At 43.5% G+C, this 72,089-nt stretch overlaps 1 protein-coding gene across 1 annotated transcript; it reads right to left on the bottom strand.

The window, feature by feature from the left end:
- Positions 1-18,788: 18,788 nt before the first annotated feature.
- Positions 18,789-44,868, bottom strand: LGALS2 (galectin 2). Its single transcript, XM_082264911.1, has 4 exons — positions 44,723-44,868; positions 23,587-23,669; positions 22,522-22,681; positions 18,789-18,982 (listed from the first exon to the last, which is right to left on the bottom strand). Exons 1-4 carry the CDS (start codon positions 44,726-44,728, stop codon positions 18,836-18,838), a joined length of 396 nt encoding a protein of 131 aa, XP_082121037.1. The 5' UTR covers positions 44,729-44,868; the 3' UTR covers positions 18,789-18,835.
- Positions 44,869-72,089: the final 27,221 nt, after the last annotated feature.

The following is a 72,089-nucleotide window of genomic DNA, read 5'->3' as shown; positions in this document are numbered from 1 at the left end:
ATTACTATCACTACCACATTCATGATTTACCTTTCACTTCTACTTACAGTGGGTACGGAAAGTATTCAGACCCCCTTAAATTTTCCACTCTTTGTTATATTGCAGCCATTTGCTAAAATCATTTAAGTTCATTCTTCTTCCTCATGAATGTACACATAGCACCCCATACTGACAGAAAAACACAGAATTGTTGACATTGTTGCAGATTTATTAAAAAAGAAAAACTGAAATATCACATGGTCCTAAGTATTCAGACCCTTTGCTCAGTATTTAGTAGAAGACCCCTTTTGATCTAATACAGCCAGGAGTCTTTTTGGGAAAGATGCAACAAGTCTTTCACACCTGGATTTGGGGATCCTCCGCCATTCCTCCTTGCAGATCCTCTCCAGTTCTGTCAGGTTGGATGGTAAACGTTGGTGGACAGCAATTTTTAGGTCTCTCCAGAGATGCTCAATTGGGTTTAAGTCAGGGCTCTGGCTGGGCCATTCAAGAACAGTCACGGAGTTGTTGTGAAGCCACTCCTTCGGTATTTTAGCTGTGTGCTTAGGGTCATTGTCTTGTTGGAAGGTAAACCTTCGGCCCAGTCTGAGGTCCAGAGCACTCTGGAGAAGGTTTTTGTCCAGGATATCCCTGTACTTGGCCGCATTCATCTTTCCCTCGATTGCAACCAGTCGTCCTGTCCCTGCAGCTGAAAAACACCCCCACAGCATGATGCTGCCACCACCATGCTTCACTGTTGGGACTGTATTGGACAGGTGATGAGCAGTGCCTGGTTTTCTCCACACATACCGCTTAGAATTAAGGCCAAAAAGTTCTATTTTGGTCTCATCAGACCAGAGAATCTTATTTCTCACCATCTTGGAGTCCTTCAGGTGTTTTTTAGCAAACTCCATGCGGGCTTTCATGTGTCTTACACTGAGGAGAGGCTTCCGTCGGGCCACTCTGCCATAAAGCCCCGACTGGTGGAGGGCTGCAGTGATGGTTGACTTTCTACAACTTTCTCCCATCTCCTGACTGCATCTCTGGAGCTCAGCCACAGTGATCTTTGGGTTCTTCTTTACCTCTCTCACCAAGGCTCTTCTCCCCCGATAGCTCAGTTTGGCCGGACGGCCAGCTCTAGGAAGGGTTCTGGTCGTCCCAAACATCTTCCATTTGAGGATTATGGAGGCCACTGTGCTCCTTTTAGGAACCTTAAGTGCAGCAGAAATCTTTTTGTAACCTTGGCTAGATCTGTGCCTTGCCACAATTCTGTCTCTCAGCTCTTTTAGGCAGTTCCTTTGACCTCATGATTCTCATTTACTCTGACATGCATTGTGATCTGGAAGGTCTTATATAGACAGGTGTGTGGCTTTCCTAATCAAGTCCAATCAGTATAATCAAACACAGCTGGACTCAAATGAAGGTGTAGAACCATCTCAAGGATGATCAGAAGAAATGGAAAGCACCTGAGTTAAATATATGAGTGCCACAGCAAAGGGTCTGAATACTTAGGACCATGTGATATTTCAGTTTTTCTTTTTTAATAAATCTGCAACAATGTCAACAATTCTGTGTTTTTCTGTCAGTATGGGGTGCTATGTGTACATTCATGAGGAAGAAGAATGAACTTAAATGATTTTAGCAAATGGCTGCAATATAACAAAGAGTGAAAAATTTAAGGGGGTCTGAATACTTTCCGTACCCACTGTACATTACACATTTATTATAAGCCTTTAGATCAATAAGGGCTGGATGTGCCCACATTTGTTTTTTCATTCCATGGATCACACTTCAAACTTGGCCTGCCCCCTGGATGTCCCCGTGACCTGGATGGGCTCTCCCGCCACAGCCCCGGGGGGAGACATGCGTCTCACTTGTTGAGCTGACTTGTGAGTAATCAGTTTTTTATTTTTTGAACTATTTATTATTATAATTTTTATATATATTCCATATTTACTTAAATTTATAGAAACCGGGGTGTGGCTTGCCAATGGCGCCGTGAGGCTATGACTCACAGGAGCTCCGTGAGCTAAGTGGGTGAGCTAGCCTCTGCAGTCAGCGTGAAGGATCTCTCCCTCCCCCCCGCCTACATGTCCATAGCGGCCAGCCCTGAACAGCCGCAAGTTATCGGTAGAAGACCGGACTACACATCCTACTTCCTTAGGCGCCCTGCTGCTTCACAAAGTAGCGCGGGTGTTAAGATGGCGCAGATGCGTCCAACAATCTCTGGTCCGGCTACACAGAAGAAAGCTACTAAGGGTACGATTGCTCAGAATATAGCTGATGCCGCATCTCTGAGGAGTACCCCTCCCCCAGATCCCCCACAGGAACAAACAATGGATTTGGCAACTGGGACTCCATCCTCAGCTTCATCATTCTCAACCAGCATCGGCCGCAGAGTGGAGAGACTTCCTAATGCAGATGCCGACGAAACAGGACATCCACGATATGGCTACACTAATCGTGAGTGATATTAAAACAAAAATCAACTGCATTAAGCAAAAAATAGACCAGACAGAGGCCAGGGTTGCTGTAGTAGAGACAGTGCAATCCACATATGACTGTAGAATATCTGATCTGGAAGATACACAGACGTATCTACAAAAACAAGTTATTTTGCTACAATTGCAGCAGGATGATAGTGAGAACCGCAGCCGTAGGAACAACGTATGGCTGCGAGGTCTACCAGAAACCATAAGGGGTCCGGAGCTTAAGACAACGGTAGTAGGCATTCTGGATAGATTACTGGAGCGACCCCATACAGAAAAAATTGAGATTGATAGAGTACACAGGGTAAAGGCACCCCGGAGGACGGATATGGAACTGATATCAGATGTCTTAATTAGAATTCATTTGTACTCGCTTAAAGAAGACATAATGAGGCAGGCTTGGTTAGGGCTGGGCGATAAAACGATACCGATATGTATCGCGATAGTGACTTTTCCGATAGCAATAAAAGACTTTGAACGATAAGTCTGCTCCGACGGGTTTAAGCTTTAAAAATGCCGCCGCCCGGTGCCACCACGTCATTACGCACGCGCCGCCACCGCTCGTGTAATTTCGGCTACTCCCGGCCTCTCCCGAGCGGCGGCGGCGCGTGCGCGGTGACATGTATGCATGCGCCGCCACCGCTCGGGAGAGGCCGGAAATAGCCGAAATTACACGAGCGGTGGCAGCGCGTGCGCAATGACGTGGCGGCGCCGGGCGGCGCCATTTTTAAAATGAAGGCGTCTCTGTAACAGGTAGGTGAAACAGCTTCACTACCTGCCATTATGCAGGGCTGCGGGCACACTACAAGGGATGCAGTGCTGCGGGCATGGTCTACCTGTACCATGCCCACAGCACTGCATCTCCTGTAGTATGCCCACAACCCCGGATCCTCTTGTACCATGCCAGTACCCTGCATTCTCCTGTACCATGCCAGTACCCTGCATTCTCCTGCACCATGCCAGTACCCTGCATTCTCCTGTCCCATGCCAGTACCCTGCATTCTCCTGCACCATGCCAGTGCCCTGCATTCTCCTGTACCATGCCAGTGCCCTGCATTCTCCTGTACCATGCCAGTACCCTGCATTCTCCTGCACCATGCCAGTACCCTGCATTCTCCTGCACCATGCCAGTCACCCTGCATTCTCCTGCACCATGCCAGTCACCCTGCATTCTCCTGCACCATGCCAGTCACCCTGCATTCTCCTGTACCATGCCAGTACCCTGCATTCTCCTGCACCATGCCAGTACCCTGCATTCTCCTGCACCATGCCAGTGCCCTGTATTCTCCTGCACCATGCCAGTGCCCTGCATTCTCCTGCACCATGCCAGTGCCCTGCATTCTCCTGCACCATGCCAGTACCCTGCATTCTCCTGCACCATGCCAGTACCCTGCATTCTCCTGCACCATGCCAGTGCCCTGCATTCTCCTGCACCATGCCAGTGCCCTGCATTCTCCTGCACCATGCCAGTACCCTGCATTCTCCTGCATCATGCCAGTACCCTGCATTCTCCTGCATCATGCCAGTACCCTGCATTCTCCTGCACCATGCCAGTCACCCTGCATTCTCCTGTACCATGCCCGCCGCCCTGCATTCTCACCCTAGGGTCCTTATTTTAAATGGGTAATAAAAAATATCAATAATTATCGATATCGACCGATATGAAACACTGATATCGTGATACAGTTTTCAGCCATATCGCCCAGCCCTAGGCTTGGTCTAAGGGTCTGATTGATTTTGAGGGAACTCAAATAAAATTACTTCCAGATCTCTCCCGCAGTACCCTACGGATGAGGGCTTCAGTTAAATCCCTTTTGGAGGTCATACGCAATGTGGGAGCCACTTACTATTGGGGCCACCCGTTTCATTTGAAAGTGGTGTAGCACCACCCCCCGCAGGAGCTGCTGATTATATTATTGGGTCTACACCCTGCCTAACAACCCAATCAAATTGGCTCGATCCCTCCTCAGGCACAACTGACCCAGAATAGGACTGGACTATCAAATAGATACACAGGTTGGAATACAATACTTCACTATGCAACAATACCTTGTTACCTTCTTGAATAGTAGTCCTTCTGGGTGACACAATGGAACAACGCACAAGATTGTAATTAACCAAACTTAGTTTACTATATATCAAATTGAATAGGGGAGATACAATACAATACAATACAAGTCCATAAAAGGTTATTTAAAACAGCTTTAAAAAGGTAAAAGAATACCCCCACACTCCTCCTGCATTAAGGCTAGACACAGTACCAGGTAGGTGGGCCTATCTGAGTCCCTCCCCCAGAGTTCTCTTCTTTCTTGTTGATCTTCGCTAGCAAGGTTATTGAATAGAGCTCATTTGTAATCCAGATTAGGAATAAAGATCAAGAGAGAGAAAACAACGAGCTGTTAGTTGTCACCGCAGGGTGTCTGCGTAACTGAGCAATAACTTCTGCGAGAGAGATAAGCCTCTGGCGACTCCTTTACAGACCTTATTGTTTGTCTATGAGTCTCCTGAGAGAGTATGGTGATAAACCCCGGGGTTTTATCACCTCCTGCTGCGCTACCGCTATCTGTAGATAAAACTGTCTCTTCAGCAAATAAAGTCAGTTATTGGGCATGTGCCCTCTCACCAACAGAAGTTTCTCCTTCGCGCGCTTCCACTGCGGTCTCAGTCCTTTGGCTATATGCCAGCCGCGCGGGGTCCTTCTGGCGGATGACTTCCGGTCTCGGCAAACAGCAGTATGACCTCCAGGAATGTGCCTCGTGCTTGAGATGGGACGGTTCCACGTCGTCCCTCCAGGCTAAAAGGCTCTGGCCCAATATCCAGTGTCAGTCCTTCACTCTCGCTCGCTGGTTCCTCAGAGTCCAGCGCAGAAAGGCCCCCCCTTCGCGCGCTTCTCTCTTCCTTTAAATAACCTCCCCCATAGTGCCGTGCGGTGCAGCCGTGCACCCTGGATCTTGCAAAGCAGCCTGGGAGATGTAGTTTCTTCATCTTGTGAAAAGGAAGTCACAGCCCGGGAAATTCCATGCAGCTACCACTAGAGGGAGCCTAGTTCCTGGATCTTGCAAAGCAGCCTGGGAGATGTAGTTTCTTCATCTTGTGAAAATGAAGTCACAGCCCAGGAAATTCCATGCAGCTACCACTAGAGGGAGCCTAGTTCCTTCCCACATATCAAACAGTGTCTTTAGGCATGTTTAACCCCGCTACAGTGGCAAGAAATGGAAGTTTATTCACATTGAAATGGCCCGACCAACTCCCTGACCTTTTTACTTTGCTCGAGTGTGCTCCCATTCCTGTGAATGATTGGTTGGACATTTTTGGAAATCAGAGCTCAGGGAACTACAGTTTGAACCGACCCACATGGCTTAGGAGAAAACACAACAAGACAACTGTAGCTGAAGTTCATCGTCCTGATCAGGAATCATGAGTATAAACATTTTTTCAGTGGACGTATATATAGATAAATAGCAAGAGAAATGCCTAATGCCATATCAAAATGTTTCTTTTTTTTTTTTTGGTTTTTCTTTTTGCTTTTTCCCTCATTGACGCCCTCTAAAGCACGGGTTTTTTTTTTTTTTTTTTCTCTTATACTTTTTTTTTGGTATGGGTTTTTTTTTTTTTTTTATCTTTTTTATTAGAAGTGACTTAGTGTGTAAATTTTGATCACCCATAACCCAATTGGGTTTCTTCCCCTTTTTTCATTTTTTTTCCCACACTTTATTGTGCACGAGATTGAAGTGCTGGATCTGTCACCCCGGATCTAAACGGGGGGGGGGGGGTTTCTTTTTTTTTTTTTTTGTTGGCCTATATAAAGGAGTGTCTAAATTTTATGTTATCACACTAGTTGAATTAATTATCTATAATGTGATGAGGGGACTGGGGGTCATGGGGGTATGTATTGTTCTTCCACTTTTTTTTTTTTTTTTTTGGAGAAGTAATACTCTACGGGCAAGACGCCTGGGAACAGGATGAGGTATAGATAGTTGTGTCGGGAGAGGGGTGCTTTCCCCCCCCCCCATTTTTTTGGGGGTGATATAAAGACTGAGGATGGAGGTTTTTTCCCCTTCCTCTTTCGGAATACCCACCCCCCATTTTTATGGATAAGCAATACTCATTTGACACCATAGTTCTGATGAGGTCCGCCTGGAGAAAATTTTTCGCCCCTCCCTTTTATTTTTGTATTAAGTTACGGGGGTCCTTAAAAACAGAGTTGGCTTATGTATTATTTAATGACTAATGGTATTTCCTGGGGAGAAGGGGGACGGGGGAGGGGACTGGGGTTTATTTTGGCGGGCGAGGGAGAGGGAGGTGTATATACATTATGTAGTTCGAATAATCCTGTCAATGTGGACAGGATACGACATAAAAATATGGAGGCTGACACCCACCGGATCACGTCTCCTTATCGTGGAGTTTTTTCTTTTTCCTTTTGTTTTTTAGCTTTTTTGGAGATGTATTTAATTAAAACTTGTTCCTTACGGTGCCTAGGCAACCACATCTCCCTCACTAGATAGCGCCTGGGTGCGCTGGTTAAGATTTAACCTTTAGAGGGGGGGGTTTGGTTTGTTGTTTTCCTTGTTAGGTGTTGGGGCTGTTTTTTTGTTGATGGTGTGTGAGGCTGGGGACCATTAAAGATGGCGGCTGGAGGGGGAATGATACGAAAGCTGGCTTCAGGTTGTAAGATTACTACCTACAATGTCAGAGGACTCTCTACTCCACAGAAATGTAGGCGACTTATAGGAGACCTAAAGAGGGATTCTACCCATATAGCATTTATTCAGGAGACATATTTCCGTAAGGACTCACTACTACCTAAGTTTTCTAATAGAGATTTTCCTTGGTCCTACCACGCCACTTCTCCCATACCTAAATCAAAGCGGGTTAGTATCCTGATCTCCGATTCTTTGACCTGGACTTTAAAAGAAGAACTGGAGGACCCTTTGGGCAGATACTTGTTGGTCAAAGGGAGTATAGGACGAGTAGGCTTAACCTTCCTGAATGTGTATTTCCCCAATTCTGACCATTTAGTATTTTTGCAGAAATTGCTTCCAGTTGTAATTGACTTCCGCGAGGGTCATCTTGTAATGGGAGGTGATTTTAATTACGCTCCGGAACCATATCGGATCATGCCCCAGCGCATGTGATTATAGAATGGGAGTCCAGGCTACCTAGACCTATGACATGGCGAATAAATGAGTCTATGTTACAATCCCCAGAAGCTGAGGCAGTGATAGATGAGTCATTAAATAATTATTTTTTGGAGAATACAGTGGACTCTCTTTCACCCTCAGTAATCTGGGAAGCACATAAGTGTGTAATACGGGGGGTGCTTATCCGGTTGGGTACACAACGCAAAAGAGAACAAGATGCGACATTAAAAGAGCTCCTGCCTAAGATAGAGCAGCTTAGTAAGCAACATAAAAGATCACTCGCGGAAGTACATTTGACTCCCCTCACTCTTGCGAGGGAGGAGTTAAACGGTATTCTTTTTTAGAAGACAATACGGGCTATGATGTGGACTAGAAGGCACTACTATGAGCATTCTAACAAGCCGGGGTTGATATTGGCACGGGCACTTAGGGGTCCGAAAAGACGAAAACCCATATCACCCGTATACGGGGTGAAAAAGGTGGGGAGGTACATACCTCTTCGGATATAGCAGACGAGTTCTGCTCCTTCTTTCAATCTTTATACAATCTTCCAAAAATAGGGGGAAAAGTACCTCCCTATAAAGAAAGTGAACAAATAGATATGTACCTGCGAGAATCGGGTATGCCTACCCTAACAGAGGACCAGATACTTGCCCTGGAAGGTGAGATCTCGGAAGAAGAACTATTTGCAGCACTTATACAGACTAGACCGCATAAAGCACCCGGCCCGGATGGATTCATCTTAGCTTATTACCAGAAATTTAGGGAGCGTTTAAAGAAGCCCTTACTACTACATTTTAATGCAGTTAGGGGTGGTTCAATGTTTCCATCAGACACCCTTAGGGCACATATTACCCTTATACACAAAGAGGGAAAAGATCCCCTTTTGTGTAGTAGTTATCGTCCTATATCCCTGATAAATGCGGACACTAATATATATTCGAAGATATTGGCAAACCGTCTCCTGCCACACATTTCACACCTGGTCCATTTGGACCAGGTGGGATTTGTGCCGTCCCGGGAGGCTCGGGACAATACAACCCAAGCAATAGATCTCATCTATTCTGCACTTACAACACGGAAGAAACTAGTTCTATTAGCTACTGATGCAGAAAAAGCTTTTGACAGGGTGGCATGGGATTTTATCCGAGCCACCCTGTCATACATCGGGTTAGGCCCACAAATGCGGCAATACATCTTGGCACTCTACACGGTTCCTACAGCAGCCGTTCAGGTAAATGAATGGAGGTCGGACTATTTCTCAATCTCCAATGGCACCCGCCAGGGTTGTCCATTGTCCCCTCTTATATTCATTCTATGTCTAGAACCCCTATTATGTTGGATACGTTGTTCTCCGGATATAATGGGAGTGCAGGTTGGAGGCGATCAACATAAGGTGGCCGCATTTGCAGACCACCTTATGTTTTTCGCCATTAATCCATCCCTCTCTCTTCCCAATATCCTAGAGGCCCTGCAAACCTACAGTAATTTATCAAATTATAAGATAAATTTAACAAAATCAGCGGCGCTCAACATATCCTTAACTACACAAGAAAAGAGACTTTTGCGAATATCTTTCCTGTTCCAGTGGGCCTCAGATTCGTTGGATTACTTAGGGGTACAGATTACGGCCGACCCTCTAGAACTATATAGAAAGAACTATCTTCCCTTGGTAGAAAAGATTAAGGCAGATTTGCGAGCATGGCAGCTTCTGGCTTTAACTTGGTTCGGCCGATGTAGCGTACTCAAGATGAACGTGTTACCCCGGATATTGTACATTATGCAGGCTCTTCCAATCCCCGTTCCAATAGCGTTTTTTCAACAAATTAAAGGCCTATTTCGCTCATTTATTTGGGCAAATAGGTCCCCCCGGATTAGGCTGCAGACATTGTTCTTGCCTAAAGAAAGGGGAGGTATTGGGTTGCCAGATATCCTTCGATACTATAGGGCCGTACATATGGTAAGGGTAACAGACTGGCACTGTAGCAGAACAACCAAGCGCTGGGTTGAATTAGAGATTGGGGAAACTGGACAGTTAACCCCCCCGGCTCCTTGGTCGGTCTTTGAACCGAAAGATGTTATTTTAAAACACATCAGGACAAGGTGGACTGTTCCATTCCTCAGATCCCCAGTCCCACTCAGTTTCATCTTCTGACTTCCAGACATCAATTCCTTCTTCTACGGATCCAAACCGATTCTGGAAACTAGGAGACCCCACATGGATGACCCCGGCCTCTTCCTCACTGCTTACACTGAGTTTCGCAGCCCTGGTTGCCGCTGACCGTCTTTTCTCCTCAATTTTTCTCCGGCCTTCACTACCTGCATGCATCCTTTCTCTGACATTTGGGTCTCTTTTAGTGAACTCCCTCATTGGATACAGTGGGGACACTCCCTCAGACCCAGTGAATCACACCTGGAAACATGCAACAGGCAACCTAACAGATCCGGTTCCCCTGATAAGCAGATGGAGCAAAAGATGCTTTTTCCTAGCACCTACCTAGGAGGGTACTACACTATTCATCGAGCATATAGAGCGGCTGGGAGGGATCCTCCGGAGGTGGTTAGAGCTCATTCAACCAGGTCGTTGTCTTCTTCTTGGGTAGAACGCGCAGGAGTGTCTCTGGAGACAGTCTGCAGAGCAGGAAGCTGGTCTTTCCATCATACGTTCTTAAGACACTACTGGGTGGATCCAGTAGCTCTCACTACCATAGAGTTTGGGAGGAAAACGATTTAAGCTTCTGTGTCTATTGTCGAAAAAAAGACTAAGTTTGCAACATTAAACCCTTCCTGTCAAAAGCTCATTATTTGTCATATGTATGCTGCCATGTTGGCATCAGGAAAATGGAAAATTGTATCAAATACCTACCGTAATTTTCCTTTCCTGACACCAATACATGGCAGCATACGAACCCTGCCTCTGATCTTTGTGCTTTATACCGAGAATGGGGGAGGTTGCTCTCAGTCAGACTTTTATCGATTTAAACAGGTCCTGTGGGTGGATATAGGGGCAGAGCTATATCATATGTATGCTGCCATGTATTGGTGTCAGGAAAGGAAAAATACGATAAGCATTTGATACAATTTTCCATTTTCTTGGGAAAACCTGTTTCAGCACAACACCCTGGTTGGATGGGACACTTGCTTTAATTTCATGCCCAATTCTTTTAATGGGAGGTGCCAGAATATATCAGTTTTTTCAAAGATCTATGTTTGCACAGTTTAATAAATGTAACATACTAATTGAAATGTGAGAAATTATAAACATTAAGCATTTTCTGTGTATCTTAATAATGGTTTATTAGGACTGCCATCTGCTGGGCATATGGATTACTACAGTGTAGTTAGGGCTTTAAAACCAGAGTTGTAAGATACTTTCCTGAGTTACTTATGGTGTATTGTAACTGAAAAACTCCGGACCCATTCTTGAAAGTACATTCCTTTCAGCAATAGAATCATGAAAGCTTCCAGCAATCAGCACTTGTAGTAAAAATAACACAGGGATTAGTACATTCAGGGTCCTTTCCTGCTTAGAATAACCTTGCCAAAAAAGTTTCATTATAAAGTATACATTTTATTCGTAATTATTCAATGTGTTCGTTTTTGCAGGTGCTGTGAACTCTAGTAACTTTTTTTTCTCATTTTGAATAAAGAAAAGGAGTGTTATAACCCAGGTTTGTTTTGTTTTTTGTTTGCCACCTGTGTCACATTAGATAGATTTCCCTTCACTTCCTGTCCTATAGCCACAACAGGAAGTGAGGAAAATCTCTGGTAGTCACCAAAACTAGTGTCCCCATTGGAAAAATTCTCCTTCTATTCCTCTTTCGGTGACCACTCAAAATTTGGGATTCTGAGTGGTCACCAGTACAAACAAAGAGGGCATATATACCTCAAAAGGAAACAGACAGCAAAAAAAACAAAAATTAAACTTAGCATAACTCCACTATATCAAAAACTGCCTTTGGTTATGCATTAATCTCTTGGGTATTCTAATGATTATCCGGCGGCAAATTCAACTTAAGCTGTAAAATATTTTCAGGTATACTCATAGCAACCTATACACCTGACTTGATGTAAAAAGCATATATCCTACAGCAACAACAGTCTTCAAGCGCCTTTTGTTTCTAATTACCTTGGATCGGGCAGTGTTCATTTCTTCTGTGAGCTGCCTGGCTAGGTATACTGTATCTGCCATATAGTATAATGGAAAGGCATTATGGACATTATGGAAGAGATCTGTGCTGTTTAATAAATGGAGATGTGGTGGAAATGTAAGGGGCTGTAAAGAATATTCTTTGATAAAGTATTGCTTTCCTTTGTAGGGATTTGGTGCCCTCCACTGCCTGTATTTGTAAATAGCTATGCTGTATATCACAGATTTAATTATGTATAGCTCTTCCTGTCTCTGGGTTGTTGGTTTGGAAACCCCAGAAAGTGGAGGGAGAGAGAGAGAGAAAGGAGCTAAGACCACATGTCCATGAACAAAACTGACCAGAAGTAGAGGTTATTAGGCAAGGGCTGCTATGTTTAAAAGTTTACTATTATTGCCCATAGCTTCTCGATATACATAATATCTAAAGACTGACAGAAGTATATCTGTCCCCTTGTTTTGTCACATGCACTATTCAAGATAGCAAAGATACACCAAGGTGTGTGTGTGCAGTGATCACCTTGCTGTATGTTAGTAGGTTAACCTATTGTCTATTGTAATAGTGTTTAAATACAGCTCCTGTTATTTTAGTTAACCTTGTCCCTTCTGATTTGTGATTCTATAGCTAGTTTTAGCTCAAGGCTCAAAACCCAGCATAAGCTAAAGCCTGATTAGGCATCTGATGGCCAATTCTGGTAGAGATCTGGTTGCATGACAGATTAGAAGACACTAGGGACTAAGATGCAGAGTAGATAGGCTGACTCTAAGTTCTGGTGACACACCATAACTACTATTGGCTAGAAGTTGCGTTCCAGGCTTGTTGGAAGATCTCTTCAGGTTTTTGACACCAAAACAAATCCTGCATTGCAATCATTCTCAGGGGCCCATGCTACTAAACTCTGCAACATTCATCTGGAGGTTTCTTTAATAACTATATGTACACATATGTATGTATATGTGCACAATCCACCAGGACTCCTGTTGGGCCCTTGTCTGATAATATCTATTTTATACATTGGATGCAGGGCTCGAGAACCTGCAGGAACGCATGGGATTGGCATTGCTGTACTTTTTCAACAGCAGGAACGCTGTTCCTGTTAGCATCCACATCCTGGTGCCCCCCCAACAGGATCTCAGTGCCCCCCCCCCCCCCCGCTCTGGGATGGCAGGTTGGTAAGCCCAGATTGCAGGTTCCTGACCCGCCATCCCCCCAGCATCAGTGTAAAGAACAAAGCCGGCACTGGAGGAAGCAGAAAGGATGCTTTCTGTATAGCACCGACTCCTGTCACAGGCGGAGTGATACCAAATACATCGGCTCTGCTCTCTACTGCAACCGCATGCTTCCTCTAGCACTAGCTCCTGTCACACTGATGCTCTGGGATGGTGGGTCGGGAACCAGCCAGCAGTACCCACCAAAAGTACCCACCAGCAGTTCCCACAAGCAGTACCAGCCATCAGAACCCACCAACAGTACCCGCCAGCAGTACCTATCAGCAGTACCAGCCAGCAGTACCCACCAACAGTACCAGCCAGCAGTACCCACCAACAGTACCTGCCAACAGTACCCACCAACAGTAATAGGCAGCAGTACCCACCAGCAGTACCAGCCCTGGAGGACAGCAAGCAGCAGCCACCAGCTATACCCGCCTGGGGGAAAGCAGCAGCCAGTGATACCTGCAGGAATCCTGAGGAAAAAGTGAAACTTGAGGTCAGTTGAGGTGCAGGTAAACCGCAGTGCATCTGTGTGACAGCAGTTTTGGGCCCCTTTCACAAGATCGGTCCAATCAGGTTGACCTATCTGTTTTTCAGGTGGACCCAATCGGACCACCATTCACTTATTTAGAGTGGCAGATGTAAATGGACTGCACAGTCTGGGCAGATCGGATCTGAGGGCCCATAGAGTAGAGCGGGCTGTGTCCGTGTCTGCTCTGCATATGCTGAGTGGAGACGGACCTGTCATCTGCCTGCTCTGCTCATTGTGGCCCGCGACCAATTACCAAGTCACTAAAGTAGCCCTCACTCCTCAAAAGGTATATATACACAAACACACACACACTTTTTTATTTTTGAGGTGGGGGGGGGGGGGATCTTGGGTAAGTTCCCACACTTTTTTCCCAGGTCTTGACTCCTGATCGGATGTATGCACTACTATAAATCTTATCTTATACTATACAAACCTTAAATTATTTCCATACTGGTGTGCATCTATATACTTATGGGTAATGTTGGCTGCAGTTGTTCCTCTGTTACCAAGTACTTTGATTAGATTACTGGTTAATTTACAGGTAGGCAACCCCCCTCTGTGCATAGACACATTGTCCTGGGTGGAGATTTGCCAACTTTAACCACTTGCTGACCGCCCCATAGCAGATTTACTGCTACAGGGCAGCCATGCTGTGCAGAATTATGTATGGATACGTGATTCTGCACTTCTGGGTTTTGGGCTTGAGACCCGCCAATTGTACGGTACACTGACAGAATGCCTATGTTATCAAGGCAGATTGTCACTCTGTCAATACAGAAGACATGCATCCTGTGTTTCTGTAAAGCAGAAACACTGATCCATGTCTTCCACTAGTAAAAGCACCTCCCCCCCACTACACTGAAACATTAGCTAGGCACACAGGTAACCCTTTGATCGCCCCTGATGTTAACCCCTTCTGTGCCAGTATCATTAGTACAATGACCGTGCAAAAAAAGTGTCGGTTAGGTGTCTTATTTGTCTGCCGCAGTATCGCAGTCCCACAATAAGTCGCTGATTGCCGCCACTACCACTAAAATAAAATAAAATATCCTATGGTTTGTAGACGCTATAACTTTGGCGCAAACCAATCAATAAACGTTTATTGGGATTTTTTTTTAACCAAATAAATGTAGCAGGATACGTATTGACCTAAATTGATGAAGAAATTTGATTTTTTTTTTTTTTAATTTTTTGGATGTGTTTTAGAGCAGAAAGTAAAAATTTATATATTTTTGTTTTTCAAAGTTGTCAGTCTTTCTTTGTTTCTAGCACAATTTTTTTTTAAAAAAGCCAGAGGTGTTTAACCACTTTACGTCTGCCTGCAGTAATATTACTGCGGCAAAGTGGCTCGTTATCGTCTGACGACGTAGTACTACGTAAAAACACAAGCGGGCGGATCTCCTAAGTGACAGGCAGGGTCAGATTGCAGGGTTCAGCATAGCTGAACCCTGGATCTGTCCTTGTGTCACATAGTCACCTCCCCCCACAAACGTCAGTAAGCATCAGGCATACATTAACCCCTCCCTCTCCAATAAAATTAACCCCTTCCCTGCCAGTGTCATTTTTACAGTAACAGTGCATATATATAGCACTGATTACTGCAGTAATGTCACTGGTACCCCCAAAAGTGTCAAAAATGTCAGTCAAGGGTCCGATCTGTCCTTCGCAATGTCGCAGTCCCGCAAAAAAAATCGCAGATCGCCGCCATTACGCGTTAAAAAAAAAACACCAAAAATGACAGAAATCTTTCCCTTTGTTAGTAAACGCAATAACTTTTGCGCAAACCAATCAAAATACGCTTATTGTGAATTTTTTTACCAAACATAGGTAGCAGAAAACAAATTGGCCAAAAATTTAGATTTTTACATTTTTTATGGGGGAATTTCATATAAAAAAATTTGAAAAATATTGTTGTTTTTTCAAAATTTACGCTCTTTTTTTGTTTATAGCGCAAAAAGTAAAAATTGCACAGGTGATCAAATACCACCAAAAGAAAGCTCTGTTTGTGGGGGAAAAAGGACATAAATTTCGTTTGGGTATGGTGTCGCACGACCGCGCAATTGTCAGTTAAAGTCGCACAGCGCGAATCGCAAAAAGTGGCCCAGACGTAAGACAGCAAAATCCTCTAGTGGTAAAGTGGTTAAATACCACCTAAAGAAAGCTCTATTTGTGGAAAAAAAAGAACGTACATTTTATTCAGGTACAGTGGCACACGACCGATTAATTGTCAGTTAAAATAAGGCAGTGCCGTATTGCAAAAAATGGCCTGGTCAGGAAGGGGGGTAAACTTTATGGAGGTGAAGTTCTCACCTCTTGCTCTGGTTACATCTGCAAAATGTTAGACAATCACTTTCTGTCTTGATGACAATTGTCACAAGGGCAAATAGAGTGGGCGAATGTGTTCAATGGGGACACAGAGAGTAATAAATAAATGGAGGTTCTAACCTTTATCTACTTTATCCAATGCAAAAAAAAAGTAGTTATAGTTTAGTTTTCTATATGAACGCTAATCTGGTGCAATGCTACTTCTGTCCATTAGAGGGTGGAATTATCTACCAAATATTCAAGCTCACAGAAAACCTCAATACAAAAAAACTATGAGATTTGTTTGTTGCTTGTGACAATTTAGCCAGCTATCCTAACATTTATTATGCAAAATTCTGACTTTCTGAGTTTCAAAATCTCAGAATACTGACTTTGGTTCTGAATTATGTACCAACTAAAAAATGTTTTTTTTTTTTTATTTACATAATTTACAAATTTGGAAATTATTTGGACATCAGTGTTAGGTCAGCATTTTTCAACAAGGGTGCCTGCAGGTTTCTTCAGGGCTACCTTGGCTAAATGCCTAAAATTTGCCCAAAAATTGCATACAAGCCAACATGTGGATCAAACCTGCATTTTAGTTACACATAGCCATATGTTTTCATTGTGCACTGTTATAACCTAGCCACCAGCATCTCAACAACCAATGACGTCACTGGTTGATAAGGAGGATATTGGGTGTGTGCACAGGATCCTCATTTGTCTCTTCCCTGTCCCTCTCCCCCATCACTGGGGTCACTTTAGATGAGTGAGATAAACGGAGAGAAGAGAAACATTGGAATACTAGTCAGTAAGAGTGTGCAAAGGTGCATTTGCTTTGGAAGAATAAATACCTCTAATGCTGGGTGGTCTATGTGTGTAGATATTGCTGTATTCTGTGAAACTATTAGTTTCGTTTTTTACATTTTAAAATGGGGTGCCTCGAGATTGTGCAGATTTAGCTTTTAAAGAAAAAAAATGACAATTGTATTCCGTCTTCTTTCCTGATTGATTATCTCTACACTATTAACGTTTCATATACATACTGTATATTAACTTATGTATAATTAAATTAAAATAACACTAAACTTTGGTATTCTTAACTCAGAAAAATACTTCTATTGCTTTTAGTCGCTAATAATTTCCCCTGCTCCCACTACAAATCCGACCCCCTGCTTAAATACCACCTCTCAGCACAAATATTTGCCCCCCCCCCCACCCCCCAAATCCAGCTCAACTGCCCCCTCCCAAAAAAAAAAAAAAATTTACCCCTCCTAGCACAAAGCCTCTACCCCTAAAATTCCCCTCCTAGTACACATCTTCTCTCCTCCACTTCGTATTCCCCCCTCCCAGCATGAATTCCCCCAAATCAACCCTCCTAGCACAAAACTTCTTCCCCACCGACCCCCCCCCCCCTCCCAACACAAATCACCACTCATACCCCCCACCCAAACTTACACTCTTAGAACAATACTTACCCCCTGCTGCCCCCCAGATTTCCACTTCCAACACAATCCCCTGGTGGCGCTCTCCCCACCTCACATGATATTGTAGTGCCCAGGGCAGCCGCCCCTCCTGCCCATCCTTCGCCCTAGCCCTGAGTGTGCATGTAGGCAAATGCAATCTGCTTTCTCCACTGTTGGTGGTGCCCAACCGGAGTGGCATCACAGCTTCGAGAGGAAGTCAGGGGGGGACTCAGTTTCTCTGTGATTTCCTGGTTCCTGAGGGACAGCATTTCGGTTGGCTGTGCTGAATTTAGGTGACCCTTGGCAGCCATCTTGGGTTAGCAGAGTCTTTTTAAATCCCTGTTCTGTAGGTTTTGGCACGCATTCATGTGTGGGTAGTGTAGAGACAGGTGTCCCGTCTATTAGGGATAGTATGAGCGGCAGGGAAACATTCCAGACAAGAAGGGAAAGCTTAGGGCTCACAATTTCCTTGGACATCTTCCTGTTTGGGTATGAGATGGCCAGGCTTCATTCTGCCCCTCCAGACAGACGCTGTCAGTTCGCTTATACCTGCTCTGCTAGACGCTGTTGGCATTTGCTAGTGCTCCCAGTTGGACCCTGTCCCACTATGTTTGTTGTAAACTGTTTTGCCTTAAGGCCCCTTTCACACTAGTGCGACTTGTCCCGCGATTTTGGACAGCAAAATCGAATGACAAGTTGTTTTCCATTATTTTCAATGAGCCCCATTCATATCAGTGCGTTTTGAAGTCGCACCGACTTCAAAGTAGTTCCTGCACTACTTTGGCACGATTTTAATGCGTTTTGAGGTATATTGCCCTGAGCCATTGCTCAAAATCGCGTCGCAAAATCGCGGTAAAATTGCATCGCATAAGTGTGAAAGGGGCCTTACTACAATACAAGTTCTACTGATTGCACCTGGACTGTGTGTATGTTATTATCGTCGCACCACGCTGCACTCACCCAGATACATAGGGCAGAGCATGCACTGCTCACTCCAAAAAAAAAAGAAAGTGAGGGGGATCATGGAGGACTTTACTGGAAAAACACAGTTAGAAATGGTTTTATGAAAAATAGATTACAGGGCCATGTGACTGCGCATGGATTCTTTTTGGAACATAAGGATATGGTTTAGTGTCACTTTAAACATCATTAAAAAATGTAATAAGAAGTTTATATTGTACTGCATTATTATTATTTAGTGCTGGTTCACACTGGTGTTATTTCTAATGCAATTTGAAGCGCACAGATTTGCATGGCAAGGGAAATTACATCATTTTCAATGGTGTCCGTTCATATCAATGCAACTCTGTGCAGCACGAAGGCTCTTGTGCTACTTTGGTGCAGTTTCAGTGTGATTTGGCTCCATAGAATATGCTAACCACCTAATTACAAGTCGCATCAAAGTCACACTTTATAATCGGACTGAAAATCACATTAAACTTGCATAGCAGTAGTGTGAACCATGTCTTAGTCTGAACCAGACACAATGCACTTTGACAAGCTGAAAGGATGAGATTTGTTTTGCAATATATTTTTTATTGAGCCAGTTAACAAGGCACTTATCATTCATATTTAAATGAAGTCACTTTGAAGTCCCCTTTGACTGAGAGATATGTAAGTTTATCATAGCCATGACGATTCGGGAAAGAGATTTCATGACCATCAGGAAGCTTCACATCAAACTTGTCACCATTGAACTTGACTGAGATCTGCAATGGAAATGAAGCTCTGAATTAATGAACTCTGCTTTACATAAAGAAATCAACCAATTAATCCACAGCCGATTGGCATAACTGTTCCATCAAAAATCGCCTCCCTCCCTTCTGCTCCTTTCTTTTCCTAGCCCCTCTTCACCTTATAAATGCAATGTATAAACATCTGAACATCCTGATAGGGAATGGGGCAGATTTTGACCACCTTTGAATGTGAAAACTTGTATGAATCTCTGCACCTTAGTTTTACAGAGTTTTTTTTAGAGACATTATGCCTTTATATATTTATTTAATTTTAAATGCACATTGTTTTGTAAATATAAAACTATTATATATTAGACCCAGTTCACACTACTCCGACTTGGGACATGACTTGTGCGACCTCAAGACGCCCCAAGTCGCTTGTCATTACAAATTCAATGTAAATGAATGAGAGCTGTCTTAATATGCACTACTGAAGTCGCTCCGACTTCAGAAAAGGTTCCTGTACTACTTCAAGGCGACCTCTATCCGACTTGTGCACATAGACTTCAATGGGAGTCGCCTCTAAGTCGGATCCTTATCTATTTTCAAGCGACTGTGATCAGACCTTGCAGGAAGAAGAAAAAGATTACCCAGGCATTCCCCACAGACAAAGTTGCCTATCATTTATGTCTCTTCAAAGTCTCTTCAAAAGTCTCTTCAAAGTCACGCTAAAGTCGCGCTAAAAAGTCGCTCCTTCATGGGGCGACTTTCTGGTCGCGGTAGTGTGAACCGGCTCTTAAACACATATTTATCATTTTGTTACTAGTATGTGACCTGCTTAAAAAAAAAAAAGCTGCCTGAAAAGTCTCAAAACATAGGACAGTCCTCCAACACATTTTACACCCCTGGTGCCCAAACTGCAGTCCTTTGGCCCTTTTGTGCAGCTCTTGGGGCCTCTGCAGACAGTAGTCTCTAGCAATCTCAAATAATGTATTTACACTCCTCCTAAAGCAAGCTTGTAGACTGACAATTTCATATGTTGCAGAGCTGCAGTCTTTGGCAGCTTTCTGTAGCATTACATTAACCGAATATTATGTATGGATGATTGGTGACATTGGGGGCAGAACTGAGGCCTCCTATATCATGTAGGTTGTCAGTGCTTTAGAGTCTTAAAGTGTAATGTGACCAGGCAATAGACAGTCAAGTGTGTATATGTTCTTAACAGGCAGTATATGATCTATACAACAAGCCCTTACTGACCTCTGTAGCTGCATGTACTGTGAACAAATGTATCTTTAAAGTTCACTTTATAAGCAATAAAGCTATAAACGCAGCTTCCTTTCTATAACTAAAGACTACGCAGCCTTTTAATCTCTAATGTAAACACATCGCAGGTGCTCTGTAAGGGGGGAGCAGAATGAGCTGAGCCACTGAGAGAACAACTTTATAGAAGTATGGCTTTGGGATTTTTCCAGATACATACTTACCTAGGTGGATGCAGCACTGGCCGATGCATCATCAGTCCCCTGGTGCCTCTGCACTGAGAACTGAGTGATTGAACACCGCTGATCACTCAGTTCTGACAGCTCCCCGAGCAGCTCTCTGCTCTGCCCCCTCCTCGCTCACTGCAGCACTAGGCTGTTGAGGGGTGGGGTGCTGCCGGCTCCGGCTATCAGCGGCTCGCTGAGAGGCTGAGCAGCCGGGTGTCAGATCCTGACTTACATTGTCGTGATGACGCGGTGCCTGGACCGACATCTGTGACATCAGCAGAGAGCAGACTTCAGCCCGCTCTCTGCTAAAAAAAACAGGTCACAGGAGTGCAAAACTAAGTGCACTCCTGTGATCCATAGGAGAAGTACAGCCAAATGAGCTTTGGGTATACTTCTCTTTTTAAGAAGATCTAACAGTAGAATTTTTATTTCACAGTTTTGTCCCTTAAGGATATTAGGAGTACCTCCCTCCCTTCCTGCACTCTTTGAAGGAGACAAATGATTGATAGCTGCAGCTTGTTTTGGCTGTGAACACTTTCCCAAAACAAGTAATGGCCAGAGGAATGCAGAGCGAGGGAGGGAAATGTCTGCCTATGCATTCCTCTTGTCGTTGCTTGGCTTGGGAAAGTGTTCAGACCCGAGACAATCTGCAGCTTGGAATAAACCTTATTTAACCAAGCTATGAATCAAAGCTGTTGTCGAATCGGCCACAGCAGGAAGAGAGGGGGCAGGTCACTACTCTAGTGTTGAAAGCACTTTGAAACATAGGGAGAAAGTACCACATATACTCTGTCCCATAGATCAGTGGTCCTCAACCCTGGCCTACAGGGCCCACTAACAGGCCAGGTTTGCAAGATAACTGAAATACATCCCAGGTGATATCATTTGCTGCTCAGTGATTGCAGTACTCTAGTCTGCATCTCCCCAAGGTAATACTTAAAATCTGGCCTGTTAGTGGGCCCTGAGGACCGGAGTTGAGGAACACTGCCATAGATGACAGAACTGAAAAAAAAAAAATTCTGACACTAGATCTTCTTTAAAGACCCTTGTGCTTCTGCTGAGGTGTGTAATTATTAATTTCACCAAAGTTTCTGCAGGTGCAGAGGTTAATTAGGGCTTATTTTAAACCTGATTGTTAGGTCTATGCAAATCTTTGAATAGCCAAAGTCTGAGGCCTATCTGCACCCATTTTTTTTATTTGGATAGAATGGGAAAGTGTTAAAACCTTTAGGTTTCATGTTAGCCTGTCAGGGCTGCTGTTCAAAATCATGGGGTCCCGTGCAGCCTTCCTGACAGGGCCCCCCAACCCAACCTACACCCCCCCCCCTAGTGTGCAACAAAACATTGGCACTGATTTTATCCCCCTACACCCTGAAAATGAAAAAAAAAAGTCCTACCTCCTGGGCCCCTCTGTTGACCTGATGGAGCCCAAGGAAATGTAATTTAAGCTCTGGTAAGTAAGTAGGAGCTGGGGTGTGGTATAGTAAAATCCATTTATTAATTTAGGCAGAAATGAACAATAAAGTTGCCAAAGGTCCCCTTTGTTTAACTGATGAGGCCTGGTCCCAGTACAACAGGACCAGTTGTACTGCCTTTTCAGCAGCCCTGATGCCTGTGATCCATTAGGAAGGTAACTTCTCACTTCCTGTTTTTTTGGCATAACTACAGGAAATGAGGAGATCAGATTCCAAAAGGACAGGCATGCAGACATAGCAATGAAAACACTGGCAGACGTTCTAACTCCTTCTCACCCTACTCAAATGTGTTCTAACTGTGACAAGAATTGAGGGGAAATCTTCTGAAGAAGGGCACAGACTGCAATAAAAACGTTCCCAGTCCATCCAAAATGAAATATTGCCTTATTATTCCATTATGCGGTATAAAACCACTGTATATTTATCTTTGGTGCACTTCATACTAGATTCCCTGTAACAGTGTTCTGTATCTGATAACAGTAATGGAATGCCCCGTGCAAGTAGAACCTGTCGCAATGTAATCTTTACAGAATAGTTCAATGTTTATTATAATGACATCCGTATTTGACTTTGTCAGATGACTTATCTCTGACCTCGTCATACTGACCTTTGCATCTGTCCCCGGTGTAAAACACATGTGTCCACTTCTTTCTTCTGAGTCCCAGTTGTTGCTTCTTTTGGAGTTGCATACAATTACATTTTCATTTAGGCGTGGGTTAAAATGTATACCTATATCACTGGGGTTCGCTCCCAAATTGAAGGAAAAGCTGTATGGACAAAGCAAGAACTCAGATACAGGGCATCAAAATCATAGATTATCAGTTACAACCAATCATAATCAAGCTGGCCATACACATTGGATAGTTTTCTGAAGTTTAGACAGTGTTGCAAATAAATGATTTCCTTTATTTTAGCCATTTGTGGACTCTGGGAGTGCAGCACACATCCCAAAATAACTTAATTGCAGTGCAAATGGCGTTTGCCTTATGCCCTATGGACTAAGACTGGGGATGTCATTAAAATTCCTGTGTGTAAAAGCAGGTGTCCAAATACTTTTGATAATATAGGTGTGTGCAGCCTTTTGCATTAGGGTGTATACCCCAAAGCTCAAAAACAGATTTGTGTGTGTGTATATATATATTATATATATACATACAGTACATACACACACTCTTATGGCAGAGCTGGTCAGTGGGAGGTCTTTCATATCTCCCTGCTGGCACAGTGAAAGAGAAGTGTGGTAGCACTTCTCTTATGGCAGAACTGGTCGGTGGGAGATATTTCCTATCTCCCCATAGGCACACAGAGCTAAAATTCTAATGTGCATGGGGTGGTTAGGGTGTGCCCAGGAACATCAAGCACACTCCCTGCGCATGCCTATGTCAGCAGATATTTAGTAAGCATACCATGCATCTTTAGTAAAATAATCACATTAATGGGGAAAAAAATAATAATACAGTAATCACAAATAAAAGGGAAGATTTAGACTAGTCCATCTCCGATTACTCAATTTGTTGGCGATCCTACACAATAATATATAGGAACCTGCAGATATGTGCAGTGCTTGTTTTAACTACAAGCAGCTTGTTTAGAGCCATTTGACATGAGTATTGTCAACATATTCATATAGGAGGCACAAGTGTACTACAGAATAATACTACATGAGACTTACTTCTTGGCATCATCTGTGAGTTTCCCCTTCAACTTTAGGCTTTCTCCAGATTTGAGCTCCAAGTTCACAATTTCAAATTTCTCCTGAAGAATTAATATAATGAAAAAAAAGTGATGGTTTAGGGGCCTTTTTTCATTTTTTTTGGGGGGGGTATAAGATAAATCTCAACATCTTGTTTTTAATGCAACAATTTTAAGAGCCACCATATCTTTATCAGAGGTTGTTATTTGTCACCAACTCTCTCACTAGTGTTTTCATGTACTGTCTTTTCTGTGTCCTAAAAGTGGCCATGGCTATTGAGTAGGTTTAAGGCCTTATGCACACTGGACGTTTTTTACAGCTGCTGTTTTTGGCTTCAGACATTTTTTTTCTGCAGCCATTAAACACTTAAGAACCAGCTGCCATGTATATGCTGCAGCAAAGTGGCACTATTGCGCGAAACGACGCACCTGTATGTTGTTTTGTTCAATAGCCACTGGATGGCGCCATCATGCCATGATTGGCTAGTGGGCATGTCAATCATCGGTTCCGGCGGACCCGATGTCCGTCGGCCACCCGCGATCAACCCCAGGAGAGGCAGAACAATGATCTGCCTATGTGAACAAGGCAGAACGCAATTCTGCAAGGGGTCAAGTTGGAAATCTTGTGTTCCTGCCAAACAGGAACCAGGATCTCTATCTTCCCCCCAATCAATGCAACACCCCCACAGTTAGAAATCAGCCCCTAGAGACACACTTAACCCATTGATTGTCCCTGATGTTATTGTTAACCCCTTTCCTGCCAGTGTCATTAGTACAGTAACAGTGCATTGTTTTTAGCACTGATCACTGTATTAGTGTCACTGGTCCCCAAAAAGTGTCAAAAGTGTCAGTTAGATGTCCGATTTGCCTGCCGCAATGTCACAGTCCCCCTAAAATTGCTGATCGCCGCCACGCCATTACTAGTAAAAAAATAAATAAATAAAAATTCAATAAATATATCCCATAGTTTGTTCACGATGTAACTTTTGCGCAAACCAATCAATATACGCCAACTGGGATTTATTTACAGAAAATATGTAGCAGAATACATGCAGTATTGGCCTAAATAAATGAAGAAATTTGATTTTTTTTTTTATTGGATGTGTTTTATAGCAGAAAGTAAAAAATATTGTTTTTTTTTTTTTTTCAAAATTGTCGCTCTTTTTTGTTTTGTTTTGTCAGTGCTCAGAACATACCCCGCACACTGCATCAAATTGTTCTGCATGGCTGTTGTTCCAGAAGGAAGCCTCTTCTAAAGATGATGCAAAAGAAAGCCCGCAAACCGTTTGCTGAAGACAGCCAGACTAAGGACATGGATTACTGGAACCATGTCCTGTGGTCTGATTAGACCAAGATAAACTTATTTGGTTCAGATGGTGTCAAGTGTGTGTGGCGGCAACCAAGTGAGGAGTACAAAGACAAGTGTGTCTTGCCTACAGACATACATGGTGGTGGGAGTGTCATGGTCTGGGGCTGCATGAGTGTTGCCGGCACTGGGGGAGCTACAGTTCATTGAGGGAACCATGAATGCCAACATCTACTGTGACATAATGAAGCAGAGCATGATCACCTCCCTTCGGAGACTGGGCCGCAGGGCAGTATTCCAACATGATAACGATCCCCAAACACACTTCCAAGATGACCACTGCCTTGCTAAAGGAGCTGAGGGTAAAGGTGATGGACTGGCCAAGCATGTCTCCAGACCTAAACCCTATTGAGCATCTGTGGGGCATCTTCAAATGGAAGGTGGAGGAGCGCAAGGTCTCTAAGATCCACCAGCTCTGGATTTCGTCATGGAGGAGTGGAAAAGGACTCTAGTGGCAACCTGTGAAGCTCTGGTGAACTCCATGCCCAAGACAGATAAGGCAGTGCTGGAAAATAATGGTGGCCACACAAAATATTGAAACTTTGGACCCAATTTCAACATTTTCACTTAGGGGTGTACTCACTTTTGTTGCCAGCATTAATGGCTGTGTGAGTTATTTTGAGGGGACAGCAAATTTACACTGCTATACAAGCTGTACATTCACTTTACATTGTAGTAAAGTGTCATTTCTTCAGTGTAGTCACATGAAAAGATATAATAAAATATTTACAAAAATGTGAGGGGTGTACTCACTTTTGTGAGATACTGTATAATTGTATGACAATTTAAAACAGATTATTGATATTAATTATAACTGATATTAATTATTTATTTATACTCTGTATTTCAAAGGCTGTTTTTTTTTTTTTTTTTTTTTTTTTTTTTTTTAACATAAAAATTGGACTAGAAGCTCCTCCTGCTTATGTTTCCTTGCAGACAGGCCAGGAAAGAGCTGGGTCATGTGACTGCTGTATATCGATTAGGAAAAGGGTAGTTCGATTTTTTTATTAACCACTTGCCGACCAGTCACGTTGACTGTACTGCAGCAAAGTGGTTAGTTATCGTCCAGCGACGTAGACCTACGTCCTCCCCCTTGTGTATTCAGTTACAGCGGGAGTCGGGCTCTTCCCCGATCGCCGGGGAATCGAGTGTGGAGATCCGCCCGCTTGTGTAAACAAAGCGGGCGGATCTCCTAAGTGACAGGCAGGGTCAGATTGCAGGGTTCAGCATAGCTGAACCTGCGATCTGTCCCTGTGTCACTCAGTCACCTCCCCCCACACACGTTAGTAAGCACCAGGCATACATTAACCCCTCCCTCTCCAGTAAAAATGAACCCCTTCCCTGCCAGTGTCATTTTTACAGTAACAGTGCATATGTATAGCACTGATTACTGCAGTAATATCACTGGTACCCCCAAAAGTGTCAAAAATGTCAGTCAAGGGTCCGATCTGTCTGCCGCAATGTCGCAGTCCCGCAAAAAAATCGCAGATCGCTGCCATTACTCGTTAAAGAAAATAAATGACATAAATCTTTCCCTTAGTTAGTAAACGCAATAACTTTTGCGCAAACCAATCAAAATACGCTTATTGCAATTTTTTTTACCAAAAATATGTAGCAGAAAACAAATTGGCCTAAAATGCTAAAAAAAATTTGATTTTTACATTTTTTTTGGGGGGGGGAATGTGAAAAATATTGTTATTTTTTCAAAATTGTTGCTATTTTTTGTTTATAACGCAAAAAGTAAAAATCGCACAGGTGATCAAATACCACCAAAAGAAAGCTCTGTTTGTGGGAAAAAAAGGACGTAAATTTAGTTTGGGTACGGCATTGCATGACAGCGCAATTGTCAGTTAAATTCGCACAGTGCCGAATCGCAAAAGTGGCCTGGACGTAAGACAGCAAAATCCTCCGGTGGTAAAGTGGTTAAAATACAATGATCAGTGTAGAGCCTGTGCCATCACCCACATACAGAAATAGAAAGGTCCATGTCAATTAAATGGTGATTGACAACCTCAGCCGTGAATGTTTCCTTGTGAGACGGAGGGGTGGGTCCTTCCCCTCTACTCAGGTCGTAGATTACACTCAACTCTTTGCAGTGTGAGATGTCAGATCCTCTCCCATTGACTTCTACTGATGAGTATTAGCTATTGATTTGTATGTTTTAGAAACTGGTAGAGAAGTGAGGACTGCAGGTAAACAGGTACAGCTTATGTAGGAGAATTTGCTTCATTTGAGGCTAGTCTCTTCAGTGGGTATAAGTAAGGGTTTGAAACCACTATAAGGCATGTGAGTATCTCTTTCTTCAATAAAATATTAAATATAATTCACATGAATACAGGGTAAAAGTCAAGTACTGTCTAGCCTTCCAATCTCATTGTTGATTACAGATACAAACATATTTTAAATATAATGATGGAGAAATTGGCTATTGAAGCAGCCTGTGTATTTCAAATTTTTTTTTTTTTTTTTGCTGTCACTTGATGCCAAAAATTAGTTTAGCAATGTGCACCGGGATCATCTGAAAATTAAAGTTTGGCTTTCATAGTATGTTTTATAATCTAGTTAAAGCTATTTATAGGATTTGCCAAACTAAATAATTAGCTGAAGTTTTCTTGGCTTGGATAACCATTTCAAAGAGGAAATGAAGGTATGCCTACTTTCACATCTGCTTTTTAACTTTGTCCTGAAACCTCTGGCAATAATCTTTAGAGACTTTACGAGAAAGAGATGCCCCAGGTCAAATCTATATCTCTCAAGAATTTCTGCAAACTTTTTTTGCAGACTCTTCCCTTTTCCTATTCAACTTTGACAACACTTATCAAGCCAATTGTGAAGTTCAAAAATTGTATTCAGTTATTCCAACCTGATCAGTCTGAGGCCAGATTAACATATACATGATGTGTTGGAAGGCTATTAAAATGAAGGGGTTGCCTTAAAGCTGTAGTAAACTCTACTACAGCTGTAAGAAAAAGTATGTGAACCCTTTGGAATGATATGGATTTCTGCACAAATTGGTCATACATTATGATCTGATCATCATCTAAGTCACAACAATAGACAATCACAGTCTGCCTAAACTAATAACACACAAAGAATGAAATGTTGCCATGTTTTATTGAACACACCATGTAAACATTCACAATGCAGGTGGAAAAAGTATGTGAACCCCCAGGGGTGTCAAACTCCATTTCATCGTGGGCCGCATCAGCATTATGGTTGCCCTCAAAGGGCCGGTTATATCTGTAGGATTAGATCTCCAGAGCACCCCATGTCCTGGGGGGACAAAGAGGAGCCTTTCTACAGCTGCACAGAGGAGTGCAGGATCTGGCAAAGGAGTTCTGTCCTCTCTGCTGTCGACTACAGAGACAAGGTGGGGGCAGAGACAAGGGGGGTGCTGCAGCTGCAGGAGAGGTGCGAGGGCCACATGAAATGGCCTGGGGGGCCGCATTCGGCCCGCGGGCCTTGTGTTTGACACCTGTGCCCTAGACTAATGACATCTCTAGGAGCTAATTGGAGTGAGATGTCAGCCAAATGGAATCCAATCAATGAGATGGGATTGGAGGTGTTGGTTACAGCTGCCCTGCCCTATAAAAAAAACACACACCAGTTCTGGGTTTGCTTTTCACAAGAAGCATTGCCTGATGTGAATGATGCCTCGCACAAAAGAGCTCTCAGAAGACCTATGATTAAGAATTGTTGACTTGCATAAAGCTGGAAAGGGTTGTAAAAGTGTCTCCAAAAGCCTTGCTGTTCATCAGTCCACGGTAAGACAAATTGTCTACAAATGGAGAAAGTTCAGCACTGCTGCTACTCTCCCTAGGAGTGGCCGTCCTGTAAAGATGACTGCAAGAGCACAGCACAGACTGCTCAATGAGGTGAAGAAGAATCCTAGAGTGTCAGCTAAAGACTTAAAAAAGTCACTGGCAAATGCTAACATCCCTGTTAGCGAATCTACAATACGTAAAACACCAAACAAGAATGAAAGGTGCAATATACTATGTATATCTCCCACGCCAATGGAAAAACCTATAATTTACAAGTTGATCTAATAAATATATAAATATTGAATATAAAAATAAATAAATAGTGAATTGCAGCTGCTATAGTAAAGTGTGAGTGCTCAAACGTGAAATAATCTATATAGCGCTTGCTTAAATTTCTAGAAAATTATATAATAATAAAAAACAGTCCTAACGCTGTTTAAGATATTCAAAAATTGTTAAAGTGCATATAAAGTGTAACAAAACCCCCGTGATCTAATATAAGTAGTATATCAAAAATTTAAATACTTTAAAGAGGAGTTCCGGGCACAAAAATCTATATTTTTTTTTTGTGCCCGTCCGCTAGTTCTGCATCACCTGAAAAGGAATTGGATAGTTAGGTTTTTTTTTTTTTAAACTCACCTTGTAATTGAAGATCGTAAATACTCACCTCAGGGTACTTCCTCCCTCAACGCCGTGGCTCCGCTGTCACTTCTTGCGCTGCGATGATTCCTGGGAGCTGATTGTCATCGCTCCCAGGAATCAATGCGACGGCACCGGCCCCGCTCGTCACTTCCGGGCGACGCATGCCCAGAAGCTGTTTAGGAATGCGGCGCCGCACCGGAAGTGACGAGCGGGGCCGGTGCAGGCGCATTCTGGGAGAAGAAGACGCGGAAGAAGACGCAGAAGAGGACCGCGCCGGCTTCAGCTGCCCACAAGAGAGATGGAAACGCTGTGGAAGAAATTTTATAAGTAAGTATTTCTTCTAAAAGGTAAGTGCGAACCGGGACAGATCAGAGGCTAGCCATTGTGGAATGTGCTAGCCCTGACTGTCCCGGGGGTATGTTTGTTAAAAAATGACTTCTGTGCCCGGAACTCCGCTTTAAGATATATATAAATTCATATCATTTCAAAGAATATTAACGGAAAAAACACAAGTTCATAAGCGGTGCATCAGGTATGTGAATACTCTCACAAATTTTCTATAAAGTTCATGTGCAAAAAAGTGACTTCTAGTGATGAAAGTTCAATTCAATAAGGGTGCACAGTGAATAGTGCTTGGTGCTTGATGATAGGTTTTCCACTTAAAGAGGTTGTAAACCCCCAACATTTTTTTTTTTTTGCCACCTGCAAGAGAAACACATAATGAGCTAGTATGCATCGCATACTAGCTCATTATGCAATACTTACCTTAGAACGAGCCCCCGCCGTGCTGTCCGCTTACCTACCCTTCCGGGATCGCGGCATCCGGCCATCTGATTGGCCGGAGCCACGGTGACGTCACTCCCGCGCACGCGCGCGGGAGCCGACTGTCACGGCACGGAGCTCTGAAGGAACGGCACGAGCGGCGTGACGTCACTGGCTGCATGTAAGGTAAATATCTCCTAAACGGTACATGTTTAGGAGATATTTACAGTACCTATAGGTAAGCCTTATCATAGGCTTACCTATAGGTACAAGTTACAGAGGAGGGTTTACTTCCTCTTTAATCCCTGGTATCACTCCTTATGCTCCACGTGACAGATAGAAGAATTTCTCACTCACCAGATCACTTGGGTCCTATGTGCCTTATGACACTAGGACCATAAGAGCTTGGGTGACCCCCAGGGCCGGGATACGTTCCCTCCAGATGGATACCTTCTCCTATAGCAACGCTCCTCCTGCTTATTCACCTCGGAACAAGGATAAATACAAAAGAAGGGGAAGGTCCAGATAGTGCAGTAACGTTTTTCAACTGCTTTTTTATTCCTTTTTACCTACATTTGGACCCTGTAATGGCTTGTTTTGATATTGTGCAATAAATTTACCTGTTGAAAAACGTTACTGCACTATCTGGACCTTCCCCTTTTGTATATATCCTTGTCGGAGGTGAAAAACAGGAGAAGCGTTGCTATAGAAGAAGGTATCCATCTGGAGGGAACGTATCCCAGCCCTGGGGGTCACCCAAGCTCTTATGGCCCTAGTGTCGTAAGGCACATAGGACCCAAGTGATCTGGTGAGTGAGAAATTCTTCTATCTGTCACGGTGGAGCATAAGGAGTGATACCAGGGATTAAGTGGAAAACCTATCACAAAGCACCAAGCACTATTCACTGTGCACTTTATTGAATTGAACGTTCATCATTAGAAGTCACTTTTTTTGCACATGAACTTTATGGAAAATTTGTGGGAGTATTTACATACCTCATGCACCGCTTATGAACTTGTGTTTTTTCCATTAAAATTCTTTGAATTTATATGAATTTATATGTCTTTAAGTATTTTAATTTTTGATATACTACTTATATTAGATCACGGGGGTTTTGTTACACTTTATATGCACTTTAACAATTTTTGAATATCTTAAACAGCGTTAGGACTGTCTTTCATTATTATATAATTTTCTTGAAATTTAAGCAAGCGCTATAGGTAATCCTATATAAATAGGTTACTTCACATTTGAGCACTAAACAAGAATGGATTTCATGGGTGGATACCACAGAGGAAGCCACTGCTGTCCAAACAAAACATTGCTGCACGTTTACAGTTTGCACAAGAGCACCTGGATGTTCCACAGCAGTACTGGCAAAATATTCTGTGGACAGATGAAACCAAAGTTGAGTTGTTTGGAAGAAACACACAACACTATGTGTGGCGAAAAAGAGGCACAGCACACCAACATCAAAACCTCATCCCAACTGTGAAGTATGGTGGTGGGGGCATTATGGTTTGGGGCTGCTTTGCTGCATCAGGGCCTGGACAGATTGCTATCATCGAAGGAAAAATGAATTCCCAAGTTTATCAAGACATTTTGCAGGAGAACTTAAGGCCATCTGTCTACCAGCTGAAGCTCAACAGAAGATGGGTGTTGCAACAGGACAATGACCCAAAGCATAGAAGTAAATCAACAACAGAATGGCTTAAACAGAAGAAAATACGCCTTCTGAAGTGGCCCAGTCAGAGTCCTGACCTCAACCCGATTGAGATGCTGTGGCATGACCTCAAGAAAGCGATTCACACCAGACATCTCAAGAATATTGCTGAACTGACACAGTTCTGTAAAGAGGAATTGGTCAAGAATTACTCCTGACCGTTGTGCACGTTGGATCTGCAACTACAGGAAACGTTTGGTTGAAGTTATTGCTGCCAAAGGAGGTTCAACCAGTTATTAAATCCAAGGGTTCACATACTTTTTCCAACTGCACTGTGAATGTTCACATGGTGTGTTCAATAAAAACATGGCAACATTTAATTCTTTGTGTGTTATTAGTTTAAGCAGACTGTGATTGTCTATTGTTGTGACTTAGATGATGATCAGATCACATTTTATGACCAATTTGTGCAGAAATCCATATCATTCCAAAGGGTTCACATACTTTTTTCTTGCAGCTGCATATTTTTAATGGCCCCCCTACAGGCTTGCACAATAATGTGCCGGTATACACCATATACTAGAACATTATTATAAACTTGCCTTTTAAATGGGGCCCTCTAGCAGTGCGCTTTCACCACTGTTGGGACTTTCTTCTTCACAGGTCTTCCTTCTGGGTTTGCACTCTCAGGTCATTTGAAGGGTGAGACCGCTTGATGTCACTCCCATGCATGCACATGGGAGTCACGACAACGGCACCGTTCTCTCTGCAGTGATGGCACACTCCGTGTGCCCTGACTGCACATGCGCTGATGACGTCACCAACTGCAGCTGCTGTGAAAATCTTCAAAATGGCACAAGAAAGTTACAGTGCCTACATGTAAGCCTCATCATAAGCTTACCTGTAGGTACAGGTTAATAACAAGACTTTACTATCACTTTAACACAAGTTCATGTGCAACAGAACACAAATATTGGCACACCACATTGGACCATACAAGTGTTAATAAAGCCTAAATGTTTCAGTGACAAAAAAAAAAAATCAGGCAAGGCAATGAGTCACATAAGTTGCAAAGGAAATTGCTGACAATATTCTGGTCACAAGCAGTGAATTGAATATCCCTTGTTTGTCATCATTGCAAGGAGTAACATTTTAATTTTCAGTCAGTTTTACAAAATCATAGTTGATGGCTAAAGGCTTGAAGGAATGCCAACCACTAACATTTCTGAGGTCAAATACCAGAGATGTAAAATGTATAGCCTTGGCCGGCAGCCCATAAAGGGCTCATTTATACTTGCTTCGACTTAACACACATTAAAGTGCCTAACGCTTCGACATGCTTTTTTTTTTTATGTGTTTTTTGCTGCTTCTGTGAAGCTTTAATAAAGCTTCACAGAAGCTGAGAATGCCCTGAGTGTTGATTTTCTATTTGTTTTAAAGGGGCCCAGTAGAACCCAAGCTCAGTAGTACCCCCAATCAGCAGATCCCCTGCTCATTAGTACCACTGTTCAGCAGATCCCCAGCTCATTGGTACCTTCGTTCATCAGATCCCCACATTATTAGTACCCTCATTCAGTAGATCCCCTGCTCAGTAGTATCCCCAGCTCTGCTGATGCCCCACTCAGTAATACCCCCAGCTCTGCTGATCCCCCACTCAATAGTAACCCCCAGCTTTGCTGATCCCCCACTCAATAGTAGTAACCCCCAGCTCTACTGCTCCTCCTCTCTCTCTCTGGTCCCCACATACCTCTCGCTAAATTGCACCTATGCTGCACACCACGTGTGACATTGCTAGTTTCTCTTGCTGCTGGTCTGCCAGCTCAGTCCTCTTTCTCCAGTCCCCGCTCACCTTCCACTATAGCATTCCCATGTTGCCCACCACGCGTGCCGTCTGCTAATTGCTCTGCTGCAGTCCAGACCCTGGTCACCTAGATGCTGCTCCAGATGTGACGCCTGTACCAGACAATTCCAGAATATATATACATGAACTGGAAGTGACTGCTGATTATGTCTTTCTGGTTTGTTTGTTGGTTTACAGTGCATCCTGGGATATCTCATACCTCTAAAAGAATGCAAAGCTAACTGAAAGCCTCTAAAAAGCTGCAGATGCTGTTAGCGAGTGCTGTCATAGACTTCTATAGAGGCTTTGGAGATGCTTTGAAGCACTAAGAAAGCAACATGGGTTATCATGTTTGAAAAAAGGTGAAGCGAAGCAAAGCAAATGCAAAGTTTGAATAGTACTGAAGCTAATCATTTTATTTAGTGACAGATGCTTTGATTGGCATTCAGAGAAAAGCTTGTCCAATGCCACAATTTAAAGCAAGTGTAAATTAGCTCTTAAGACTCTCAGCAGGAGATCGCACGCTGACTGCAGCTCAGGTCAGTGACTGGCAGAGCATAGATGAGGAGTGGAAGTGTTCCCAGTACAGGAGGAGTGGCAGCCATTTTGCTGGAGACCTAGAGAAATAGCAGGACTGGGATTGGTCGACATTCTAAGCAGCAAAGCTGAACCCCATCCACCAGGCATAAAGAGGGGCAGAGCTTCAGGGAATTAGAGAGAGAAAAGGGCAGTTGCTGGGTGAGAAGACTCATGCCGGCACACAATACAGGATCAGGCTAGAGGGGGGAGCCCCAGAGTGTTGTGTTATCTTTCACTTAGCCTCTAAAAAAGATGTGCCGGTGCAGTAGAATAGCCTAGAAGAAGAGTGATCTGTTCAACGGCCATCTTCGTCCAACTTGGGGCATACTTCCCTGAACAAGAATATCACACTGTACATCGCTCAGCCCGGTCCAGTCGTAACATATTTTAGCGTGCCATAGATTTTGAGAGGCTGCAGGCAGCAGGCCCGGGTGCTGCACCTGTACAATAAAATGCTAAAGTTGGACATACAGCGGCTAGACCCCCCTACTGCAAGTAGGCCATATAGGGTTCATTTTTTTTTCAGTCAGCCAGTGGTTTGAAGAAAAAAATTAGCTGGTTCTCACATCCACACATTCAATGCTATCCTTCCCTAATCCTTCCCGCTGTGCTATTTATTATATTCTGCCAGCAGGGAGCCTTCCCTGCCAGCAGAATACAATGATCAGTGTACAGAACCTTTAAGAAAGCCCACTGGGCGCTACGTGTGAGGTGGGCAGTGACGTAATTACGTGCAAAAAGGTAAATCAGCGCAATTAAATATAAAGTGGTGTAGTGTTAGGACCCATAATTTGGGACACATAAAGAAAATACAGCAGCTATATAAAACCTCCTTCACTAACGGGAGAAATAAACTATAAACAAATATGTATACAGTGCTATATAAAATCAAATAAAGTGACAATGTGCATCATATAAATCAATAAACTCGCTTAAAGTGCAATATATATTCCTCTTAAGTGCAATATATAATGTCCATAAAGTGCATTCAAAGTAAAGTGCATAAGAGTCCACTAAAATATAAATATAACCGTGGATTAGAATTCAATAAAGTGCTTGATAGATGTTTCATATAAAAGTGCAAGTGACACCACAACCGTTTAGCCACCAGATGGCCTCTCACCTCACTGAAGCATTAAACCAGCATTGAATCCTCAATAGGCCAGTAGAGGAAATGCCACTTCCTGAATCGATCTCTCACCATCCCATGGACATGATATGTGAATAAAGATAATGAGGCATCTAAGTGTACACTGCTATTATCCTTTAATTGATTCACATTCAAAGTAGAATTGCACTCACATGAATCAGCACAATGGGCTTGTGCAGACCGTACACGCCAAAAACAGTAGCTGTCGGGAGCCGTGCTGGTGGGTCGCTGCTCGTCCGTCCAGGTCTCCTAGCAAGCACTTTATTGAATTCTAATCCACGGTTATATTTATATTTTAGTGGACTCCTATGCACTTTACTTTGAATGCACTTTATGGACATTATATATTGCACTTAAGAGGAATATATATTGCACTTTAAGCAAGTTTATTGATTTATATGATGCACATTGTCACTTTATTTGATTTTATATAGCGCTGTATACATATTTGTTTATAGTGACGTAATTACGCTGGGACTAGGTGGAGCTGTTTATGCAGACTTGCAGAGGATTGTATTGTGAAATCCTTGTTTTTTTACTTCTGAAAGGTGAGTGGATTTTTATATGAAAATAAATACTTTTTTATTAGTGATTTGCACTGTGGTTCTTTCCTCTTGCCTCCTATGTGATTGACTCCACGCTGAGAGCCACGGATTTGGAGTATACAGCCAGTGGGAGCGGTGCCACTTATAACACTGCAAAGCATATATAGACCTCCTTTAATTAGTGAGGTCCATTCAAGCAGGTGAGAAGACACCCATAGGTGAAGGACACTGTGGTGATCAGAGGCAATTACTGAAGAGTTTCAGATGTATGGGACTGCAACCTTTTTTTTCACGGACATTGAATCATTTATTGATGGACTGTATTAGGGCTGGGCGATAAAACAATACCGATATGTATCGCGATAGTCCCGTGATCGATAGCAATAAAAGACTTTGTACGATAAAACGAAAAGTCCGCTCCGACGGGTTTAAGCTTTAAAAATGGCGCTGCCCGCCACGTCACCGCGCACGCGCCGCCGCCGCTCGGGAGAGGCCGGGAATAGCCGAAATTACACGAGCGGTGGCGGCGCGTGCGCAATGACGTGGCGGCGCCGGGCGGTGCCATTTTTAAAATGAAGGCGCCTCTGGAACAGGTAAGTGAAACAGCTTCACTACCTGCCATTATGCAGGGCTGCGGGCACACTACAAGGGATGCAGTGCTGCGGGCATGGTCTACCTGTACCATGCTAACAGCACTGCATCTCCTGTAGTATGCCCACAACCCCGGATCCTCTTGTACCATGCCAGTACCCTGCATTCTCCTGTACCATGCCAGTACCCTGCATTCTCCTGTACCATGCCAGTACCCTGCATTCTCCTGCACCATGCCAGTACCCTGCATTCTCCTGTACCATGCCAGTACCCTGCATTCTCCTGCACCATGCCAGTACCCTGCATTCTCCTGCACCATGCCAGTGCCCTGCATTCTCCTGCACCATGCCAGTACCCTGTTTTCTCCTGCACCATGCCAGTACCCTGCATTCTCCTGCACCATGCCAGTACCCTGCATTCTCCTGCACCATGCCAGTGCCCTGCATTCTCCTGCACCATGCCAGTGCCCTGCATTCTCCTGCACCATGCCAGTACCCTGCATTCTCCTGCACCATGCCAGTCACCCTGCATTCTCCTGCACCATCCGCCGCCCTGCATTCTCACCCTAGGGTCCTTATTTTAAATGGTTAATAAAAAATATCAATAATTATCGATATCTACCGATATGAAACACTGATATCGTGATACAGTTTTCAGCCATATCGCCCAGCCCTAGACTGTATATACATTCAAAAGAAAACATGGACTCACGTAAATGTATTTTATATAGATGATTTTTACACTGTTTTCAGATACTTATTTATGCACTATAATTTGAATGCACTTTATTGAAGGAGAGCGCCTCACTTTTTTGTGACTATATATATTTATTGCATTTTGTAGAGGTGGTTGAATGGATAGTGGTGCTAGCTGCTTCCTATAGTATATAGAGTTGAGTAATTGGTGGTTAATACACAGGGATAGCGCGGAAAGTTTTTTTAACATTTATTCATGATCAGTGTTGCCGACTATAGCCAGTGGCATTGATCGTTGCAGAAAAACCCAATGGGCTGGTTGCACACAAGTCGATCGATATGTGCTAGGCCATGCATGGATCAAAATTTGCCTGGTCCCTACAGATTGTGTGGCTTGGACAATAGAAAAGCAATGAAAGGCCTGGAGTTACAGTTCATAAAAATGACGTGTCATTAACTGCATTCTCCGCAGCCTCTTTATTGCAATGATAAGTAAATAAAAGAGTCACTATGATACCTTGTATAGACATAAATACGTGTACAAGAGATAAGGGTTCCCTACTAGCCACCTGCTATTTTGATATGTTGGAAAGTTTCTGTGATGGATGGCTTGGTCTCAAGGCAGGGGCAGACTTACAGGGGTCGCAGGAGTCACCATCGTGTGGACCCCCTGTATGCCTAGATAGGAGGAGCAGCAAGGGCAGCTGAGACCGAGCTCCCCGATCCTCAGCCGAACTGTAAATCGACACTGCGGGAACTGGTCACACTGTTTAGACCTAAGGCTCAATTCACATATAGGCATGTGTTTATATGTGTTTATATGTGTGTGCATATGTGTATGTATGTGTGTGTGTGTGCATGTATGTGTGCATATGTGTGTGCATGTATGTGCACATGTGTGTGTGTTTATAAGTGTATGTGTGTGCGCGCTTATATACGTGTATGCTGTATATATGTGTGTGTGTATTTATATATATATATATAAATATATATATATATATATATATATATATATATATACAGTGGGTACGGAAAGTATTCAGACCCCCTTAAATTTTTCACTCTTTGTTATATTTCAGCCATTTGCTAAAATCATTTAAGTTCATTCTTCTTCCTCATGAATGTACACATAGCACCCCATACTGACAGAAAAACACAGAATTGTTGACATTGTTGCAGATTTATTAAAAAAGAAAAACTGAAATATCACATGGTCCTAAGTATTCAGACCCTTTGCTGTGACACTCATATATTTAACTCAGGTGCTTTCCATTTCGTCTGATCATCCTTGAGATGGTTCTACACCTTCATTTGAGTCCAGCTGTGTTTGATTATACTGATTGGACTTGATTAGGAAAGCCACACACCTGTCTATATAAGACCTTCCAGATCACAATGCATGTCAGAGCAAATGAGAATCATGAGGTCAAAGGAACTGCCTGAAGTGCTCAGAGACAGAATTGTGGCAAGGCACAGATCTGGCCAAGGTTACAAAAAGATTTCTGCTGCACTTAAGGTTCCTAAGAGCACAGTGGCCTCCATAATCCTCAAATGTAATACGTTTGGGATGACCAGAACCCTTCCTAGAGCTGGCCGTCCGGCCAAACTGATCTATCGGGGGAGAAGAGCCTTGGTGAGAGAGGTAAAGAAGAACCCAAAGATCACTGTGGCTGAGCTCCAGAGATGCAGTCAGGAGATGGGAGAAAGTTGTAGAAAGTCAACCATCACTGCAGCCCTCCACCAGTCGGGGCTTTATGGCAGAGTGGCCCGACGGAAGCCTCTCCTCAGTGTAAGACACATGAAAGCCCGCATGGAGTTTGCTAAAAAAACACCTGAAGGACTCCAAGATGGTGAGAAATAAGATTCTCTGGTCTGATGAGACCAAAATAGAACTTTTTGGCCTTAATTCTAAGCGGTATGTGTGGAGAAAACCAGGCACTGCTCATCACCTGTCCAATACAGTCCCAACAGTGAAGCATGGTGGTGGCAGCATCATACTGTGGGGGTGTTTTTCAGCTGCAGGGACAGGACGACTGGTTGCAATCGAGGGAAAGATGAATGCGGCCAAGTACAGGGATATCCTGGACAAAAACCTTCTCCAGAGTGCTCTGGACCTCAGACTGGGCCGAAGGTTTACCTTCCAACAAGACAATGACCCTAAGCACACAGCTAAAATAACGAAGGAGTGGCTTCACAATAACTCCGTGACTGTTCTTGAATGGCCCAGCCAGAGCCCTGACTTAAACCCAATTGAGCATCTCTGGAGAGACCTAAAAATGGCTGTCCACCAACGTTTACCATCCAACCTGACAGAACTGGAGAGGATCTGCAAGGAGGAATGGCAGAGGATCCCCAAATCCAGGTGTGAAAGACTTGTTGCATCTTTCCCAAAAAGACTCCTGGCTGTATTAGATCAAAAGGGGGCTTCTACTAAATACTGAGCAAAGGGTCTGAATACTTAGGACCATGTGATATTTCAGTTTTTCTTTTTTAATAAATCTGCAACAATGTCAACAATTCTGTGTTTTTCTGTCAGTATGGGGTGCTATGTGTACATTCATGAGGAAGAAGAATGAACTTAAATGATTTTAGCAAATGGCTGCAATATAACAAAGAGTGAAAAATTTAAGGGGGTCTGAATACTTTCCGTACCCACTGTATATATATATATTTATGTGTGTGTGTGTGTGGGTGTGTGTGTGCTGATATATAGGAGTATGAACAGACCCCATATATGTGTACAATGAGAAGTGTTTTTTTTTTTTATGGCTTGTTCATAGTACCAGCAAGAAAAAGAGAGGCCCGGAGTAAAGGAGAGAAGAGACATGGACGGAGGGCCGGCATGACAGGGGTTAAAGGGGTTTGGGACAAGGAGGGGTTTTCAGCCCAGTTCGATAGAAAATATAAGTGGTGGGACTTTTAATTGCTGTTTTGGCCAGGAAGGGGTGGAGCTACAGGGAGAGGTCAAGCTAGGGACCTCAGGAAGTCTTCAGTTAGAGGAAAGCTTGGAGAATATTTGCCACCCTCCCTCCCATTTTCTTGTATTTTCTTGTATTTTCTTGTTTTTTCTGACTTTTGGTTTTGCGGCCCACCGCACTTGTTTTTGGTTTTTGTTTTAACAGAGGCTTTCTTCTTTTGGGGTGGTTCTTTGTCATGGCAGCAAGCGGGGTACAAGGTCCTGGTAGGTTAGTATGGTGCAAACCTATACTTGGTAGGGACCCGTCTGAGCTATGGCTCCCTGATGGTACAAATTTATACTTGGTAGGGACCCGTCTGAGGTACGGCTCCCAGTAGTTGGTATGTTGGTACCTGCGACTGGTTGTCTCCGAGCCAGTGCTGTGGCGGCTAGAGGCCTAATTAAGTCGGACGCAGGTACCTCCTTCTTTGATGCCTACCGGGACCTTGAGACTCCAGTAAAAAACTGGGTTTAACGTGTTATTTACCTGTTATGGCCATTTAACTCTAACCTGTGGTTATTTATAATGGAGGAGGAGAGCGATGGTCAGAGCAGAATGGCGACAAATCATCTTTAATCCCCTAGTCATGCCATTCCCCTTAAAAGCTCATATCGCTTTTCAGAGGCATTTGGCAGACACTAAAAAGGCAATATGTTGCCTCCTCTCCGCCTTTTTTAACCCCCATAAATGCATCATCACTATGCTGCAACTGCGTGCAATGCACACAGTTGTGGGGTTGTTGTAGTGCAGAAAGATTCATGTAAAAATGTGGAGCCGCACACAGATAAATGAAATCAAAAATAGGGTGTCTTTATTCTTCAAAATAATCCAGGACAAACAGACAGTGTGGGGAACAGAATATGTCCAAGGTAGACGCGTTTCACGGCACGAACGGCAGCTTACTCATTACCGTGGTAATGAGTAAGCGGCCGTTCGTGCCGTGAAACGCGTCTACCTTGGACATATTCTGTTCCCCACACTGTCTGTTTGTCCTGGATTATTTTGAAGAATAAAGACACCCTATTTTTGATTTCATTTATCTGTGTGCGGCTCCACATTTTTACATGAATCTTTCCGGACGGCGGATCTAGCCAGCACCAGATTGGACATACACCTGAGCGGCATTCCCAGCCCCTTCCCCCTTCATATGGATTGTTGTAGTGCAGCCCCATTCACCTGGGGGTATACCAGCCAATCACCCATGCGATCCGATTCCAGTATAAACCAAAAAATAAGGTCCTGCACCATTTTGGTGAAAATGCGATGCGATTTCAGCCATACATTTTGTATGGCTAAAATCGCATAGCACAGACATTGCATGTGATCTGCACAGCAATGCAGTGCTAATAACATGATGTCTGGCATCGCACTAGTGTGAACAGGCATTTAGACTTCCCTTCAACTATGTAGTGCAAAGGCCTGCCTGATTGCATACAAATGTATAGTGGTTAGGTTTGACCTCATATCATAGGCGGCTCTCTAATTAGGCAAATTAGGCGGTTGCCTAAGGCCTCGCACCGACAGGGGCCTCGCGGCAAGTGGCGGAGCAACAACATTTAGAAGGGCGCAGTCAGGGAAATCTCCTAAGTAAAAGATTGTTTTAAATCCTCGGATATAAAAGTTGCAGCGTGTGCTGCAGTCCCTTCACTGCGGCTGCCAGGTGTCTGTTGTCCACTGGGTGGCTAGGGGAAAAGGAGAGGGCCCCTGGGTGGCTAGGGGAAAAGGAGAGGGCCCCTGGGTAGCTAAGGGAAGAGGAGAGGGCCCTTGGGTGGCTGAAGGAGAGGGCACCTGGGTGGCTAAGGGAGGAGAAGGCCCCTGGGTGGCTGAAGGAGAAGTAGAGGGCCCCTGGGTGGCTGAGGGAAAAGGAGAGGGCCCCTGGGTGGCTGAGGGAAAAGGAGAGGGCCCCTGGGTGGCTGAGGGAGGAGGAGAGGGCCCCTGGGTGGCTGGGGGAGAAAATTCTAGAAACTGTGAATTCATAGTACAAAGGTTAAGGCTCTTAATATATGCAATTTATACAGTTAATTTATATTGCTTGAATTATTTTTCCCATTATGGGCCTGAGTGGGGCCTCATGTCCAAGTTTTGCCTTAGGCCTCATAAAGCCTAGAGCCGCCTCTGCCTCATATCATATGGTTTTGGTAAATCTAAAGGAAAATTGTACAAGAATATTGCATACTGTATGGCCAGCCTTAGGACACGACTTTACCTTAGTTTCAGTATAGCAGTGGGAGATGAATAATGCCGCCGGGGCTTTAAGTCAGATCTGAATACCTTGTTTCTGAGAGATTTATCCCCTTGTTGACAATTGCCTCATTCATTTGTAGTTCAGTTAAGGCCTTTGTCAACAAAGGGTTACATCTCATAGAAAGCATTAAAAACGCACACAAAACAAAATCCCAGATCTGTTTCCGAGGAGAGACTTAACCCCCTGAATTCAATGGAGCCAGTGAGGTGTTTGCCAACAAGGGGTTAAATCTCTCAGAAACAGATTTAATTGGTCGTGTGGCTGTAGTCTAGTGCTGGTCATACACTAAAGACTAGAAGAATTTAGTTTAAAAAATGTTTTCAGAATCTTGGTTTGATTATTTAATCTTTAGCGCCGGGTTCACATATGTGCGATGACAGACACCGCATGTGATTCTCAGCGCACTGCTCTGCAAATCACATGCGATGTCTGTGCGATGCATATTCAGCCATACAGATTGTATGGCTGAATTTGCATCACATTTGATCACAACTCGCACAGGACCTTTTTTTGGGTCCGTACCAGAATCAGATCGCATGGGTGTTCACACATTTGGGGTCCGATTCATGTCCAAACTGACAGTTCGCACTGCAATATGCAAACTGATCTGGGGGTGTCATTAACTTTGTATTGACACCCCCAGCGATATGGCAGTGTGAACTCCCTGCGAGTTGAATGCGATGCGGGAACCCGCAGTGGATTTGCAGGGTTCCTGCATTGCATATATGTGAACCGGGGCTTTTTTTTACAGTGAATGTTTTTTTATTTGGAAAAGTCTTTCTGTTTTAAAATCAAATCTTAAAAGCAAATGGAATAGTGAATGGGTTCACAACAGTTGCCAGAAGTTTACTGTAGTCTGTACTCCCACTGGGAAGATTTCCCCCCATTTCCTGTCCTTGTGACTACACAGGAAGTGAGGGGGATCTCTCCAACAGTGACACTTGCAGCAATACATGTTCCAGCTAAATATTGGCTGATTGGATGCAATCTCTGTTCATCTTCAAAATTTCCTGCAGATTGACTTTTGTCAAATGGAGCAGGGCCATCCACTGAGCGAATTTCAACTGGTTCCTCAGAAACTGACCGAAATGCACACAGTGTATAGTCTTCTTTCAGGCCCCGTTCATATCTGGTGTTTTGGGATTGCAGCGATTCCACCGGCAATCTCAAATCGCACTAAAAATTAGCAAAAATGGCAAAACACACCGTGTGTATGTGGGTGGCATTCATTTTTGCTGCAAATGCAGCGATTGCACATTCTAAGCTTATCCCCCAAAAACGCTATTTATTGGGTGACAATCACGCTCAAACCGCACAGCTTTTAGGTGCCATTAAAAATGAATGTGTGGAGCGTTTTGCCACTATTGCAATGCAATTTGGGATCGTAGGTAGAATCTGCCAGAGATCCCAAAACGTCAGATGTGAATGGGGCCTAAAAGAACAGATTTGACAGCTGTAGAACAGCATCAGCATGACTGAAGGTTCCTTTCCTGTCAATGGAATGTATAACTGCTGCTGTATAACTGCTGTAATACCAATGAGCTTTTGTGCCCCAAGTTGCACTATAATCCAAACCAATGATCCTGGCAGTACTAGAGTCATAGAAAGCCAGAAAGCTAGCAATTCAATTTTAGAAGCAGGCCAGGAATAGCAGCCTCCATATATCTGCCAGAACTGGGTCCAGCTATCTACAGTTCCTGACGTTTCCATTATGTGCATCATTCATAGGATGTATACGTTTGTATTTTGGGCTTAGTTCACACTTAGCTCGCTTAGTTCACCGTATCAGGTCCAAATTCAGTCAGATTTTTTGGCTGAATTTCGGACCTGAAATGGACCAGAAGACGCACAGGACCATTCTGCAGATCACTCCGCAGTCGTCCTGGAGCTTTGTGAACCGGCTCCATTAAGAGCTGGTCACAGTCTCCTGACATGTGACCAATATACACCAGTGTGAACCCAGCCTTATGCATGGAACTACATAAGAACTTCCCTAACAGCTACTATGATCACATAGCAGATATGTAAGAGGCACTTCAAAAAAAAAAAAAGACAACACTACAAATCATCATGGAAGTAGAATTGCCACCTCATCCCTTTAAACCAGGACACATATTTATTACACAGGTTCTGAGGCTAATATAATGCACATAAGGCACTGAGTTTAATTACCACCTTAATCAACCACAGAGCCAGTATAATTAATGTGTGTCCTGGTTTAATGGGATGAGGTGGCAACCCTACACGATGGAACATGTGTAAAGGATCCCTGTACTGAAAGAAATATGGAGATTGCTAGTGCTAAAAATAAACTTACAGACATGGTGGAGCACTGGTTGGCACAGGTTTTGGTGGAGCACTGGTTGGCACAGGTTTTGGTGGAGCACTGGTTGGCACAGGTTTTGGTGGAGCACTGGTTGGCACAGGTTTTGGTGGAGCACTGGTTGGCACAGGTTTTGGTGGAGCACTGGATAGCTGCACAAAGTGCCTCCTTACAGACTCGTACCCTTATATATATCCCGTCTATTAATTCCTTCTTAGGAAGTTACAGTTTAACCGATATTGATGTGGGTGCAGTCAGGACTTTGATCAGTGTCAGTTTCCTTTATCTCTGCAAACCTGACCATTTCTGGGGGTGGTACAAGCTGACTTGTCATGGAGCAATCATGTTTCGCAACAATAGTGATATCACCTAAATCTCCTTGAGATAGGAATCAATGAGAAATGCAAATGTTAAACAATTAGAAATGAAAAATGTGGTCTTGTCATTACAGCCACACTCCTTGACCTTTATCCCCAGTGAGGGCATGCAGAATTAGACACATTTTTAGATATGTTCTTGTTTTTTTCTTGAAGCTGAACTCTAGGCATATATAAAATATATGTGTATATATATATATATATATATATGTGTGTGTGTATATGTATATGTGTGTATATATATATATATACGTGTGTATATATATATATATATATATATATATATATATATATATATATACGTATATATAAAATACATAAACTAATGCAGATCTACAACCATGAATATATCCTTTAAATGTATTTTTTTAAATAGTAGCAGTGTACCTAAATTGGACTTATAGGTTTATGTCTAAAATGTTCATTGTGCGGATGTGACCAACATTTGTGTAATCAGGGCGAATAATGCTGTACTGCCTCTGATTGTGTAATTTCTAAAATCGTCAGCACTAGAGATGGGCCGAACATCCCCCAGTTCGGTTCGCACCAGAACTCCCCAACATGGAAAGAATTTGCACCCGAACCGCAAACCTTATTTCCTCATTCTGCTTCAAGTGGTTGTACTTAGGTGATGCTTGCAGCTGCCGCTACCGTTTTTTTAGAGCTGACTCGATTGTTATCACTTCCGCAGCTCCACCCGGGCTCTCTCGTCCCACGGGAGGCCCAAACAACCAGCAGGCATGTTCGCTTGCTGACTGGAGACCCAAACAAAGCTTTGATCCAGTCTTGGATCCAGTAACATCATGACATCATGACATCACTTCCAGTTTACTAGAGCCTTAAAGGCGCCAGATTTAAAAAAAAAATGTCAGTATTCAAAACAGTTAAATTTGGTGTTTTGAATGCTTTTTATGTGCAAAGGAGGGATTTGGGGTTTTATAGACTCCAGATCCCTCCAAAATATACCTGACACGTGACTATTGCTGTCACAAGGGATGGTTAGAGCGATAGCAAAAATTCTAGCACTAGAACTCCTCTGTAACTCTAAACTGGTAACTTTTTTAAAACATTTTAAAGCGTCGCCTATGAAGATTTTTTAGGTACCGTAGTTTGACGCCATTCCACGAGTGTGCGCAATTTTATAGCATGACATCTCAGGTATCTATTTACTCGGCGTAACATCATCTGTCACATTATACAAAAAATTGGGCTAACATTGCTGTATTGTTGCTTTTTCATAAAGTGACAGCTGCACAAATACAGTGTGACATGAAAGATTGTAATGACCGCCATTTTATTCTCTAGGGTCTCTGCTAAAAAATATATGTAATGTTTGGGGGTTCTAAGTAATGTTCTAACAAAAATACTGATTTTAAATTGTAAGCAACAAGTGTCAGAAAAAGGCTTAGTCTTCAAGTGGTTAAGTCTATGGGATCCGAACTTGAAAAATCAAAAGTCCCCATTTTAAAGGCTTATATGCAAGTTATCAGCCATTAAAGGGTATGGGGGCCCAGGTACTGCCCTGGGGGACATGTATTAGTGCTCAACATTTTTTTTTTTTAATATCATTTTTAAAGGAGCAGTGATTTTTAATGATGAAATGATGAAAGTGAAACAATAAAAATTAAAATTTCCTTTAAATATAGTGCCTGGGGGGTTCCCTTAGTCTGCCGGTAAAGTGTCCCCCCACCCCAAAAGCACCTTGTCCCCATGTTAATGGGGACAAGGGCTTTCCCCACAAACCTGGGCTAAGGTTGTGGGGGTCTGCGGACAGGGGGCTTATAGGAATCTGGAAGCCCCCTATAACAAAGGAGGCCCCAGATCCTGGCCCCTCCCATATGTGAATGAGTAGGGGAACATTGAAAAAAAGTGTCAAAAATAAATAAAAACACACACAGACCAGGTTAATAGCCGGAAGGGAGGCCAGAGACAGTTCCAACAGGGCGATCCAACTGATCCACTGGGCAAACTCCCAGTCTGATCATCCCCCTTGTCTTCTACTGACACGAGAAGGCCTTTGATAGGGTGGCATGGGCATATCTCCGTGCTGTTCTGAACAGGCTAGGTCTGGGACAAAACATGCTCCAGTGGATAGAGTCCCTGTATAGTTCTTCGGAGGCTCAGGTTAGGGTAAACGGAACTCTTTCAGATCCCTTCCCTATATGGAATGGGACGAGACAGGGGTGCCCCCTGTCTCCTCTCATCTTTGAATTGACCCTCGATCCCCTGTTGAATATGATTCGCCTGAATCCTAACATAAAGGGGTTTAGAATCGGGAAGACTGAACATAAGCTTTGGGACTATGCGGATGATATGCCATTTTATGTATCGGACCCACTGATATCCCTTCCTGATATCATGGCAGAGTTGCGGAGATTTCATTCACTGTCAAATTTTAAAATAAACTATAGTAAGTCGGAGATTCTCCCCCCTCAATATCCCACCCAGGCTCTTTACCCAATTATAGACATCCTTCTCCTTTAAGTGGTGTCGCTCCTCCTTAAAATATTTGGGCATTAATCTCCCAGCTCAAGTTTCACAATTATACTCCAGTAACAATGCCCCACTACTTTCCACAATTAGAGCGGACCTTCAAAAATGAGACCGCACAACACTCTCCTGAATGGGCCGAGTCAGTATATTGAAGATGAATGTGCTACCGAGAGTTCTCTTTTACCTCCAGATGGTGCCTATCTCATTATCCAGATCTTTCTCTTCGGCCTTCAACGGCTTGTTCCTGAAATTCATCTGGCAAGGCAAGGACCCACACTTAGCGATCTGTACATTGCAACTCCCTAAAAAACTGGGAGGATTGGGGGTTCCTTTCCTTAGGAAATACTATGAGGCGATAGCTCTGCAGCGAATATTAGACTGGCATCATCATGTTAAATGCAAAGCGTGGGTCCCCCTTGAGAAATTTTTGGCTGGCCGTAATCTATCACATGCCCCTTGGCTTGTATCCCCCGTTACAGCCCATGTACTGAGACTATGGGATGTCTTAAATGCACAAGGGAAATTGTCCCCTCCAGTGTCCCCACTCACACCTCTGTGAGGTTTCCCGTGGTTCATTCCCGGGGAACACCTGTCTTATTTCAGATCATGGGCAAGGGACAGGGAGCTACGATATGGAAGGTTTGTACACGATCAGGGCCTAGTTTCTCTAGATTAGCTATGTGACCAGTTTGGCCGTTTCTGAATGGACGACTGGTGCTACAGACAACTACATAATTTTGTTCGCAGCTTGCCTCAGGCTATCTTCTCTGACCCTGTTTGAGAGCCTGTGTGTTGGCTGACCCGGTCCCTTGTTCTATTTTTACATAGTTACATAGTTAGTGAGGTTGAAAAAAGACATCAGTCCATCCAGTTCAACCTATGATGTGTGTGTGTGTTTGCTTTTAACCTTACATTGTATACCCCTGTATGTTGTGGTCTTTAAGGTGTCCATCTAATAGTCTTTTGAAACTATCAATGCTCCCTGCTGATACGACTGCTTGTGGAAGAGAATTCCACATCCTTACCGCTCTTACAGTGAAGAACCCCTTACGCACTTTAAGGTTAAACTGCCTTTCCTCTAGTTTTAGTGAGTGGCCACGTGTCTTATTGTATCTCCTTTCTCTGAATAGTTTGTTCCTTATGCACGGGTCACCAGTACAGTATTTGTACATTAATATCATATCCCCCCTCAATCGTCTCTTCTCCAGAGAGAATAGGTTCAGTGCTTGTAATCTTTCCTCATAGCTGATGTCCTCCATTCCCCTAATTATTTTTGTTGCCCTTCTCTGGACTCTCTCCAGGTCCAGCACATCCTTCCTAAGGACCGGTGCCCAGAACTGGACAGCATACTCCAGATATGGCCTGACCAGAGTCTTGTAGAGTGGGAGAATAATCTCTTTATTTCTGGAGTGAATCCCCTTTTTTATACATCCCAGTATTCTGTTGGCTTTGCTTGCGGCGGCTTGGCATTGCATGCCACTGCCAAGCTTGTTGTCTACCAGTACCCCCAAGTCCTTTTCCATCCTAGACTCACCCAGAGGTTCCCCCCCTAGTGAGTAGCTTGCTTTCTGGTTTCTGGCCCCCAAGTGCATTACTTTACATTTTTCAACATTAAATCTCATCTGCCATGTAGTTGCCCACCCCGTTATTTTGTTCAGATCCCCTATAAGATGTTTGGTCCCCTATAAGATGCTGCGGGTTGCAGAGTCCAGGGACAAGCCGATCTACATACGTGAGTGGGAGAGAGACCTGCGGCATACGTTCACGGAGACCCAGTTGGACCATTTATACAGTCTTACTCACAAGAGCTCAGTGGACACTAGGATGCAGGAAAACAGCTTTAAGCTTTTGACCCAGTGGTATATAGTCCCTTCCACTTTGGCTAGGATCTTTCTGGCAACTTTGGCTTCTTGCTGGAGGGTTTGCGGGCTTCAGGGCTTCTACCTCCATATTTGGTTGGAGTGTCCAAGGCTCTGCCCATTTTGGCAGGATATTAGAGCACAAATTAAGGTCATACTTGATATTTTTACATAGTTACATAGTGAGGTTGAAAAAAGACACCAGTCCATCCAATTCAACCTATGATGAGTGTGTGTGTATGTGTTTATGTCAATAGTACATTGTATACCCCTGTATGTTGTGGTCATTAGGGTGCCCATCTAACAGTTTTTTGAAACTATCAATGCTCCTCGCTGATACCTTACTGCTCTGACGGTATAGAACCCTTTACGCGGTTTAAGGTTAAACCGATTCTCTTCTAATTTTAGCGAATGGCAGCGAGTCCTTTTATATTCCCTTTCACTGAAAAGTTTGTTCCCTATGCTAGAGTAACCAATACAGTATTTGTACATTGATATCATATCTCCTCCCAAGCGTCTCTTCTCCAGAGAGAATAAGTTCAATGCTTGCAGTCTTTCCTCATAGCTGAGATCCTCCAGTCCCTGTATTAGCTTTGTTGCCCTTCTCTGGACTCTCTCCAGTTCCAGTACATCCTTCCTGAGGACCAGTGCCTAGAACTGGACGGCATACTCCAGATGCGGCCGGACCAGAGTCGTGTAGAGTGGGAGAATTATTGTTTTATCACTGGAGTGAATCCCCTTTTCAATACATGCCAATATTCTGTTGGCTTTGCTTGGAGGTACTCACTACATGGTCCATACGTACATATCTTAGTTTGTACAGTAAGCGTTCGAGGGGAACTGTATCAAATGCCTTTGTAAAATCCAGATACATCACATCCACAGGCCTTCCTTTATCTAGATGGCAGCTCACTTCTTCATAGAATGTTAATAGATTGGTCTGTCAAGAGCGATTTTTCATTAAACCAATGCAGATTTCTAATAATGATACCCTTTTTATTACTTAAGTCTTGTATATAGTTCCTTATCATCCCCTCCAATATCTTACAGACTATTGATGTTAGGCTAACCAGCCTGTAGTTCCCAGGGTTATATCTCTGCCCTTCTCTAAATATTGGTACCACGTTGGCTTTTTTTCCAATCAGCTGGTATTATTTCCATTAGTAGGCTATCCATAAAAATTAGGAACAATGGTCTGGCTATCACCTGGATGAGTTTTTAAGGACCCTCGGGTGTAAGCCATATGGTCCCGGTGACTTATTTATGGTACGTTTTTTTTAGTCTAGTTCTGAGTCTGTCTTCTGTTTACCATGAGGGTGCTTCCTGTGACATGTTATTAACTTTAACATTACAAGCTGGGTTAATGTATCCCCCCCCCTCCCCCCCTCCCCCCCAATTATTTTGTGAAGACTGAAGAGAAAAATTGATCTAGCACCTTTGCCTTCTATCTGTCCTTTGTAGCCAGATTCCCTTTGTCTGACTTTATGGGGCCAATGTGTTCTGGCCTCACTTTCTTATCATTTATATACTTAAAGAATTTCTTGGGTTTTTTTTTACTCTCTTCTGCTATGTGCCTTTTGTGTTCTATTTTCGCTGCCCTGATTTCGCTCTTACATTTTTTTATTGCATTGTTTGTAATTTTGGAATGCTGCCAATGACCCCTCAGTCTTGTAGTTTTTTAAGGCTTTTTCTTTAGTTTTTATATGCATTTTTACGATTAAGTTTAGCCACCCAGGGTTTATTTTAGCTCTTTTAAATGTATTCCTAAAGCACTCCCATTTTTCCTCCATGTTTTTTGTTCCTAGGATTTTATCCCATTTAATAACGTCTAGCACAGAGTGCAGTTTAGGGAAGTTGGCTCTTTTGAAATTCAGTGTCCTTGTATTACCCTTGTATTTCCTATTTCTATGATTTATACTGAAACTAATTAACCTATGGTCACTGTTTCCTAAGTTGCCCCTTATTTCTACTTCCGAAATCGGGTCTGTATTATTTGTAATCAGTAGGTCTAGTAACACATTGTTTCTCGTCGGTGCATTCACCATCTGACCCATGAAAATGTCCAGCAAAACATTTAGGAAATGGAGAGCCTTAGATGGATATAGACTGGGCAGAAGGAACCACACATTCAAGTAATTGAAGTCCCCCATTAAAGCAATATCTCCCATCCTTGCTGCCATTTGAAGCTGTGATACGAGCCCCCCCCCCCCCCTCCTCCCTCTGGTTGGGGGTTTATAGCATACACCCAATATTACTATCCCCATTTTACCTTCACTTTGAAGCTCTACCCATAGGGATTCCACCTCCTCCCTAGCTCCATTAGTTATATCATCCCTCATAGTCACTTGCAGATTGTTCTTGATATACAGGCATACCCCTCCTCCTTTTTTTACCCTCTCTATATTGATATGAGTGATTCCCCCTTGGGACTCCTGCTTCATGTGTCACCCATCCCTCTTAGCCACTACCGCAAATCTGTATTGCCGCATCTTTTGAATGCGGCCAGATGCCTGATCTCTATACATTGGAAGATGGCTCGGATACCTGTGAGAGCTGACTGGATCCGCCTGGTTAACACCATTATGGAGGCGGAGGAATGGGTTGCAAGGTGTAGGGATAGACATCAGAGATTTTATAGTATTTGGGCCGCCTGGATACAATATACTTCTGGTGCGGCACGGGCGTCCCAGCCTACGACCTCTACACCAAGTATTAATGCACTTGAGAAGAATAGATTTGAACCAGACCACGCTGCATAGCCCCAGTGTGATTCAGCGATGTCATGGATGAGGTTTAAAAATGTTTTGGATCCTCAGAATACTCCTGCCACCATAATTTATGATCCAGGATATAGTGCTCCCAGTCTCTTCCCTCCCCATTCCATGCATTCTCCTCTTTCTATGTCTTGAACTAAAGGCAGTTGACTCAGAAATGGTATGACATCTAATAAATGTAGCTCACAGAGATAATTAGGATGCTAACTGGAATAATCACAAGATACACGTAACTGATAACATCAAAAGAACTTTATTGACATATATCAGTGATAATAACCTGTACCATGTTACCATAGTTGGGCGTTTGCCCAAATCATTGTACTCTGCCTTGGCTTTTAATTCCTGTTTTGTCTTTCTTTTTTAAACTTGAAATAAAGATTATTAAAAAAAAAAAAAAAAAAAAAAACACTCACAGTCTTTGATAAATCCTTTATTAAAAATAAAAAAAATAATGTCTCTCAATGTAGATCCATCATCAATCATGAAAACAAAAGCTCCACCCGCAATAAAGGCTACTGCCGTCTTCCTGCTCTGCCATTTGACAGTTCTTAAATAGGTAAGGGGAGGGGCCACCTGGTGACATCACCTGGTGGCATCGCCTCTTGTGACATCACTGACCAGCATGCTCTTATTCACTCCATTCTGTATGTATGAAAACATTTAACCTGGAGAGAAAATAAGGGACATGTCACAGGTCCTAGAAGGCAGCAGGACCATTCTCAAAGCGCAGTGCAGCTTGCGCATGCACAGTGTAAAGCCGCAAGGAGTCACAGTCAGCTTTCCACACCAAACATGCTCGAAGGTCCCTCTGGAAACAGGAAGTCACTGTAATAGACACCACTACTACAGTAATTGCTTAGTCAACACAGGAGATCAGATGCTCGACTTGGGTGCCATTACGAGAACACTAAATAGCCATAGCTGGAATTCAGGTTTAAGCACAAACATTGTGTGACATCACAAAGCAGGAAACAGAGCCTGCATATGTAATGAATCAATACGGCCCATGTGTAAATATAATGATAAATGTAGCACCCTCTAGTGTGCTACTAGTGTTAGTGCAGGCAAATTTAAGTTATGACTCATGGTTAGTTTGTGAGTCTGAAATTGGGTCAGGGTTACTGTAGGTCAGGCTGGATGGCTCACTGGGTAAGGTCTCTGGTACCTCCTCCTAGATCTAGAAGATTTAGAGAAACTTCTAGAAGTTAGTGGGTGGAGGCCAGTAGGGTCTCATCTCCATACTTGAGGGAACTTGGCCAATCCCTAGGCAGAATATCCTGGCAGGGTGGCTAGGTTAGCCCTTAAATATAGGAGAGCCATCCCAGCTGGGGAGTTGGGTGAACGATGGAGTGCTGAGGAGTCTGTCAGTGGACTCGGAGGGACCCCTGGCTTTGCCTCCAGGCTGGGCTCGGGTTGGCTTGGGAAGACCCTGACAGCATTACGGTTTGGAAAGGAATCTTGCCTAAGGAGCAGCAGGGAACAAAGAGGACAGAGTGAGTACATCAGCACACCCACGGATTCACCATGGGAGAGACTGCCACATGTAGCAAACTTTCAGGAGGACAGCGCTGTGCTTAACCCTACTTGACCCCTTGCCCTAGGAGATCTTTGGAGCAGATAGGTGGGCTGGGGGAAAAGCAGCCAGGAGGGCTGGTAGTTCCTGCAGGCAGAAGAGCTGGGAGCAGTTCTACATTGGAGAGAAGATACTCCTGTATGCAGCTTACAACATATTGCGTTCATTTCTAATGGGGCTGAGAGCTCCTTGTCCTCAAGGGACTTTTGCTTTTTGCTTTTGATCACTAAAGACTGATGAAGGCCAAGAGAGAGAACAGTCCAGAATTTGGAACATAGGGAGGAAGTTGTCCTCATCCATCGTTTCGGTCAAGTCAGGCATTCCATAACACCTTTACCCTATCCAAGTTATTACCCCTAATAAAACCAAGCTCAAAGACTGTTTCTTGTGTTTGGATGTGAGTGCAAAATGCTTGTTGCCTGGCTGTGCAGGAATAGGAGAACTATTCACCAGTTGCTAAAAAGTAAAAAGAATTTTAAAACCCTAACTTGTAATGATAGAATTACTTGCACTAAGATGAAGATTTTTAGATGCATGTCTAAATAAAACATTTGAAAATACTTTTCATTTCCATTACATGGTTAAAGTGTTCCATTGTAAAAAAAAAAAAAAAAAAAAATGAAAAGTCAGCAGCTACAAATACTGTAGCTGCTAACTTTTAATATAAAGACACTTGCCTGTCCAGGAATCCCAGAATGTTGGTACCCCAAGCCGATTCGTCCATTGGCTTCGGGTGCAGGCGCCAGTGCCAGCATTGTAAGGGAAACCGACAGTGAAGCCTTTAGGCTTCACAGCTGGTTTCCTACTGTGCATGCACAAGTCTCACTTGGGGTTACCACCTCATCCCTTTTATCCAGGACACATATTAATTACACTGGTTCTGTGACTGATTAAGGTGGTAATTAAACTCATTTAGTGCCTTATCAGCATTATATCAGCCTCAGAACCTGTGTAATTAATATGTGTCCTGGATTAAAGGGATGAGGTGGCTGTTACTGCATTTTCCGAATGGTCCCATAGTCTTCTGGGGCAATCTTACCAGGAAGTGAGAGCGATTACCTGTCAAAACCAGGTACCCCCTCCCCCCCCCCCCCCCCCAAAAAAAGTGGCGAATGTGGCACTGGAGGAGGGAAGAGTCCGAACAAGCAGAGCTTCCCCTTTTGGGTGGAGCTCTGCTTTAAGGAGTATTTTGTGCAATCTTCTACCTGCAGCCACCTATGTGTTTCATTGCTCCCATCCACATGAGCCCCCTGCCAGGAGAGTAATCTGGCAGCTAGTGAAACACTGCTCAATTACTTTACTGCATGCAGTGCCTGTGTGATACCGGCCTTCCTCCACTCACAGAAATTCCAAAAGACTGGCAGTTAATGAATACTTCATCTAAAACAATATTTGTTTATTTCCTTTATTGCTATAAAAAAATCAAGGATATATATATGGCCCATAAGACTTTCCTCAATCGATTCTTAGAATGCAATGGTTGCCCTGTACTGCTGTACAATGTAATAAATAAGTGTTACTATAAAGGGCCATTATGTTGTTACTCACAAAGGGAAGATTCTTTCACAGGTTATCTCTGCAATTATCACAATGACTGCGGCTGTTAGTACCGCGGCGTCCCTTGATCCCTAAACAGACCAAGTATCTCATTTGTTCTTTCCACCTGCAACAAGTAGTCATTCTCCTAGACACTGAGCTGGATTCTGCTGAAAGAATGTAAAAACATTTCATTTATGTCTTCCTACCCTGCATATCATTAGATCTCATTTGCCTTTCAGTAGACTTAAATATTTTAATATTAATATTTTAAGTGGTTGTTTCCCTAAAAAAAAAAAAAAATAGGAATCCTGCTTCCTTATAGCAGGTTAAACTGGAAATAATTTCATACCAGCCCCATAGCATTATTATACCCAACAGCATAACACCATTATTTTCTTGTTCATAAAAGGGAAAACCATGCATTTTAAAGCACATTTGAAGAGTGTATTATATATATAGACAAGACCAGGGCATTTTTTCAGCTGGAACTTGGTGGAACTCAGTTTCACCACCTTTGGCTCAGTCCCTCTGCTTCCTGCTCACCACTATCCCTCATAAACACAAAGGTCTGGCTTCCTGTATTTTCCAAGTGCAATATGGGGTCAAAGGAGATGCCGGTGCCTGGGGTGCAGTGCGACTGCTCTCACCCTCACTGGATGGTCTCCCTGCAAATGAGAGAGGTGACGCCATCTACAGTGAGAGGGGAAGTACTAGAGAAGAAGAGGGATAAAAGTGAGATGTGGATGGGGGATGCAGCACTAAGCAGCTGTGGAAGAAGGCTGAACTCTGCACTCTGTGTGTTGCCCACCCCTGAACTCTGTACGAAGCACACTCCCGAACACTGCAAGTAGCACACCCCTGAACTCTGCACTCTGTTCATAATGCATTCCTGGTATTTGATGCCTCTTTAAGACCCTCCCACTGTTAGTGAAATTTTGACCAGTTTTGGGAGGGGGTATTGGGGGGGGGGGGGGTCGTGGTTGAGTTCCTGCACCTTTTTTCAGAGAAAAAAAGCCCTAAATAAGACAGATATTAAAGCATATAGGGCTATATATATATATTTATATATATATATATATATATATATATATATATATATATATATATATAAGCAAATTCCGGTTAAAAGTGGTAAAAGTGCGGACATGCTACAGGAGGTGGTTATAAGCTGTGTGGTCATGGTACAGGAGATGACAGAGGCTGCGGACATGGTACAGGAGGACATGTTAGAGGCTGCGGGCATGGTACAGGAGATGCAGGGGCTGTGGACATGGTGCAGGAGATGCAGGGGCTCCAGACATGGTACAGGAGATGCAGGGGCTGCTGACATGGTACAGGAGATGCAGGGGCTGCAGACATGGAACAGGAGAAGCAGGGGCTGCAGACATGTTACAGGAGATGCAGGGGCTCTGGACATGGTGCAGGAGATGCAGGGGCTCTGGACATGGTGCAGGAGATGCAGGGGCTGCGGACATGGTGCAGGAGATGCAGGGGCTCTGGACATGGTGCAGGAGATGCAGAGGCTGAGGGTATGGTGCAGGAGATGCAGGAGCTGTGGCCATGGTACAGCAGATGCAGGGGCTGCTTGCATAGTGCAGGAGATGTAGGAGCTCTGGGCATGGTGCAGGAGATGCAGGGGTTGTGGGCATGGTGCAGGAGATGCAGGGGCTGAGGACAATAAGTGCTTGTTAGAAATGAAGCCTCCAAATACCTGTTTGTGCTGTATCCTTTAGGTCGGTCAAGGGACACCCGGCCTCTCTAATACTACAATCCAGGGTTACAGCGGGAGGGGCAGAGCAGCTAGCTCAGCAGTCACGTGACTCCCGCCTGACGTCAGAGGGAGAGCTCCGCTTCTCCTGCTGTAGCCCTGGATTGTAGTAGCAGAGCGGCCAGGAGTCACGCGACCAACCTGAAGATACTTCACAAAAAGGTATTTAGAGGCATCAATTCTACCAAACACTTATACAGCGCAGGTTACAAACTCTTTAGGTTAGATACTATTACAGCTAGTGGTGCACTAGAAGGAAATTTGGTGCCGAAACCAAAAATTCAAGATGCACTTGGCCGAAACCAAAACTGAAAACGACAATTTTAAAAAAATATATATTTTTTTTATATTTAATTGTATTATATTTTACTTTTTAATTAATATCATGAATTTAAATGAATATGAATTCATTGTCAGCCATTATTGGCACTTTTAGCGCAAGAAAAACTCAAGAAAAATGCATCCCTTAATTCTATGTATGTCTTCACACTGGTCTGTTACGCTTCCCTTGTGCTGTTAAAAATCTTGCTTGCTGTATTTTTGGTCCGTTAAAAAAAAAACGCACCTCCCTGTTGAAATGCATTAAGAGAAGGCATTAATAACGCATCTGTGTTACATTTTTGATGCAACTTTTGAGTCACATGACCTATGAAAGACACACCAGTAAAATATCATTAAAAATTGCTCCAAAATCGCTTTCAGTGCCATTATGGTCACCCTTTTCTCTATCAGTGAGATGTACTTTGGTGCCTATCTAATTACAGAGAATATTTTTTTATTATTATTACTTCCTCTTTTCAACAGCAACTTTTGTAGCCTTTCACATGGAATTACAAACAGCGTGATATATAACTTACGCTGCCTGGGACACCTGTGGGTTCCATCAGCCATTATCTTCCATACTTTTCTCATGCCATTAAAGGCATTGTACACTCACATGACTCACATGTTGTGGCTGCAGTTTGTGGTGTCATGGCTGATTGATTCCCCAATGTCCATGTATTTTTTTCATCTAGCTTGTCCCTATTCTCTAAAGGGGCAGGCGACTTCTTGTTCCGGGTTACAATTCATACGTCACCATCACAAATGTGGGAGTGCAAATGTGATGAGAGCCTGCATGGTGGGCTCTCTATTATTTGCTCTGGTTGCTGTCTCTGATCAGGGATTGTGGGATTTGTAGATTCTTCACAGGAAGTTTCAGTTTTCAGACTACAGACAGAGATCATGCTTTAACCTGTGTAGTGACATGCTGAATGCCCCATGTTTGAACACAAACAAAAACTGCTGACGCCAGATTGTGAAGATTGACACTACTATAAGATGTGCATACAGAGCAACAAATGATACCATGGAACTACATGATCAATACAAATCGTATGCAGGTGAAAAAAACAAGGTGCAGGTAGGAAGATTTATAATTCCTTTAACTGCTTGCCGACCGCCCACTGCAGATATACTGCGGCAGGGCGGATCGGGTGCACAAAATCATGTACATCTACGTGATTTTGTGCACGCGGTCTCGGTGGCGACACAGCAGGAGATGGGCCGCGGGAGGAGCAGCAGCAATCGCCGCCGTCCTCCCGCAATCATCAGAGAAACTTACAGAAGACCCGCCTGTTTATGTAAACAAAGCAGGCAGCTCTTATGTCACACATGCAGAGAGAGATCAGGAGTTTCAGCTAACCCTGACCTCTCTGTGCCTGTCACAGAACCCCCCCACAGTGAGTAAGCACCAACAGGCATACATTAACCCCTTTTATCACCACCAGTGTTATCCCCTTCCCTGCCAGTGTCATTTATATAGTAACAGTGCATATTATTTAGCTCTGATTACTGTATTAATGTCACTGGTCCCCAAAAAGTGTCAAAAATGTCCGCCGCAATGTCGCAGTCCCGCTAAAAATCGCTAATCACCCCCATTACTAATAAAAAAATAAATAAATAAAAAGTCCAAAAATCGATCCCATAGTTTGTAAACGCTATAACTTTTGCGCAAACCAATTAAAATACGCTTTTTGGGATTTATTTTTACCAAAAATATGTAGCAGAATATAAATTGGCCCAAACTGATAAAAAAAATGTGATTTTTAAAAAGAAAAATTTATTGGGAATGTTTTATAGCAGAAAGTAAAAAATATTGTGTTTTTTTTTTCAAAATTGTCGCTCTTTTTTTTTTTTATAGCGCAAAATCTAAAAACCACAGAGGTCATCAAATACCACCAAAAGAAAGCTCTATTTGTGGGGAAAAAAGGGCATCAAATGTATTTGGGTACAGTGTCGCACAACCGCGCAATTGTTTTTTAAAGTAACTCAGTGCGGAATCACAAAAAATGGCCTGTCATTAAGGGGGTAAAACCTTCCGGAGCTGAAGTGGTTAATGAACCCAGCAGTGAAATCTTTATAAATCATGAATTTTGCATTTAACTTCAGGGGTTTTGTTACTCTGTTCCCTTTACTATTTTTACTTGCTACAATATCTGACCAGAGTCTGCAGGCATGCTACAATATCTGACCAGAGACTGTTACCATTCTACAATATCTGACCAGAGACTGCAGGCATGCTACAATATCTGACCAGAGTCTGTTACCATTCTACAATATCTAACAAGAGACTGTTACCATTATACAATATCTGACCAGAGACTGTTACCATTCTACAATATCTGACCAGAGACGGTTACCATTCTACAATATCTGACCAGAGTCTGCAGGCATGCTACAATATCTGACCAGAGACTGTTACCATTCTACAATATCTGACCAGAGACTGTTACCATTCTACAATATCTGACCAGAGTCGCAGGCATGCTACAATATCTGACCAGATGACCAGAGACTGTTACCATTCTACAATATCTGACCAGAGACTGTTACCATTCTACAATATCTGACCAGAGACTGTTACCATTCTACAATATCTGACCAAAGACTGTTACCATTCTAAAATATCTGACCAAAGACTGTTACCATTCTACAATATCTGACCAGAGACTGTTACCATTCTACAATATCTGACCAGAGACTGTTACCATTCTACAATATCTGACCAGAGACTGTTACCATTCTACAATATCTGACCAGAGACTGTTACCATTCTACAATATCTGACCAGAGACTGTTACCATTCTACAATATCTGACCAGAGACTGTTACCATTCTACAATATCTGACCAGATACTGTGATTCTCCATTCACATATTGCGATTTTGCCACAATCCTGAATCATTGCAAATTGCGGGATGCCCTTGCGATTTTGTGACTTGCAATAGCACCCCAAACGCGGCACGATTTTGCCGCGATTGTCGCCCAACGAATCACAGTAAAATTGCGCAAACGGAATCACAGGGATACCTGTCGCCCAAAAGAAGTTCTTGCACTTCTGATTGGAGATGCCAGTATGTGAATGGGGCCTAAACATTCTACAATATCTGACCAAAGACTGTAAACATTCTACAATATCTAGTCAGAGACTGTAAACATTCTACAATATCTAGTCAGAGACTGTAAACATTCTACAATATCTAGTCAGAGACTGTAAACATTCTACAATATCTAGTCAGAGACTGTAAACATTCTACAATATCTAGTCAGAGACTGTAAAGATGCTATAATATTTGACAAGACACTGTAAACATGCTACAAAATCTGACCAGAGACTCCAGGCATGCTGTAATGTCTGACGAGAGACTGCAAGCATGTTACAGGATTTGATATTCCTCTCAGTAAGGGTTATATATAAAAGAAAAAGAAATATAAAGAATTAAAAATAAAAGAAAGAAAAAAAGTAATAACCTAAACCATTTAACAGAAGCCAGTGTAATAATGTTTTCTTTACCGACCCTGAGTAAGTACATAAAAAAGGAAATAGCTGCTGGGACCCGGGGGCGCACAGTGTGTACCGAAGAGATGCAGGTTAGCCAGGGACTGATGTGAATGATAAACAGGAAAACAGGAAGATCCACTGCAGCGACAAGCATAGTGCGGCCGAGTTCCTTCCAGCTCCATTAAAGCCACTCACGTGACAATAGTCTCTGGTAAATTATTTTGCACAACATACATCCCTATACATTTTAGCTACCTCTAATGAAGCATTATAATAAAAAAAGATATATATATAATAGTGACAGAGATAGCTACCATTTAAAGCTCAATAAAACTGGAAAAAATAATATATTAATATTATTATAGCCACTGGCTATAGGTAACAATGCTGATCAGTGTATTCTGACACATAGGACGTCTCCCTGCTGTCAGAATACAATAGCTCATTGGGAGGATAAGCCCATCCACATTGAGTGTATGGATGGGGGAATTGAGTCAATTTGGTTTCTTTTACATTCAACCCGCTGTTTGAACAAAAAGCATTGTCTCATCTATGAGCTGCCTTACAATACAATTCAATGCTGCTTATAAGAGTTTACAATCTACATGGGAAGGTTAAGTGATACTAAAGGTAATAACTATTAGGGATGAGCCGGTGGAGAATGTAAAAGTACAGTATATTAGTTAGAGGCCTTTCTAAAGTAATGGGTTTTCAGGGATTATCTAAAGGCAGACAGAGTAGGAGATATACAGATTGGGATAAGGAGTTCCAGATGATGGTAGAGGCTCTGGAGAAGTCCAGAAGTCATGCATGGGAGGAGCCAGTGGCGGCCCGTCCATTGAGAGCGCAGGGGTGCCGCCCCCCCTATCCATGTATCTGGTCCCCTAATCTACATGCAGGGCGCCGGATGCATGGATTACAATGGGGTTTTTTTAAGCACCTCATTAGTGCCAGAGGCTCTAATAGGCTTAAAAAAAAGGTGGGCCCACCCAGTTGTGTGGCAAATAGCGAATGAATATTCACTATTGCCACACTGATTCTCCTCCCGACCAATTAGGAAGCGGGTCCTGAGACCTGTTTCCCAATTGGCCAAAAGGAGAAGGCATGCTATTGGCCAAGAAGGAGGAGGAGACGGCCGCCGAGAAGGGACATGAAGGAGCCTAAGGGGGAAGCTGCCGGAGGAACAAGGTAAGTAAACTGGCGGGGGGGGGGGAGATGTGGTGGTGCAGGCTGGAGGGATATGGGGGGGTGTGGCCAGGTACAGGTCCGTCTCCCCCCCCCAACTGATGAGGCACCAGCCGCCACTGGGAGGAGCTATCAAGGAAGCTGGAGAGCAGAAGGTCTTAGGAAGATTGAAGAGAACAGTTTGGTTGGTATTTTGAAACAAGGTTATTGATGTAGCTAGAAGAAGAGTTGTGGATAGCTTTGTAGGTTGTTGTTAGTAGTTTGAATTGTATTCATTTGGTGGGCTTAAGCCAGTGGAGGGATTGGCAGGGAGGGGTAGCAGACACTAAATGGTAGTAAGCTGGATGAGTCTGGCAGCAACATTCATGTTGGACAGAAGTTGGGATAGCCTATATACAGGTAGGAATATGAAGAGGGAGTTGCAAACATCAAGGCAAGAGATAACCAAGGAGTGAATTAGTATTGTTGTTTGGGAAGAGGTATATTTTGGAAATATTATGGAGGTTAAAGTGGTAGTAAACTCTTGTTTTTTATTTTTAACTACAGATATGCTTAAAATAAAGCTTACCTGTAGTAAAAATGAATATCTCCTAAACGTGCACCGCTTTGGAGATATTCTAGCTAACAGCAGCCAGTGACGGCAACGGCACAAGATTAGCATACTGTGCCATTCCTTCTGTGCTGCGTGTGGCAGCCAAGACTCCCCTGGGCAGGCGCAAATGGGACATCATCACGGCACGCCCAGTCAGATGGCCAAAGTCCCTGAACCTGTAGAGAAGAACGGGTGAAGGAGGGCTTCCTTTTAGGGTAAGTCCTTCACAATGCGCTAGAATGTGATGCATTCTAGTACATTATGTTATTGCCCTGCAAGTGGAAACTTTTTTTTTTCTTCAAGAGATTACTGCTGCAGTAAGGTGGCAAGATTTGGACAGCGATTGAATGTGGGGCAGAAAGGACAGGTCCGAATCCAAGATTACACATAGCAGCCTGGCATGCAGGGACTGATAGTTGTGCCATTGATCTATGGACATGTCAGGAGAGGGGGCACTGAAAAGGAGGAGGGGGGGGGGGGTAAATGTTATGGCCTCAGTTTTTGAAAGATTGAGTTTGAAGAAGTGGTGTGACATCAATGCTGGCATGTCATTTAGTAAGATAGCGATACCCAAGGAGACTGATGGTGTGAGCAGAGGGACACAAAGATAGATTTAGGTGTCAACACCATATACTGTAGATGGTATTGGAAGTCATGTAAGGCTGACCTAGGGAGAAGGTGTAAATACAGAATAGAAGAGGTCAGAGGACAGAACCTTGGTGGACAGGAGAAGAGTGGAGGAGGAGGTAGAGTTGTAAGTGACACTGAAGGTGTGATGAGATAGGTATGAGGAGAACCAGCAAAGAGCAGAGTCACAGAGGCCAAGAAAATTGAGTTTTATGAGAAGGAAGGGGTGGACAACTGTATCAAAGCAGAGGTCTAAGAGTAAGAATATAGAGTAGTGACATTTAGCAGTAGTTTTTAGCAGTTAGTAACTCGTTAGTGAGCTATAGGAGAGTAGTTTGTGGAGATATACTGAAATCCAGACTGAAAAGAATCAATGAAGTTGGTATCAGTGAGGCGATAGCTCAGGCAGTTGTAGACTAGGCATTCTAGGAATTTGGAGGAAAACAGGAGCAAAGAAATGGGTCTTAGATTGTTAAGATTGGTTGGGTCCAAGAAGAGCTTTTTAAGTATGGGAGTGTTTAGTGCTTCATGGGGCCACATTATACACATACACTTGCTAGTTTGGTTGAGCACAAGTCAATGATGGTCATGGGAAGAACTGGATGTACCATTAGGCACAGTAGGTTTGTGTCTATAGGCATCAGAAGAAAATAGGCAGCTTTTCCCTGTGTAGTGATTGGCAACATATTTTTCCCATCATCAAAAAGATGTTCTAGTAGGAATGAGCTTAGGTTAGGTCCAAACCCATGTTTGACCAACTGAGGAACTGGTCACTGCCCTCCCAATCGGCTGCTACCAGGACATTCCCCACTCTGTTGTTAAACATACACAATGGGACGAGGGTGCTTGTCACACCAATTACCTAATATAGCCACGCTGCCACAGTAGGTCAATGTGCATGAACTCTTGTTCAATAGTGATGTTCTTAAAGCAGTAAACCGCTTTGGAACATTGTAGCCCAGTGTGCATGTATTCTGAGCACTTTTGCACATTATAACATACGTGAACACATGTGATGCCCATTGTCCCCCTCTTTCCCATTAATCTTCAACTGGTATTCTAGTTCAATGTCTTTGGCTATCTTAATTGACCAGGCTGAGATAAGTCTTTTCTCCATTGTGCAGAAACTTTAAACTGAGCTGCTCATGCATGGCTCAGTGTACCCTAAGCAAAAAAAAGCATCATAAAAAGCCTACAATACAATGATTTGGCTTCTGAAGAAGATTTGAAAAGGTTGACAATTTTACTTTAATTATAAAAATATACTTTCTCTGATCAGTTTGTAAAATCCAAGAATTCTTCTTGTTAATTTAATGAAACCATCTTCAGACACGAAATGGACACTTCTGCAATGCAAGTCTACTGAGCTTATTAATAGGGGGACCAATTATTAACCACTTGCCGACCAGTCACGTTGACTGTACTGCGGCAAAGTGGCTCATTCCCGTCCAGCGACGTAGACCTACATCGCTGGACTCCTCACCTTGTGGGCGGCGCGCGCGCGCCGCCGGAGGCTCGCTCCGGCTGTTTTCAGTCACAGCGGGAGTCGGGCCAGGGGAGGAGCGGCGGTGATCACCACCGCTCTTCCCCGATCGTCAGGGAATCGACTCTGGAGATCCGCCCACTTGTGTAAACAAAGCGGGCGGATCTCCTAAGTGACAGGCAGGGTCAGATTGCAGGGTTCAGCATAGCTGAACCTGCGATCTGTCCCTGTGTCACTCAGTCACCTCCCCCCACACACGTTAGTAAGCACCAGGCATACATTAACCCCTCCCTCTCCAATAATATTAACCCCTTCCCTGCCAGTGTCATTTTTACAGTAACAGTGCATATGTATAGCACTGATTACTGTTGTAATGTCACTGGTACCCCCAAAAGTGTAAAATAATGTCAGTCAAGGGTCCGATCTGTCCGCCGCAATGTCGCAGTCCCGCAAAAAAGAAAATCGCAGATCACCGCCATTACTCGTTAACAAAAAAAACACCAAAAATGACAGAAATCTTTCCCTTAGTTAGTAAACGCAATAACTTTTGCGCAAACCAATCAAAATACGCTTATTGTGATTTTTTTTACCAAACATAGGTAGCAGAAAACAAATTGGCCAAAAATTTAAAAAAAATTTGATTTTTACATTTTTTTGGGGGGGAATTTCATATAAAAAAAATGTGAAAAAGATTGTCGTCCGTCTTTTGTGGCATGCTAGTCTGATGTGGAAAGTGAAGAGGTTAATTTCATACGGATTTTCCCGTACGACAGAATTCTACTTCAGAAGTGATGTCATGTGTTGGATTGATTTGTATGTGTTCTTTCTCTCTGAGTATGACTAGTCTTGCTCATAAGATTTTTCCCCGTCTAAATCTGTACTAATAAAGGCCCGTACACACGTACCGATCGTCGGCATACAAACGTCGGTGGACGAAGGATCTGCCGATTGTACGCGTGTTAGTATGGTGCCTCCGACAGATGTCTGCGCACAATCCGCGGACAAAAGTCTTTCTTGCAAACATGAAAATATTTGTATGCCGACACCAGAACGGACGATTGTTCGCCTGTCAGTACACAATTCGGCCGACAGACCGCAGATTTGCAAGACTGGGCATGCTCAGAAAATAGAAAACACAGGGAAAGTTAACCATTACATGACATCACTTCTGCAGTCGGCGGACAAAATTCTTGTGCTGTCCTTGTGCTGTCTTTGCACTTTTCAGCAGACACCGACATCCCGGGGAGAAAAGAGGAACATTTGTATGCCGACCATCGGTACGTGTGTACGGGGCTTTAAAAAATCGGACGTGTGTTGACGGAGGACAAACATTTTATAGCCTGCACATCAGGATTTTGTCAGCCGAAAAGTCGGAGTCGGTTGTCGAAAAAGGACCATACTAACAATCCGAAAATCGGCAGATCGGTTGTCAGACGAAATTTCCCGGCCAAATTTCTTATCGTGTGTACGGGGCTTTAGAGTGTGATTTGGTGAAATCACGGCTGTGCTAAATGCTGGAGAGGAAGCTGTATCTGAGAACCTGCAGTGCAAGACTCCCTGCTTCTGCTTCTGCTTCATTCACTCTGTGCTCCCTGTCTTGCTGATTGAAGAACTGTTCAGGGTACATGTAGGACTGCTGGAGACCTTGATTGGTATGCTTCATGTAAAACCATTAGTCTGTATTTCCATTATGCTGCAGGCACATGGAATTTTAACAAAGGGAGCAGAACATTTGTGCGTTAACAAATTACATTAAGGGTCCATGTACACGGGACGTTGTTAAAAGTCCCTTTGAATGCTGGAATTTTTAGGACGTTTGAAACGTCCGTTCGGTCGCGTTTGTACCCGCGTTTAGCGGGCGTTTGCGTTTAGAACCGTTCCTAGAGGTCAAAAAAATAATTCACCTTTAAAATGGAAAAAACTCGAACGCCAAACGCGGGTCATCGCGTTCGGTCGCGTTCAGACGCGTTCGGTCGCGTTTTTGCGTTTGAAACGCCGGGAAACACACGTTCGAACGCAAATAATTGCGTTCTAAAAAAAGTCCCTGAACGCAACTGCCCGCAAACGACCGCAAACGACCTGGTGCACATGGACAGATAAGATAAAATGTAGATGGGTTCAGGGGCTTCTAAAAAAACGCCCAACTGCTCCTAAACGGCCATTTCCAGCGTCCCGTGTACATGGAGCCTAAGTGTGAAGCAGCTTTTATTTTTAATGCAGCATAACTGCTTCACAGTAAGAAAAATCAATGTACTTATTGGGCTTTAAAAAGGTTGAAAACAACTGTAGCCAGGAGCTGGCTAATATTACTTGTCTTACCAGGGGACACTTTACAGGACTTACTGTAGTGAGACTATTCCTCTCTAGTGCTCAGCTTTGACTCTATGTCATCAAATCCTGCCAGCAGGGTAAATAATATGAGAGAGTTAAACAAAACATCTTGGGACCTGTAGTCCAAGGAACCAGGGTCTGCACTTAAGTTGGACTGTAATGGATTACAGGTACCAGCAGGCTGAGGAGGGAGAGGAGAATCCCTGGGCTAGGCTGGGATCACAATCTTGAGACCCTGGCCTGGATCTGCAAGTGACTCAGTGTTGGACCGTGCTGTGGCCGAGTCACGGCCTGTGCTACAAGAAGAAAGAGAGAGAGTCATCACACATGTGTACAGGAGCATCCACTGCCAGCCACTTCTGCTCATCCAGCAGCAACCTGGAGGCCGCTCTCATCACATCCATGCCAGATCCTGCTGGGCAGAAGTGCAGCACCATCACTTGAGTCAGGCTCTGCAGAGGCCCGTTGTGGAGTGTTCACATCACTTCTTATCGCGGGAGATCGCCAGGACTGGTGAGCGGGCCCACCCTCTTATAACAAGGGACACTACATGCAGACAAGGTTGTCCTGTTCTTTGCCTAAACCTGTCAGGCCCTGTGCTATACTTACTCCCTGCCGAGCAGTGACAGTCTTCATCCGCTTCAGGACACCCCAAGCACACTTTACATCACCCTTCTTGCCAGGACACATCAGCCTAATTTATTTCACTCTGCTTATCAGGATATCTCCAGAATATCAACAAAGAGCTAGCAGAAGACACAAGGCCTTCCTTTTCTTCTAAGGGACTACCTCCCCACATACACATACACACACACACAGGGGATTAACACCTTTGGTGCCATAAAGGCTTTACTTTTATCCAGGACTCTGTCTTTTAAGTGACTAGGTTTAAGATTCAAAGGTTAAAATTGGTTGCATTAAATTAAATACAGTGTCATACCCTTTTCTGGACCTGTGGTGTTGGGATACAGAAGAGAGTGGGTCATTCCCGTGCCCTCCACCTGCCTAGACCTACAGAGCCCAATTTAAGCAGATTCTGTTGATCCTGTGTGGGTACTTATTAAATATACTGTATATATACAGTACAGTGCTTTTTGACATCAGGGTTACAGTATTTGTCATAGTAAACTCTTTGCAAGGGGAGTTCTAATGCTCTTGAAACCTCAGTAAACAAGATTTAAAATATTACTAAACCTACAACAGTAAAATCAGTCTGTATATGCAGTAAAGCATGCTTGTTATACTCACTGTGGAGCCTAAGGGGTTAATCCTCTGCATTGTGTAAAAAGGCTGTGAGATCCTCACTTCTCTGATCATCCTCTTCTTTAACTGACTCCAACCCATCTCTTGATAAAACAGAGCATTAGGAGTTAGGCTGCACATGCTCAGTTTTGTGTGTATTACTAAAGAGTTTTTTTTTTTTTTTGGGAGAGTGCATGTGATCAGCACAGGACCAATCAGCACTGTCCAGACAGAGGGTCAAAGGAGAATGAAAACTACAAGTTTAAGCAGACAATGATAGAAGTCACAAGACTGCTCTAACTGCTGATGAGAAAAGGTAGCTGTTTATATTTACTAAAACGACTGCATTTCCATGTTCTGTGTAATGTGGGAGACCAGATATAGTGAATGCAGGGTCTTGGGTTTAGTGACACTTTAACTGTTCCATTGAGTGTGTGTCTTTAAGTGTATTTGGTTAGGATGTCTGAACCCAGGGTGTCAGAGGTGTTGGAGGACTTTCCAGGTCAGGACAACCAGTGGGGTACAAATCCTTTAAGTGGCCTTCACGGGGATAGCACTAATCAACTTTGAAAATTATATTAACAGTGCAGAAGTAACTCTATTACATTCTAACTCTCTGCTCAAACCATTGTCTGTGATATACAAAAAGCTGTTCCCAGTCAGTCCCCCTTCTATTGAATGCTGTAGAGTGAACTGGAGAGTGGATGTATCCAAACTACAGGGGGACAACTGGGACAACATGTGAGGCTACCTATTTCAGCACTTGGTGTCTGCTACAGATAGGTTGATTCAATACAAATTCCTTCACTGTATATATTTTACACCTGCTAAATTGGCTGGTAACTTCAGATCCTTGTCTGTAGACTGCTTATGCTGTATCTCTGCTCCAGGCAATTTCATACACCTTTTTTGGCACTGTACCTTAATTCAACCATTTTGGACTGATGTCACTACATTTTTTCTGGACACTACTACCCTTCTGGTCCCCCTGCTTATTGCGGTGTGCCTATTTGGCCTAAATGGAGGGCTGGCCAATATTGTGGAACATTGTTGCGCATTCTCATACATTATGCTTGTAAAGCAATTTTGTTACACCTGTGCCCTCTTTGTTGCAGTTTTGGAAAGGCTTGATGAATGGGGTGTGGACTTTTTAGAAGGCCACATGTCTAAATCAAGGTTTTCCAAAAAAATTTGAAAAGGTCTGGGGTCACTGGACATCAACAGAAGCTACAAATGCATAGTCCTTTCTAGAATATTTAACACTGTTTATGTTCCCTTACTCCATCCAAGCGGGCCTCTGAGATCTGAGATCATGAATGTATTGTGACCCTGATTACTGAATTAACCTTTGAGGTTCATCTCTGACTAATATGCACTATTTGATGCTACAAGGATAGTGCTTATTAGATGAAAAGGGCTATTCTTAATCCCTTATGGCATACTGTATTGACCTTTTCACACATAATTTTCTATTATCCTGGTATCTTGGGGGGAGTTGAAAGGAGAGAAGCTAGGATTGTGGGGAGTTTGCAACGTTCAACTGTATATGCTTTTTTTCTTTTGATAGTCCTGCGTGACCGAAATTGGGGCCAGTGGTAGTGAGGCTGGTGCAGTCAGCATGTGGGTGAAGTTGCAGAGGGTGGGGTAGTGCATTTAGCTACAGTAGGAGCAAATTGAGTACTACATGTAGGTTCAGTGTTGGCAAGTGGAGTACTGTATGTGGGTGCACTGCCTGAGAGTGGGGTAGTGCATTTGGCTGCAGTGGCAGCAAATGGAGGTACTGTAGGTACAGTTTTGTCAAGTGTAGTACTGTAGATGTGTTCAGTTGCAGCAAATTGATTACTATTACTACATGTAGAAGTAGCGAAAGCCAGTGAAGAAGTGTGCATTTGGCAAAGTGGTAACATTTAAAGTAGTGCATGTCAGTGCAGTGACAGACGGTGGAGAACTGCGGATTACTGCAATGCCTATACGTAGGGTGGTTCCTGTCTGGGCAGTGGCAGTGGAATGCGTGTCTGCGCAGTGGTGCAGTGGGGTCAAGAATGTTAATGCAGTAGCAGCAAGTGCGGCCAAGCTGGTTGGCGTAGTGGCAGTGAGCAGAGACGTGCATGCTGGTGCACTGGTGATGAGAAGGGTTACATGGGGTGAGCACAATGGTGCAGTGGTGGTAAGTGGGGTTGCTTGCATTTGTGCAATACAGTTCATATTCCTATCGCACACCTTCCTGGTTTCTAGGCACTTGTGTACTGGGTGCTGGAGCGATCACCAACTGGCCACTGGATCAGTTACAAGTAGATACATATTTGCCAGCACACCAAGGATCTTGCAAAAGCAGTCCAAAAACTTTATTCCAGAGAAGATTACATCAAAAATAAAAAGTGCAACGTTTCGGAGCCACGCGGGACCCCTTCGTCAGGCATGTGATGTGATACAATACAGTTCATATTCCTATCGCACACCTTCCTGGTTTGTAGGCACTTGTGTACTGGGTGCTGGAGCAATCACCAGCTGGCCACTGGATCAGTTACAAGTATGACTTCACATGCCTGACGAAGGGTTCCTGCGTGGCTCCGAAATGTTGCACTTTTTATTTTTGATGTGATCTTCTCTGGAATAACGTTTTTGGACTGCTTTTGCAAGATCCTTGGTGTGCTGGCGAATATGTATCTAATTACATTTGTGCAATGGCTGCACATTAGGTCACCAATCAAAATACCTAAACACAGAAAGTGAAAGGAGGAACTTTTTTCACTCCTTCCTATATTCTGAGGTACGACAGAGAGCGCAACTGGTCTTGTGGTTTGTGGCTGCCCATAGGAACTAAAAGCTATAAGTACACAGCCTGATATGTAATCTGGAAAGCTGGCACCGAAACTAAAAAAATTGTAATGATGAGGTTGCCTGCTTTTCTGTTGACAAAACTTCAAGCTTGCACATTAAAGTAAAGGTTAAAAAAACTAAAATCTGTAAATCTATTTGCATCCACAATCTAAAAGTAACCTATCTAGCCCTGTAAAGAAGACATTGCTATAGATAGCTTTACGGAAGCCACTCCGGTCCGGTCCCATGCTGAGTTATCAGCCGCGGCTTCTCTGTGGAGACTGGTGCAGAGGAGGCAGCTGACTATAGAAGCCCCATGGTAACTCTATGGGTGACGTCACTTCCAAGGCATTTCCAAGGCATTTCCCAGCTGTCGTTGGCTGTCTCCTGCACACAGCATCCACCACTGGCATGTCAGCCTCAGAAAAGGTACTGTATGTATTAGGGATCGACCGATTATCAGCAAAGCCGATATATCGAGGGCCGATATGCACTTTTCCTGATACATCGGAATTAGCCCCGGAGGCTATCGATATTTCTGATATTTTGGGAAAGTGCTTGTACCGGAGTGATGCCTGCAGCTAGAGCATCACCCCGGTACCAGCGTCCATAGCCGGCGGTCAATGCCCCCCCCCCCCCTCCCGCCGCCCTCTACGGCTCGCCCGTGTCTCCCGTCCCACCGGGAGACCCAGGCAACCAGCCCGCATGGCCGCCGAAGACCAGATCAAAGCAATATTCGGCTCTGATCGGGTCTCCATGCAAAATCTGGAAGTGATGTCATGAGTTACTGTCTGGTGCCAGATTTAAAAAAATGACAGCATTCAAAACAGCCAAACTTGGCGTTTTGAATGCTTTTAAGTGCAGGGTAGGGG

This window comes from Pelophylax lessonae (genome assembly GCF_965119305.1).
Source record: "Pelophylax lessonae genome assembly, chromosome: 8".
Classification (NCBI taxonomy): domain Eukaryota; kingdom Metazoa; phylum Chordata; class Amphibia; order Anura; family Ranidae; genus Pelophylax; species Pelophylax lessonae.
The sequence above is the reverse complement of the archived record's forward strand: the minus strand, read 5'-3'. Positions and strand labels throughout refer to the sequence as shown.

Coding starts and splice junctions, on each gene's coding strand:
- LGALS2 (XM_082264911.1), bottom strand. Junction 22,682..23,586: donor CTCACAGATGATGCCAAGAA/GTAAGTCTCATG, acceptor TTGTCCATACAG/CTTTTCCTTCAATTTGGGAG. Junction 18,983..22,521: donor CACCGGGGACAGATGCAAAG/GTCAGTATGACG, acceptor TTTCCATTGCAG/ATCTCAGTCAAGTTCAATGG.